At 38.2% G+C, this 69,266-nt stretch overlaps 8 protein-coding genes across 10 annotated transcripts; 1 reads left to right on the forward strand and 7 right to left on the reverse strand.

Annotated features, from left to right (window-relative positions):
• Positions 1-2,653: 2,653 nt before the first annotated feature.
• On the reverse strand, positions 2,654-4,677 carry LOC120432968 (signal-regulatory protein beta-2-like). Of its 2 annotated transcripts, XM_039598403.1 has the most exons (6): positions 4,616-4,677; positions 4,144-4,467; positions 3,702-4,061; positions 3,307-3,435; positions 3,169-3,212; positions 2,654-3,062 (listed from the first exon to the last, which is right to left on the reverse strand). In XM_039598403.1, exons 1-6 carry the CDS (start codon positions 4,656-4,658, stop codon positions 2,931-2,933), a joined length of 1,032 nt encoding a protein of 343 aa, XP_039454337.1. In that variant the 5' UTR covers positions 4,659-4,677; the 3' UTR covers positions 2,654-2,930. The 2 variants fall into 2 exon arrangements, with proteins under 2 accessions (XP_039454337.1, XP_039454338.1); XM_039598404.1 differs by lacking the exon at positions 3,169-3,212.
• Positions 4,678-8,426: 3,749 nt separating this feature from the next.
• On the reverse strand, positions 8,427-10,635 carry LOC116322165. Its single transcript, XM_031742177.2, has 6 exons — positions 10,312-10,635; positions 9,868-10,197; positions 9,498-9,575; positions 9,190-9,318; positions 9,046-9,092; positions 8,427-8,970 (listed from the first exon to the last, which is right to left on the reverse strand). Exons 1-6 carry the CDS (start codon positions 10,352-10,354, stop codon positions 8,842-8,844), a joined length of 756 nt encoding a protein of 251 aa, XP_031598037.2. The 5' UTR covers positions 10,355-10,635; the 3' UTR covers positions 8,427-8,841.
• Positions 10,636-22,491: 11,856 nt separating this feature from the next.
• LOC116322167 lies at positions 22,492-26,673 on the forward strand. Of its 2 annotated transcripts, none has more exons than XM_039598406.1 (6): positions 22,492-22,570; positions 22,774-23,118; positions 23,250-23,600; positions 25,222-25,326; positions 25,708-25,772; positions 26,237-26,673. In XM_039598406.1, the coding sequence occupies exons 1-6, from the start codon at positions 22,528-22,530 to the stop codon at positions 26,372-26,374; spliced, it is 1,047 nt and encodes a 348-aa protein (XP_039454340.1). In that variant the 5' UTR covers positions 22,492-22,527; the 3' UTR covers positions 26,375-26,673. The 2 variants fall into 2 exon arrangements, with proteins under 2 accessions (XP_039454340.1, XP_031598039.2); XM_031742179.2 differs by having other exon boundaries at positions 23,250-23,604; positions 26,237-26,371.
• Positions 26,674-32,855: 6,182 nt separating this feature from the next.
• Positions 32,856-34,634, reverse strand: LOC116322166. The gene is made up of 6 exons (XM_039598191.1): positions 34,547-34,634; positions 34,121-34,450; positions 33,597-33,950; positions 33,340-33,465; positions 33,184-33,242; positions 32,856-33,075 (listed from the first exon to the last, which is right to left on the reverse strand). The coding sequence occupies exons 1-6, from the start codon at positions 34,632-34,634 to the stop codon at positions 32,935-32,937; spliced, it is 1,098 nt and encodes a 365-aa protein (XP_039454125.1). The 3' UTR covers positions 32,856-32,934.
• A 4,710-nt stretch (positions 34,635-39,344) lies between these two features.
• LOC120432866 lies at positions 39,345-42,464 on the reverse strand. Its single transcript, XM_039598195.1, has 6 exons — positions 42,452-42,464; positions 41,170-41,499; positions 40,635-40,991; positions 40,378-40,509; positions 40,169-40,227; positions 39,345-40,062 (listed from the first exon to the last, which is right to left on the reverse strand). The coding sequence occupies exons 1-6, from the start codon at positions 42,462-42,464 to the stop codon at positions 40,042-40,044; spliced, it is 912 nt and encodes a 303-aa protein (XP_039454129.1). The 3' UTR covers positions 39,345-40,041.
• Positions 42,465-47,922: 5,458 nt separating this feature from the next.
• On the reverse strand, positions 47,923-49,269 carry LOC120432869 (signal-regulatory protein beta-2-like). The gene is made up of 5 exons (XM_039598200.1): positions 49,207-49,269; positions 48,766-49,095; positions 48,225-48,581; positions 47,972-48,082; positions 47,923-47,927 (listed from the first exon to the last, which is right to left on the reverse strand). Exons 1-5 carry the CDS (start codon positions 49,247-49,249, stop codon positions 47,923-47,925), a joined length of 846 nt encoding a protein of 281 aa, XP_039454134.1. The 5' UTR covers positions 49,250-49,269.
• A 6,782-nt stretch (positions 49,270-56,051) lies between these two features.
• On the reverse strand, positions 56,052-58,675 carry LOC116325052. Its single transcript, XM_031745866.2, has 6 exons — positions 58,543-58,675; positions 58,088-58,432; positions 57,552-57,908; positions 57,249-57,380; positions 57,042-57,100; positions 56,052-56,934 (listed from the first exon to the last, which is right to left on the reverse strand). Exons 1-6 carry the CDS (start codon positions 58,583-58,585, stop codon positions 56,788-56,790), a joined length of 1,083 nt encoding a protein of 360 aa, XP_031601726.2. The 5' UTR covers positions 58,586-58,675; the 3' UTR covers positions 56,052-56,787.
• A 4,458-nt stretch (positions 58,676-63,133) lies between these two features.
• LOC116325051 lies at positions 63,134-65,350 on the reverse strand. The gene is made up of 6 exons (XM_039620823.1): positions 65,302-65,350; positions 64,890-65,219; positions 64,377-64,733; positions 64,064-64,189; positions 63,874-63,932; positions 63,134-63,766 (listed from the first exon to the last, which is right to left on the reverse strand). The coding sequence occupies exons 1-6, from the start codon at positions 65,342-65,344 to the stop codon at positions 63,620-63,622; spliced, it is 1,062 nt and encodes a 353-aa protein (XP_039476757.1). The 5' UTR covers positions 65,345-65,350; the 3' UTR covers positions 63,134-63,619.
• Positions 65,351-69,266: the final 3,916 nt, after the last annotated feature.

Genomic DNA, 69,266 nt, shown 5'->3' on the forward strand with positions numbered 1-69,266 from the left:
CCCGCAGAACCAGGCTCAAGGAGGAGCGGTCATCTGCTGTGACTGGTTGGGATGAGGGGAGGAATACAGGACAAAGAAATGCAATGAAAGAGAGCCAGTGATTAATAAAAACTAGTAATTAAATCCAGAGAGGTGTATAAACACATAGTGAGTGAAAAAGGTGGCTGAAGAGAAAATATTCAGTGAATCATGGGAATCCCCCAGGAGTCTAGATCTATTGAAGCTTAACTAAGGGAGGATTCAGGGTCCCCTGATCCAGCCCAAACTATATCCTTTATGAAAAAGGAAATTTTTAAGCCTAATCTTAAAAGTAGAGATGGTGTCTGTCTCCCGTGTCCCCCAAAATAACAAAAGTATTAAGGAAGTACAACTGAAATAATCAAATAATCAGTTCAGTTTGTTCATGTACTGCCGAGACATCTTCAGTAGGTCTTTTTTAAATGTGCTGAAAGCTGTTGGTGAGAGCTGTTCTAAGTAAACAGCTTCAAATGCAACAAATTTCTAAAATGGCCACAAAATGGCAAATCACTGATTCACACCACAGCTGAAAACAAGTTTCACATAGGATATCCTGAATTGAAGTTTAAAAGTATCAACAGTTCATGAGAAATCTAATGAACTGTTGGTACTTGATCTGTTCCAGAAAGTCATGGGGATAATCAAGATGGTAAAATGTGAGATCAGCCTTGTTCTTTTTGGTTCGCAGTTTGTTCCCACCTTGGATCCCTTCATAGACTCATTTTTTTCCCAGTCTCTTTCTTATCATTTCTTATCTTATCATCATTCTTTCGTTAAATGATGAACACTGATGTTAAGTGAAGAAAGTAGTTCTCTAGATGTTGTTATTGGCTCAGAACAATATCTCATTTCTTATTTTTGCAGCCCAGATTCATACTGCAGAGATCTCTCAATGGTTCCCTTTGTTTTTGAACTTGGTGGCAATGTTGCTTTTGTTTGAAATGTTATTTACAACATAGAAAAGTAAATTCTTACCCTTTTTGCTTACTGTTAATAATTTCATAAAAGAGGATGAATCAGCATAAATTTGTCTAATGAAACCTGAAACAAGGCTCATGAAATGAAAGTCTGCAGAACGTGTCAGTTCTGCTGGGAGACTCAAAAGCATTCACTTGTCCACATGCCTATTAGCTAATTATAGGCCTGTTTCCAAGCTGCCTTTACTTTCCAAGGTTTTAGAGAAAATGACATTAAAGTGTGGTTGGCTTTAAACTTTTTAAATTTTAATGAAAGGAAAACAGAGGTGTTGTGTTTGGACCCAGTGGTCCCCGTGAGTCCTCCTCTGTTGATTTGGGAGCCTTGCAAGTTTATTCTAAACCTGTTATTACTGACCTTGGTTTTAAGTTGTACAGTGATTATAAATTGGACAGACAAGTTAGAGCAGTGGTGAAGTCCAGTTTTTATCATTTAAGGTGGCAAAAGTGAAGTCTTTTCTTTCTAACCAGCACCTTGAAACAGTGATCAATGCTTTTATTTCTTCCCGTCTGGACTACTGTAACTCACTTTATGTGGGGGCCAGTCAGTCGCTGCTCTCACGTCTGCGGCTGGTTCAAAATGTCGCTGCACGACTGTTAACAGGAACTCCTAAAAGAGAGCATATAACCCCTGTGCTGGCCTCACTGCATTGACTGCCTGCATGTGTCTTTGAGAGGTCATTTTAAAATTCTTATGTTTGTTTTTAAATGCTTTCACAATCTTGCCCCGCCTTATCTCTCTGAGCTTCTTCATCCCCACACACCCTGTCGGTCTCTTAGGTCAGCTGACCAGCTGCTCCTTGAAGTACCGAGACCCAGGAGGAAGCTCAGAGGGGACAGGCCCTTTTCTATCGTGGCTCCTAAATTATTAAATTAACCTGTCCTTGCACGTTAGAGAGGCGCCTTCACTGTCCACTTTTAAAACACGTCTTAAAACCCGTTTTTATTCTTTGGCTTTTGACCTCAGTGAGACTTAGTTTCTCTTGTTATTATATTAATTATTTCATTTTTTTCTTTTATTTGGCTTTTATTTATATCTTATGTCATTTTATTATTTAGCTCAAATGTACAGCACTTTGTGTCAGCTGTGGTTGTTTTAAAGTGCTTTATAAATAAAGGTGATGATGATGATGATGATGATGATGATGATGATGAATAGATTGTACTGGTTCAGAGCTTAATGTGAGCCAAAATTCATTTCCACTTGCAGGTACAGGAATTATGTGGAATGATGAAAGCTGTGTCTCTAGTCTGACCAAAACTATGGATGGGAATTACATGTGAAATCCTGTTTTGTGAAGGAACTAAAGTGAAAAAACTTGCATTTATTTTTTGTATTTTGCCTTCTTAGCAAGGCAAAACACAGCTTTGTCAAACTTCTCTAAAGGTTAGATCTTTGACTAAAAGTAGTAAAGCTAATATGAATCACTATTTTTTATTTTATCAACACATTAGCATTAAATTCCCTATTAATAGCACACTATTTCTAGCATAGTATGCAAGTTAAGTCTTGCATTTAGACTGTTATAATAAAAATTAATCATAGGTGTTAATGGTTGTATGCCTCTCCATGTTAGTCATGTTATAGACTGACAACCTATCCAGGGTGGTCATCTATTAAAGCCTATTTATAGTACAATTTCACAAACACATTTCTCTTTTAAGCATTGTATTTATTCATGTGGCAGAATTTTAGCACGGTTGATACATTACAGAACTGCAAATACATTTCTGCCTTTGACTTTTGCACACAGTTCATGCAACAACATTCATGCATCAATGCAATGTGTGTAAATAATTCCTTCTAAATACAAATAAGCATGCTGATATAACATATACTGTATTGAATACTAAAAGAGATAAGAAGCCCATTATTAAAAAGCAAACATCAGCTCGATTATTGCATACCGAGGGATTCTAAATAGGCTAACTAATTCACTAATTCAGCCCCAAAGCCTTGCAAGCCATGTAGAGTCGCTCCCTTTTCGACATTTTTCCATCCTTTAATGCAGCTCTCTCAGCTTTCATCAGGGTAAAGACAGCAGCAGAAAACATCCATGTGTCCTTATTCTGGGAAAATCAATCAAAGAAAAATATGGGAAATGTTAAAATCTAAACACAATTAGGCTTTTTAAATTATTATTTTACGAGGACAGCCCTAGTTTTAGTACTTTACCTGTTGTCTTCTCTGATCACTAAAGGTTTCCTGCAGAACAGCAACTTAATTGCAGAATAATACAGATAACAATGAATTCAAATTGAAAACCTTTTACTTAAATTCGTTGATGAGATTGCTATGATTAACTTTAATTACCTTCACAGTTATCCCCGCTGTTTTTCTTTGATGTGCAAATAAGGACAGCTATAACAATCAGACATATCGCCAATAAAGCACACAGTAGAAAAATAACTGTTCTGGCGCTCTGTGACCATGTGTAGTCTCCTGCAGCAACAAAGAAAAAAACAAATCATGCATTTGTTTGTTTATCATTTTTCCCCTTTTTGAAGAAATGGAAAGCAGAATGATGCAATTTGACCCTTTAGAGTGGATGCAAAATTAAATAAGTTTAATGTCATCTCCTAATGAGATTGCTGTGAAATAGAAAATACTTGTTTTACACCAAAATGCTACTAAATTCAGCTGAAAGTTACAAATTTTAAACTTAAATATTCTAGTTTTCAAGTTAAAAGATAGAGTGGTACAGGTACCGTGACTATCCAGTTTAGTTCCATTTCCAAATAATATCTCCCCACATGTGGCCACAGCACAGTAGTAAGTCCCAGCATCAGAGGAGCTGATGTTCTTAGAGAAGTAATAAATGCATCTTTTCTGAGTGTCAGATCTTTTCTCACATTTATTCTGTTTATTTATATCAGTGTAGATGATGTTGGGATGAGATGTATGTGATCCAGCTTTAAACCAAAGAACATTAAGCTCTCCAGAACATATCTTGTTGTCAGATTCAGAGAGGACTGAACACTCGAGTGTCACAAAGTCTCCTAGACGGAGTGGATCTGATATTATTGGCCGCTGAACAACAGTATAGCTTGATGTCCTCTGAGTGTTTCCTGTGTAATACAAAACAAATAAAATTTTCAAAAAAAAAAAGTCAGGGAAATTTAAAGTTTTCAAATGTGGATGTATAATTACCTTTTACAAACAAATATGTGCCACTCCAGTTAGTCCTAATCCACTCTGTGAGCCCACAGTGATAGATTCCCTCGTCCTCTTGGACTGTCTTCAAAATGGTCACATTGCTGAAATTGTTATCTTTATCTACCTTAAATCTTGAATTAGAAAATGCAGGACCATATTCTGGAGGTGTAGATTTAAACAATGTCATAATTAACTTTAGGGTATCCCCGTGATTCTGCTTGTACCAGTGGACTTCTCCACTCTGGAGCCCTTTGGGTAAAGCACATGTTAAGGTCACTGGTTCACCAAGTTGAACTGTTTTCACTGGAACCAAAGAATCTGAGGTAAAATAGAAAAAAATTTTAAAAAGCATTATGTACATGTAAAAGTCCTCTCACAGATTGTTTATTCTAATAATCCTCTATTGGTTAGCTTGTACAAGCTAAGAAAATTATTAGAGAGAATAATTTTTAAAAAAAGCACTTACATCCACGATGAAGAAAAATCAGTGTAATCCATACCATGATCATCTTGACAGTGTCTTTTGTTAAGGATGTTGTTCATGTTTTAGTGAGTGAAGGAGGTGGGATGGCCATACCTTTAGCGTAAAATGCATCTGATTGGTTATCAGATTCAAAGCACACTTCCTGTCCTTGGCTTAATGAAACAAGGCTGTCATTCATCTCTCATTGCAGCTATCCACATTAATTACTGATGTTTTTTTTCGTTGGAAGGCCGGTTTGTGTATGAGTTCTATTCTGAATTCCAGTCTTTCGACTTAAAAGAACTACTGCTGTTTGCGATATGTACTCTAGTGCAAGAAATGTATTACATTGTGCATCTTAGAGGAACACTATACATATGAAGGGCCACAAAATTTATTTTTCCTTGTAAGAAATAAAGATCAGGCTGACCGAATGTTCCCTTTAAAAGTGGTTTTGCACATGTAAAAATCAGAATTAAAGTCTATTTCCTTAACACATATAAAATCGCACATAATCACAGAGGAAGAATCAGAATAATGCCAAGCTCAAACAACAAGATTTAACCTAAAAATGTACTCACTCACATATAAACAACAACAGGTGTACTGCAAAGTAAGTCTGGCAGACTTTCTCTGTATAACAACAGAGCTGTTTAAGGAAGAGAGAAAGCTGTGCTGGTTGATGGGTTCTTAGTGGAGTGGAATGTAGACAGGCAAGCTTTTTAACAGAGAGCGTAGAAAGTGGAGAACTGACCATCACACTAAAAAGTGCAAGACACAAATCTGACATATGGGAACAAAATAACATTAAGAAAACCGGATGGCAATTTGAATTGGATCATAAAGGCTGTAACACATATATGGACTCATTGCTGTTTAGAAAGTTTAAATATTGCTGGGTCTCGATGACTGGATTCATCTTGGGTGTATAGTTTGATCGTACTGCCAAGTCCACGCCCAAACAGACAAGGAATGAAAATGGTGAGAGATTGGGTTGGATTAGAAGTAACTGACTTTAGTAATGAAATGTGAAAAACAAAGTGTTTAGGACAATAAAGGAAAATAAAGCAAGAGGAGAGTTTCTCAGAATTTGTCACTAAAAAATGTTCTTGAAAGAAAACCAAACTGGTTTTGTGATCTAATGGTGAAAGTGGTGAGAGTAAGTTAATAATTTTTTCTCCTTTTTTTTCAGCCTGTGGGGGAAAATAACTCTAAAACATAAATAGTGTTTCTTACTAATAGATATAAAGCAAATATTAGAGCAATACTGAATAAAACTCTTTTTCCTGTCCTGTTTAATCTATTGGTGATTTGTTTGGCTTTGCTATTCATACACACACTTAACTCAGGGTGCACATACATACATGCTCTCCAAAAATAGAAAAGTCAGTTTCCCATCTCAGTGTTAAACAAGTTTATTAAATCCATTTTAATCAAGTTTTGATCAAGTTTTCGAGTTTGCTGAATCTGCTTTCCAGAGATCGGCGTGTTGTGAAATGCACATAGCGCATGAAACATACAGCAGCTCAGCAACCAGTAAGATGGCTTATGTTAATAGGGATTATTTTAGTTAACTTTCTAGTGAGTGCCTTGTATGCTTATGTGAGGATAAATTACAGCCGGCATGAATTGATAGGCATCGGTCCAATGCATATTAGTTGCAGACCATCGAGACTTCCTGATGGGGATCGTAAGGCCACTGGGGTCTCTGTGGTGTATGCTCCCCATGAGAGGCGACCTGAAAGGTTCCCACAAGACTTGTGGGAAGACTTGCCATTCTCTTCATCACAAATATACAGTCACTTTCCAGCAAGGTGGAAGAGTTGGGGCTTACTGTGACTGCGTGGAAGGAAGTAGAGGACTGCTGCGTCCTGAGACATGACTCAACATAGCGATCCCAGATCTCAGAGGAACCTATGCAGCTAACAGGTCACACCACATACCAGGCTAGCAGAGCAAGTGACTCCGGTAAGAGCAGAGGGAGAGGACTGTGTGTGTATACAAACAACAGCAGGTGCACACTCACTAAGATTACCGTCACTCAATGCTCCCCGGACTTGAAAGCATTTGACTGTTAAGTGTCGCCCCTTTTACTTACCTGGAGAAGTCAGGGGCAATGATTAGTACTGTTTACATCCCCCCTTCAAACTAACATGGCTATAGCCCTGGGTCACTTACTAAATGCCATTAGCAAGCAACATCATTAAAACGGTGAAACCAACTGCTAGAGTTCTAGTGAGGCCCAAGAGAACATCTGAACAGCTTTGGGACTGCTTTGATTGAACTGACTGGTCTAGTTAAGGATGCCGGGACAGGAAGAGACTGACAGACAGGCTGATCTACACTTACAATGTGGACCCTCTTCTATTACAGGAGAAGTTGTCATCCCGACAACATCTCTCACCCCACTGTGACGGTCACTACCACAAAACATATTTCCTCCCCACTGCTGTCAGACTCACAACAACAAGCCGTGGATAATGCAATAAGCTGTCCGCAGTCCTATCTTAAGGCTATTTTAACATGGTATTTTATTTTTTTCAGATCTGATGGCATACAACAATATAGTGTTGCCAGGTCAGGTTTGAAGAATAAAACAACTCTTTTTCCTGTCCTATTTAATCTATTGGTGATTTGGGCATCAGAGATGCATGCTCTCCAAAAATAGAAAAAGTTAGATGCATTGGTTCTTTTATAGCACATTTCTACTCTGTCTGAGACTTAAATAGACTTGACTTAAAGGATTACTTTCTTTATGTTCATGTAATGGAATTTCCGGCATGAATTGATAGGCATTCCAATGTACTAATCACCATTATTTGATTGTGTAATGCCTTGGTGCCACTGATTTTAACATGTCTGACACCCATACAGTAAGACAAGAAATGTTGGGAGCCTATTTAGGAAGTAGAGGGGGAAGACAGACAACTCCACAGGAGCAGGAGAGTCTTTTGTCTCTTCAAGGACTCTGGGAGCAGAGAAACTGTGGGTGTAAACCTTAAGGTGTGAAACAACTGTGTACTGCCTTTTGTTCCTGGAGAAAGGTATTTAAATGAGAGCTTCAAATGCTAAGGCTCAGTGAGACTCTGCTGACCCTGTGAGGCCCGTGGTCATGCAGGACTGCTCCACCAAGCTTGGTTTTCTGTTCTTTGTGTGTTTGGATTAAAGAATGTTAGCTAGCTGTCCGCTGCTTAAGGCCCTTAACATGGTTTTCAGCTCATCTGCAGGCAGGTTTTATTTAAGTGGAAAACTTCCACAACAGTTCACCTCCCACTGCCTTGAGGAAGTCACAAAGATCTTAAAGGACTCATCCCATCCTGCCCATCATCTGTTCAACCTGCTGCTCTCAGACAGTAAAAGCACAAACAGCAAGGTTGCCTAACTGTTTTTAATCATTTTTTTAAGTCATCAAATATTAAAATATTAATTATATGAAGTATTTGCAAGGTAAATCATTGTTGAAACAAAAAAAACAAACAGGTTGGATCACTATTTTGAGAAAGAAAAGAAATAAAGAGAACAAAACAAAAAAAAATAAGGCAAGAAGCAAATGTTTTTAGTGCGCTGCATTTGTAAGTTCGTCATTCTTATAACCACAGTAAACATATGCTGCTCACATTGAACATCGTGTGTGCTTCAGTTTAATTGATCTTTAAATGTTGTGTTGACCACCTGCTTGGCAGTCTGCCAAGCACAGTGAATACTGGTGTTGTAGTGTTAGTTGTGCCCTAATAGTGCTTTAAGAGGAAACCAAAGTACCTTCTTATAGTGAAATAAAAGTGCTACAAATCACACCAAAAGCAACAGTTTGGTACTAGAAAGTGTTTTATTTATTTACATATTATGATATTACAAGAAAACGTCTCTGAAAAGGTGTTCCTCTACTTCATTACAAGTGTATCCCTACTTAGGTCTTTATGTTTGACTACAGTAGTTTTCCTTACATAGTACTGTATAACTCAGCCTTTTGCTTTTGTGAAAGTAAGCCTGAGACTTAATTCAGAAAAGAGTAATGTCCCTAGCCAGACTGAAAAGGTTGCATGCATGTATACAGATGTAGAAGAAGTTCATGCTTAAACAGAAGTTTAACTGAAATACATTTTTTACGCTTATAATGATATCTAATATACCTAATATTAGGTGTACTGTACTGTGACATAAAAGAAACACTTTAACTCTAAACACATAACACCTAAATTATTCAGTGGATCCAAAAGGCTCTTAAGTCATTAATCCAACCCAAAGGCCTTGACAGCAGTGTAGAGTCTCTCCCTCTCAGCTGCATTTGTTGTCGCACCTCTGTCAGTTCTCATCATGGCAAAGACTGCTGCAGAGTAAAACCACACATCCTCTGCTTTCTAAGGGGGAAAAAACAAAATGTCAAAAGTAACATTTCATTCCGATGAGGTTAATTCAGTCTTTTACTACTTTACCTGTTGAGTTTTCTGGATACCAGTCTTTTTTCGCAGGGGAACAACACCTAGATTATGAAATATGAGGAAAAAAAACAAGAACTATGAATGCAGAAATTAAAATATAATGCTGTTTTCTGGGAAAATATGAATAGCTGCTATTACCTTTGCAATATTGTGTGTCATCTTTCTTCATTGCAACAATAAGGATAGCTATAACAATCAGGCTTATAGCCAAGACACCACACAGCATAAAAATAACTGCACTGGATCTGTGTGACCATATGCTGCTTCCTGGAAAAATATGAATTAAAAAAAAATTACACAAGTTAAAGCAAATATTGTTTAATCTCTATAGTCCTCTTGATTGTAAATGTAAAATCACAACATTTCACTTACGTAGTTGTAAGTGTGAAATCGGACAGTTACAGTATATCAAAATGTTTTAATTGATAGACCAATGATTGTGTTACCATGAATATCTGGCTTAGTTCCAGATGATACTGTTGAACTCTGAGCAACAGAAGAGTTGGATGTGCTCTGATTTTTTCCTGTTGGACATAAAGTTTTTTTTTAAGTTATACAAGCTTTGTTATAAATTTTTAATTTAGGAATTGTATATATTAAATTAGAAGCATACTAATATTTTTAAAATAATTTAAAATTAATACTCTACTACTAATAATACTGCCAAAATAATAACAAATGTGCATTTAAAACACATAAAGTTAGATTCTGGTGAAAGCCTCAGCAATTAAAAAAAACACCATAAAAAGAAATAAAACAAAATAAAAAAATATTAAAAATGAGAAATATTTTGAAATGTACTGATTTTGTCAGTACCTTTTATTAATAAATGCATCCCAGTCCATATAATGTCTGCAAGCCACTCGGAGACTCCACAGTGATACATTCCCTCATCCTCTCGAACTGTCCTCAAAATGGTCAGGTTACTAAAACTGCTGTTGCTGTTTATCGCCCATCTGGATTTAGGAAAATCTTGTGCATACTCAGGTGGTTTAGATTTCCGCACAGTCACAATTACTTTCAGTGTATCCCCGGCACTCTGTTTATACCAGTGGACTTGTCGAGGGAGGACCTCTGTGTGAGGTAGACTACAGATGAAGGTTGCAGGTTCTCCAACTTGAACAGTGATTTGTGAAACCAGTGCATCTGACATAACACATTAAAGCACATTGAGTAACAATAGTTATATGATCCAATATGACTCACATGACATGCACGTCTTGACTATGAGCATTTAAGACTGAACAAAAAAGCACTTACATCCGTGATGAAGAAAATTCAGTGCAATCCAAAACACAATCATCTTCACATTGTGTTCTTCTTGAAGACTTGTCGATAATCCAGTCAGCAACTTAGGTCGATAGGTCAGACTGCTGAGTACATTAAAACTGCACTTCCTGTGACACAATTTGGAGTGCCTTGCATTTAGGTGGGTGTAGTCACCCTCAACTAGTCTTTAAGTTTTAAAAAAATGTCTTTGTGTGAATGACTTTTGGATTTTTAGGACATTTTTTGTCATTTATTACTGTGTAATGCACTTGAAATTTTGTTTTGATTGGGAAGGAATAGTCATCATTGGTGCAGCAGAAATGCCCATGCAACAAGCATTGCTGCTTGCTCCTATTATCACCTCTCTCTGTATTACATAAAACACTTAGACTAACACCTTTTTCAGGCCAAATGTACAAGAGGAAATGTGTGTGCCTCGTACACAGAGTGAGACACTGTGAACTAGACATTCTTTGCTGGCATGTTGCAAGAAATTTTTGCATGCTTGTTAAAGCCATTTTGGATAATCCTAAAATCTGAATGATAACAGTATTTTGTGGTTAGGGTGTAACATTTCGCAAATACTAACAGTAGCAAAATAAGTGAAGGATGGAGTATGGTATGTCAGGATCTAGTAAGAATTTGGCAGCAAAAGCTTAAAAGAAAAATCAGGCACAAGTGGAAACATCTTTAAGGCATTTTTTTCCCCTACAATGTCCCAAAGAAAATCCCATGGGTCCAATGTTTGGATGTGTAATGTATTACAAGGTGCATACGTCATTGTCGTCGCTTCCCGTGCTTCTTCTCTCTTTGTCAGTTTTCTCCCTGTAAATATTGTAAATATTATTGTACAGTGAACCAAAGACACCTTATGTTTCCTGAAAAAGTGCAAAATAAAAAATTGTAGATTTTAAAAGACCATTTTGTGGGAACTGGTGGCATCGGAGATGAGGCTTGCAGACTTTTGCAGAATACAAATAAATACATAATTCTGTGGTGACAGCCACTTCTGTCTCTCTGTGGTGACAGTCACTGGGCTGACTGCATTTGAGGTGTTAAATTAAACTCTGCAGAGATTTATCTTTACAGTTCTACTCACATTCACAGTTGTGATCAGAGAAAAGAAACAAGAGTTTCCTTGATGAACTATATCTGATAGAAAGTTTTTGATAGCATGCTACAATGCTATAAATGCTATAAAACTGGGGGAAAAACACAATTACATGTGCACTGAGAGCCAATGTTCTCTCCTGAACAGCATACCTACACAACAAGTGCTCAACACCTGTGTTCCCTTCATCTGCATGTCTATAGATGTCTGCTCCAATGACCACCATTTGAACTTAATCCAACTTATTCCAGAATTTGTCTTTAAATGAGCATCCAACTTGTGGGGCATACACGATGACAGCATTCAGCATCACCCCAATTTCTTTCAATATGTCACCTGCCCAACGACACATATGGAAATGCTGGTGTTATAGTCTAATTAAGAGGGTGTTAGGTTGATTTTGATAATATTTGTCATTGTTGTACTTAAATTCGTAAACCTTGTCCTTAAACTGTATGTTTAGAGATTTTTCTGTTCCTCCCCTACACATCTAGGATGTGGGGGGAGGGAAATAGTTATAGTGTTTAACTGCAGGCACATTCCATCCAAAGGTTCTAGTTCCTTATCTGGTAAAGGATGTTCACTCCCGGCCATTTAGGGTCTCGCCTATGCTTGTATATGGTGAACCATTAAAGTTAAGCCATATACGGGTATGGGGAGATGACCTCTGGATAACTAGGAAATGTGGTTAAATAGTTGTAAGCATACATTGTGTGGGAGGAAGTCACATATACAGAGACACATAGACACATGCACTCACACATTCACACACACACACACATGCTCGCACATGCATGCCCACACACACTCAGTGCCTGAGCTTTTATGGGACACAGTATATGGGTTTTACATTGTGTAACCAGTTTAAACCAGTTTGACTGTGTTTGTGTAACCCACGGTGGTCATTAAAAGAGCCTGCAAGGGGAGTCAGTTTGAAGTTAGCTGAACATCTTGCCGGACTTCTCTGGCTAGCAAGTGAGAACCGTACGGAGTGTCTTGCTTTTGTTCACAATGACAAACCTCTGCGCCAGCAAGGTCTGACATTAGACCTAACAGAGAGCATATAAGTCTGTGGCAGGACCTGCATTAAGTTCTTTGGATTATTACAATGTTTACCTCCTTCCTGCTTACATAATACACAACACCTAAATAAACAGAGACCTGGGCTGTTTGCAGTGCCCCCAAGAGCACTAAAGACCGGAGGACACATATCCAAATGATAACCACGTGTCCACCACAGCAGATTCAAGAGGGAAGCCCCAGATTGACCCCTCAAGGCCAAAGGGTGAGAGCCTCAGATGTGAAGCTGACTCACCAGAAGCTGGCCCAACTCGAGGACAGGCCCCCAAAACCACCCAGCAAAAATATTATTATATTACCAATTTACATATCAGCTGGCATAGTGGTTCTCACCCATTAATTTTTAAAAAGAATTGTTGTTCTCCTCACCTGACATAGTGCTCTTGGTATTGTAAAATTCAGTGTCTTCAACTGAAAACTACTGAAAACATTCATACAAACAGGCTATCATTGATATCATCAACATGAATTTTGCAGACCTTCGAACAGTTGATCTCAAACTTTTCACAATGAGTACCACCTAATAAAATATATGGCTCTTGAAGTACCCACCTTATGACTGACATTAAAGTACAGTAGTATAGGATTATTTAACACCACATACAGTTTACACAAGACAATTTTATTTCTTATGTGAATTTTATTTATTTTAACTGTCATAAACAGGATGTGACAAGTGATAATAATAACAACTGTACTGCATTAAAACATGTACAACAGGTCAGATATCCAATCTTTAAGTGATGACCTGATTAAACCTGCTTCCAGGTCCAGACTACTCTGCATTTATTAAGGCTGTTGTGTTTTTAACTTGTTTAATGCTTTATATGTTGTTCTATTTAATCTGAACAAGCCCCTAAAAAAGTCAGTGATTACTGTTGGCCTCTCTTGGTTTGTATCATCACTATTCATTTTAAAGCTCAGTTTTTAAAACCTTACAATGTAACTACAGCCCAGCCCATGCAGCAGTATATTAATGACTGACCTTATATTGCAGTTGTTCTCCTGACTGAAGTTTGGTCCATTAACTTCATCCTGCATTGCAGTTTCATTTGTCCTTTGGGAACCCTCATTGAGTGGAAAAAAAGTTAGCGTTTATCCTCCAGCTTCACTGTTTATATTATGCTAACCATGGCTGTGTAGGTAGCCACCACGCAGCACATCATTATATACCAGCTGGCCCAACTTCGGTAACCCTACAAACGTCACTGCTGTTTACTTTTCTGTCTTCAATTATGTTGGAAGTGATAGCAGAGCTGTACGTTTTAATTTTTGCTGTGACGGTTAAGCTGCTGGATTTTTGGCTTCACGACCCTCCTTCATGGTTTGTGGACGTCGAAACTCAGTTTGTCCTCATGGCGTCCACCCGCCATGTGATGACCCTCCTCCGGGATCCCCCCAACCAAGGCAAATACACCACTCCCAAGGCGCTGCTACTGCGGCGCTACTCCCTCTCCGATGCAGAGTGGCTGAGAAACTCGTCTCTCTCTTGGGCCTGGGTGATGGTAACGCACTCGAGCTCACGGAGAGCATGTTGTCCTTGCTAGGAACGGATGACGGTGGATTCCTCATCACTCACATCTTCCTCCGACAGTTGCCAGTGCGAGCTGGCCACGCCAACTCCCCACTGCTGGCCATGAAGGTTTACCACTCACATGCAAAAGAAGCGGATTGCATTCTCCTGGCTACCAGAAGCTTCGGCATCCAGTTCCCGACTCACCGATAGCATCTCCCCCGCCCCCACCGATTCTCCCAGGGGCCTCCAACTCATCGATGGTTACTCGGATCACGGCATGGCAGCACCGCAGAAAAGGGCTGTGTTTTTACCATCAGCATGACAGCGCCGTGCCGCCTTTGCAGTTTTAAGGCCCAGGGAAACGAGCCCGCCAGCGCTCCGTAGCAGCCGCGACCGCTGGCATATAGGAAAGGCTACTTTTCACAAAGGACTCACGCTCGGGGACACATTTTCTGGTTGACTCCGGCTCCCAGAAGAGCCTCGGGAACTCTCGTGTCATCTTTGCATACCTCCACAATGGTATATTATTTAATCTTAAAAAAAAATTGGAGATTTCCCGCGTTCCACCAGAGAGAGTGTACACAGGCTCCACACTAACAGAAAGACTGCCTTAGAAACAAATCTACTTTCTCCACAAGTTAGAGTTTTATAGTAAATCACAAAATGGACAGTACAGTTGGTCAAAGCAGGACCTCCTAGAAATGATCTAACAAAAGCAACTGTCTTGTGAGTTTTGTGTAAATGATGACCTGGACCGTACGCCCCACTCACCCCCCTCAATTTTGAATCAGGTAATGCCTTTGATGCTTTTTATGAACCTGTTCTCAGACTTTGTTTTCCCAGTTCCTGGGATTAAGCTGCCAATACAGAAAACAGGTATAACTTTTCCATATTCATGCACATGGCCGAGCTCGTGGCCATGCAGAGGGAGCAGGCGGTGGTGTTTGGCTGCGAGATGGAACAGCTAATGAGTCTGACAGCTCAGTAAGTTCCTGAGTATCGAAGGAACCTGCTCTGCCTGAGTTGGAGGTCGCAGTGCCGTCTAGTGCAGCGGCATCCTCTACAGAGGCCAGCGTGCCATCTGGACCTGCCTCACTTCTGCCAGAGGTCAGCACGCTGTGTGGTCCTGCGCGCCAGCCACCTGCCAAGCTGCCTGTGAGCTCCATCTCTGTCCACATCTGCTGCACGGCTGATGGTTTTGGTGCAGTGTAGAGCGGGAGGGGAAACCGCCCTACACTGCACCAAATGTAGAAAAGGACAAACTGAGTGAAGGTCTCCGGGTCCTGCTGTTTGAAGATGGGTCAGTCTGTCAGACCAAAACAGTCCTGTGGCTGGAGGAGACCATCATCATTTTTTAATGATCCAGGTGCTTGGAGAGGTCATCAACATGGTTGATGTTACTGTACACATGGTCTAGTGTCCTTTCCCCCCTTGTAGGACACTTAACTTTGGAGAATTCCACCAGAAAAACAGTGGGAGCATCTTGACTCAGTAAGTCTAGGGATAAGTTCTGAATCTGACAAATATTATGCCTATGCCTCGCATTCATTAGGATATTCTTTGATGCATAGTTGTCAACAAATGCAACTAACATCCTAAGTCACTCTGGTAATATCATTAAAAATCAGCTTGGTATTTATCATAGCAAAACAGAAAAGGATTTGTCAGTCTAGCTGTCCCATGTTCTCCCTGATGACCCTCTCTCTCTGCCTACCAACAAAATAGCTGAAGAAGAAAAGATTAAAACAGATGTTACGGCCCTAGCAGGGCCTCATCCTGAAGGTGCCTGTGTGGGTGTGTCCTACAATCTCCCATCTGCCTGAGGTGCCACCTTCTTTCTTTTGTGCAGCTGACTCTCGTCAGTAATTAAGAGTATTTAAGCACAGGGAAAGGTGAGCTCTGGGCCAGAGTGCCATGTGAGTGGTTACAGCTAGTGAGCTGAGGGTGTTTGCTGTGTTTTCAGCTAGTGAGCTGGGTTTTTTGTGGTTTGCAGCTAGTGAGCTGCGTGTCTGTGTTTGCAGCTAGTGAGCTGCTCTCTTTTTGACTTACTTTTTATTTTATTTACTGGACCTCTGTCTGTTTTCCTTTCATTCTGTTCTGGACCCATTTGTTACTGGTCCCCTCACTCGCACGCCTAGACCCTTCGGGGGGACGTAACAATGTGGGGGCTCGTCCGGGATATGAATGGAAGGAATAGTAGTTGAGTTTTAGTGAGTTGTTTGCCGGTGGCCTGTTTAGTTGCATGGTGTCTGCTGCGCTCTCTCCAGTTAGCACAGGGGAGTGTCTAGCTGAGCGTAAGCTCCTCCTTCAGGCACTCATTTTTTATTTTCCCTTTTTTATTTTCGGAGTAATCCTGGGTGGGGATTAGTTCCCTGTCGGGGGTAGGCTTGTCGGTGCTTTGTGCACTTGATGCTTAGCCTGGCATCAAGTGCAGCCTGGCAGACTCCAGAAGCTAACTAGGTTAAGTTTTTAGTAGGTAGGTCTGGGGAGAGGGTCGGTGGTATTTTTATTTATTGGTTAACCTGTGGCCACACATATTTCCCACCTGTTTTTCATTTGTGTATTGGAGGTGGTGCTTCTTTGTTGTTATTGTTAGCCTCAGGTAGTTTTTGTTTTAGTTTTCAATGGCTACCTTTGATATTGCCGTGTTTAAGGAAAACCCTTCGCCAGCTGGACGCCTGTAGGAAGAGGGATTTGCATGAGGTGGCATCCTTTTATAGCATTTCTGTCTCCACGGCTCTGCGTAAGGCTGAGCTGAAAGCTGCTCTTGTGTCTGGCTTGGTGGAGAAAGGGATAGTGGCCTTGCCAGTGTCTGCCAGTCCACTTGAGCATGGTGAAGCATCTCAGCCTGTTCCGCAGGTGCCAGCTCAAGCTGTGAGTCCATCAGTGTCTACACCTGTTGCTCAGGGGCTGCCTGAGGACCCACCCATGACATTGCCTCGCTTTGAACCTCTCTCCATTGAATCAAGTGTAGGCTCGAAGCAGGATGCTAGGCTCCGTGTACGCCTGGCTTGTCTTCAGTTGGAAAGGGAGGATCGTGAGAGGGAGTTCCAGCTAAAGAAGGAGTTGGACCTTAAGTGTTTAGAGGCAGAGCTTGCCAGAGCCAGGGAGGTTGAGTTGAAAAAGGTGGAAGCAGAGACAGCTGTCAAGTTGCGACAGTTAGAACTCCAGCAGGCTTCCCTTCCTGCGACTGCCATTCAGCAGGCAGAAGCACCATTTGATGTGGGGAAAAACATTCGTCTGGTTCCAGTGTTTCGCGACACTGAAGTTGACAGGTAAGGCTCAAGAAGCTTGTTCCAGTCTTTCTATGTATGACTGCTTAGTTTATGAGAAGCTTAAAAGTGCCGTCCTCCAAGCCTATGAACTGGTACCTGAGGCCTATAGGCAGCATTTTAGAGGTTTGGAGTTGGCACAGGGTCGGTCCTACCTTGACTTCGCAAGGGAGAAGGAAAAGCTCTTTGATAGGTGGTGTTCTGCAAGCCAGGTTAATGATTTGGGGTCGTTACGTGAGCTTGTGCTAGTAGAGGACTTTAAGAATGCGGTGCCTGAGTGCGTGGCTTGGCATTTAAGTGAACAGAGGGTTTCCACTTTATAGCAGGCTGCCACACTGGCAGATGAGTTTACCCTTACTCATAAAACAAATGCTGTAGAATGTGACATCCCTTCTCACCATAGTACATCGTGGAGAGCTAGGAGGGAGCCAGCTAGCAAGGCTGAAAAGTTGTGGTTTTGAGACCCAAAGCGAAGCTCTGTTTCTTCTGCCACAAACCTGGACACCTTGTTGCTAACTGTTTGAAGCTGGAACTCAAACAGGAAGCCCACTCAAAGCAAAAGGGCCTGCTTTGAGAAAGGTCAGTCGTAGTTCTCAAACCGACAAGGCTGCCAGGCCTACTAAAAGGCTAAACTTGGAGCATAATTGCTCAGTAGCGCCCTGTGGTCAGTGTGGGGGTCAGCTAGCCCCAAGCTAATGCTAGTTGACAATTTCCCAGGTCCTCAAAATGGCCTACTGGGGGACAAGTCATGTATAGCACCACCACTCAGATCTGCACCCCTGACTTGAGGAATCGTCTGCGAAGTGTTTCTGGAAGGCCCACTAGCTGCCTGCTCGGTTCTCGACATGTGATGGTCCAAAGCCCTGGCTATCACATGAGAGACTGTTTCGAGGGTCTGGGGCCACTCTCTGGCAATGTTGTGAACCCACTGAGATGGGGTTGGCAGTTTCCACAGGAAATGCCTAACCGTTCCTATGGGGTTTGGTAGGTGGAAAGCCTACAGTTTTGGTGGTGCAACGGTTATGGGACTTTATTGTTTTGGTTATTGTAATCATTTGACAAACCACAGGTTTGTATTTATGGGAGGGGGTGTTACGGCCCTAGCAGGGCCTCATCCTGAAGGTGCCTGTGTGGGTGTGTCCTACAATCTCCCATCTGCCTGAGGTGCCACCTTCTTTCTTTTGTGCAGTTGACTCTCGTCAGTAATTAAGAGTATTTAAGCACAGGGAAAGGTGAGCTCTGGGCCAGAGTGCCATGTGAGTGGTTACAGCTAGTGAGCTGGGTTTTTTGTGGTTTGCAGCTAGTGAGCTGCTCTCTTTTTGACTGACTTTTTATTTTATTGACCAACACTTGAGTTTTGTTTGTTTTCCTTAAATGGTGATAGCGGCTTGTCCGTCTCTTTTAGTTGAGCTACTTTAATAAAACTGTTTAATTTAACCCTTTTGCCTTCTTGTCTCCTTTTTCTGACCCGGATACTTTTTGTTACTTCCCCCTCACCGCCTAGACCCCTCAGGGGAACGTAACAACAGACCTACAGTATATCTACAGAGCTATATCATTATCTGTAGGTAATTTCAAATCTAGAGCTTTATTTCTTTTAAAGAACCATTTGTACTTGCAGTAATGGCAAATACTGAGTAGTCTCTCTCTCTCTCTGATATGCACACACACACACACGCACACACACCTACACACACACACACCTACACACGCATACACGCACATACACAGATAGAAAGAGAGGGAAAAAAGAGAAAGATTAACAGAAGTGTGGTCAGCGATGTTGTCAACTTTTTCAGCTTATACACACAAACTCGATGCATGGAAAGTTAAGCATTGTTTTTGAGGTTGGGCTTTCAATTGAGGTGTGAATTCACAGGGGGCTCATCTTCCTGTCTCGCTTTCTATTTTAGTTGCAGGAACCTAGGCTGCTGCTTTACCTTCTCATCAAGGCGAGTGAAATAACTACTTCTCTGTTACAATGATCATGAAAATAACTTACAGTAATTAAAACCTACAAGAGAGCCGTCGACACACAGATACCCAGTCACACTACATCATCCTTACATATTCTACATACATTCTTATTGTATGTCTTTATAGTTTCATAATATTAAATGGCAGATTTAGTGAAAATGAGCCAATGCCATATATCAAAGCCACTTTGTGCCAAATACAGTATTTTGCTAGTAGTTTTTTGGGGGGCATGGTTTACAATTTGTAAGTCTGTGAAGAAATGAAAAGAATCCAAAATGTAATTACATTTATTCAGCCTATCTATCTATCTATCTATCTATCTATCTATATCTGTCTATCTATCTATCTATCTATCTATCTGTCTATCTGTCTGTCTGTCTGTCTGTCTGTCTGTCTGTCTGTCTGTCTGTCTGTCTGTCTATCTGTCTATCTATCTGTCTGCAAAATATATTAAACAGTGTAGGTATTTTTTTTGTCTTTGATAGGTCGGTATTAAAGTATTTATCTATGGTTAAGTATATTAGTAGCATGAGGGTTACGCTGAGTGATTTTGTGGAAATTTTCTGTGTTGTCTGTGAGCTTGCAACTCCTCCCACAGATAAAAAAAAAAAAAGCTAGTCAATTTGAAACTCCTAATGCACAAGCTAAGCTGTCAGTGTACTTTGAAGTATGTGTTTCTCACTTGTTTAATGTTCCAACTTATAGACTCAGAACCTTTTAACATTTTATTGTAAGAGGCTAATTATTACACCAATTAATAATAATGTTATTTAAATAAAATTAAATTACTGTTAAAAACTATACTAGGATTTATAGACCAACCAGTTTGTCTGATACAAAAGTAGCTCATTGCGGCTTTTTTTTTTAGCTCCTCCCTTTTTGCACGTTTACACTTACAGCATATCCTGTTGAAGCCTGTAGAGTTAAAGTTAGTTCTGAGTAAACAACTTTAGTGGTTGGCCAAAGGGCAGATAGATGGCTCACCACAGCCGGTCTGTTAGTGTAGATGTTCCATGTGGTTTTACAATTCAAAATGCCCTCACATAGTGCTGTTAGTTCACAAAGTTTGTTCCATAATAATTTTGCTTAATCAAGGAACGCATATGATATAAAAATGCATACTTATCTACTAAAAGTAAGTAAGAGTAAAGGTCCTGGTGTGCTTCTCTTACTTATGTTTCCATATATAGGACTTTGTAGGTTGTGGTAAGAACTATAGATACTCAACTCAATGTCAAAACCACTGACTCTTTTTCAGTTCGTCTCTCTCTCTCTCTCTCTCTCTCTCTTTCTCTGAAGACTCAAAAATGAAGAATCAACTGTGCACACCTTTCATTTTATAAATCGAAATATAATCTATTCTGTTCATACATATTTTATTTCATTTTTGGTATTTATTTCCATGTTTAGATATTTCAAACATGAAAGACAGGGTTGTAAAATAAAATAAAAAAATCTGCTTTTTTGTAGATTTCTACAATCACTCGATCTGTGAGAATACAATGCACTAGAACTACGTGGTTAAAGCTATGTGGTCAGACTTAGGTTATTAAGGCTGCCAAGTGAGACTTGCCTAGCAAGCATGCAGTGTTATTTAGTGGTGAATTATAATTTTCTCCTTTCCTCTGTCTGCTCAACTGACCTCATGAACCGCTCTCTAACACATACACAGATGCATAGACACACACATCCTGAGAACATAAGCAATAAGTGAGTGAAACAGACATGGACTTTCACAGAATTTCACTCAAGCAACGGAGAACAAAGCTTTTTAAAAATCCTGTAACTCTGTTTAGTCTCTCATTTGTCATGACTTTTCCCAAAATAGGCTCATTCATCAAATACTAAATTTAAATTTGAGTTGCATCAAATGAAAAAAAAACCCCAAAAAACATGACCACTTATATTTTAAAATCACAGAATTAAAAAAAATGATTGTAATAACACTACTGCGGCACACATATTTTGACATGAAAACTGCTCTAAAACTAAGCCAGAGTTGGCTATGTGATTGATAAATAAATATATAAGGGGTTAGTTGTATAAAAGATGATTAATGCCAGGCTGAGGATGTAACTCTCTGAACTGAGCAGAGAGTCCAGACTGTGGAGAACTAATCAGAGAAAATAAAGGGTGAGATCTAGAACACGGCAGCAAAACACGTTTCAGGCCTGAATGGGATAGCTGAGAATGTGAAAGGCACCAGACTGAGGCGGAGCGGTGTGGATGCTGGATAACCAGTTGCAGGTTTGAGGAGGCAGATGTGGATGAAATGATAAACTTGGACTGTTCTACTTTTACGGTCAAAGTTTATGATCTTTTATATTTAAAAGATCATAAATTTATTTATTTAAAATGGCCAATATAGAGGCCAAGACCAAAGAAGCATGGAGGGAAGTTAGACAACTATCAGAGCTGCAGAAAGGTATCCAAGCTGTCCTCTCAGTGACATTAGAACAATATGAGAAGAGCCCCACCAAGGCTGGAGACGGTGCAATACCGGAAGAGCATATGGGAGAAAGATGCAACCCATAACAACAATGCCCAGTGGCTAGCCGAGCCCCAGCAACCTCCCCAAACAGGATACAGTATCACAGTGGCAAACATCCTAGACAGAGTATAAAGCATGAAGAGTTGAGCAGCACAAGGCCCTGACATTATTCACACCTACTGGTTAAAGAAGTTAACTGCAGTTCATGAGCATCTAGCAGCACAAATAAACCAGCTGCTAATGGACAAAACACCAATGGAATATCAAACTGAAGGCCAAACCAGTCAATAATTATTGGTCTACTGGTCAATAATCTGCCTCAGTACCAACCACATGTAAGCTCCTGTACTGCATCATAGCCTCTAAGATTAAGAGCCACATGGCTCAATAAATGAGTGAGGCACAGGAAGGAGTTGGTAAGAACACTAGAGGGGCAAAACACCAGCTATTGGTTTTATTTATTTATTTGCATTGATTTAGTTGGTATCTAGTTAAATAAAAGGATGATAAGATGCAAATTGTTAATGTTAGCATTCAGTGGCTGCCTGTAGAATTAAAATATACAAATGTTCACTGCACTGGAAATTATTTGTGTTTGCTAAATGGGAGGGCGGGATATGGGGGGGTGGGGGGTAATTTGCATTTCAACCAATCACTTTGATTTGTGCTTTGCAAACATTAAACACCTTCTGACTAAATCTTCCATTTGGTGGAAAGAGTACAGTACTGTGGTACTGTGAGACAGGTCTACTGTACCACAATGATCGGAGGACTGTCTGCTTTGATTCTTCTTAGTACAACATGTAAGTGCGTCTTACCTACCTATATACTTACTATGACAACTACTTACATATACATATAGTACTGTGACATACTATTGTTGTACCATTATGAGTTAAAGGTCACATTAGATGACCTCTAAAACACTGTATAGAGAAGCAAATATGTATATGTTTCAGTGAGTTTCTCCTGTTGTGTTATGACAATTACTGTTTCTTTTCTTTAGCCTTGCTTCATACTGCAGAGGTTCCTCATCTGATCTCTTTGACTACACTTGAACTTGGTGGCAATGCCACTTTTCACTGTCCGTTCTCTGAGAAGACAGACAGATTCTTCCACTGGTATAAGCAGTCTCTTGGGAAAATGGTCCAAACAGTAGCTACAGTAGTTTATAACAAGATAGAGTTCATCAGTCCATTTAATCATACCCGTTTCCATGTCCATAAATCAAATGATCAGTGTTTTCTTACTATCAATCACATAAACAAAGAGGATGAAGCAACATACTTTTGTCAAACTGGAACCGAGTTTTTACAGCATTTCGTTAGAGGATTCTTCTTGGCTGTAAATGGTAATATATGCTACATTATGATTGGTGTATATTGGTGTTGTTTTTTTCTGTCAATAATTACAAATCTTTTCCATCTTGCAAATAACTGAGGTCAGTAATTTCTGTTCAAACTCTTTTAATACATCACACAGATTATAATCACCAGACATCTGTCTATGTGACGCAAACTCCAAAGTCATCATCAGTCCAACTTGGAAACACAGTCACCCTCCAGTGTTCATTATTCGCCAAGAACAAAGAAAGCAGTGTTCAGTGTCCCAGTGATCACAGTGTGCACTGGTTCAAAAGTGGATCAGGAGAAAACCATCCAAGTATCATTTACAGAAATTTCACTCATAGAAACAGCATGGATGATACAGAGAGACGCTGCATCTACCATCTGTCCAAAACAATACAGAACTCCTCTGATACTGGGACTTACTACTGTGCTGTCGTCACATGTGGAGCGATACTGTTTGGTGAAGGATCTAAAGTGGACACAAGTAAGTATGTACAGTCTCTAAAATCCTGAACTCTTTCATACATATAAAAACCAGGTAGGCTGAACTTGATTAGCCGCTTGGTATTTATATGGGTGATCTGTAGAAGTCAGCACAAGCCAATTCTAAAGGTTGTACTGAAATCATAATTTATATATATATATATATATATATTCTTTGAAACAGCTACATTACTTAAAATGTGGTGACATTGTGAAAAGGAAAATGTATTTCATTTTGTAGAACATTTTTACCTTTGATGTCTTACACATCTGTACTGAAAAAAAAGTAAAAGGTAAAATAAGTTTATATTACTGTTTATTTGTTACAGTAGTTGAAATGTTCAAATAACAAGTATTACTCACATCATTACACCACCACCAGCAGCCTGAACCATTAATCTAAAGTATCCATGTTGGTTATGTCAAATTTGGACCCTATCATCCAGATGACTCAGTGGAAATTAACTGTTATTACACCAGGCAAGAGCTTTCCACTCTTCTTTTGTCCAATTTTGGTAAGCCCATTCAAGCTGTAGCCTCAGATTCCTGTTTTTAGCTGACAAAGAATGGTCTTCTGCTGCTGTAGCCCATCTGCTATAATGTTCAACATGTTGCATTCACAGATGCTATTCTGCATACCTTGGCTATAATCTGAGTTATTGAGGAGTGTGGCCATTCTCCTTTGACCTCAATATCAACAAGGAATCTTCACCTAAAGAACTGATGCTAACTGGATTTTTTTTCTTCTAGATTCACTTTTCATTTTTCTATAAATCCTAGATGGCTGCGTGACGAAAATCCCAGTAGATCAGCAATTTGAAAATTATTCCCAACTTCCTGTCTGACACTATGACGCTATGTTCAGAGACGCTTAAATAATATTTCATGTCACGTTGAAATTCAGCAGATTCTCTTTATCATATCTACATGCCTACAGCTGTGGTCAAAAGGTTACATACACGCATGATGAGCATGAATGATGGTAATTTGGGAATGAATTCTGTGAACTGTTCTTTTTCATGGGTGAAATGACTTTGCACCGTAAATCTTTACCAAGATGCACAAGCTTAATTTCCTCTAATCCTCACAGGATCAAAAGTATATATACAGGCACAAAGTATACATGTACCCTCATTAATATTTGGTTAAATGTTTCTTAAAAACTTGACCAGACACCTTTGGTAGCTATCAGGATGCAGTATGGCAGAATTCAGGGTGGATATTTGACCACTTTTATTGGCAAAATTGGTCGGTTTCATGGCCTGGCTTTTAAACACTGTCTACAAATTTTCAGTAGGATTGAGGTCAGAGCTTTTGGAGGGCCATTGCAGAAGCTTAATGAAATGTTATTCATCTGTGTCACCACACTGTCAGGCTCTGGAAGAAGACCTAAACTGTCACCTCCAGTTAAGCAAACGTACAGAAATTCATCAAATATTATTATACTCAGCTTTCTGCCAAAAAATGTGTTTTGTCTGTCAACAAAGGTAAGATTCTGAGGAAGGAAACAAAAAGTTAAGCAATTTAGCATCACCAGTAAATGATGATGCTGTTAACTGTTTGCCAAAAACTGCCAAAATATAACATTTGTTTGAGTGTAGTAAACATTTCTCTTCTTCCAGGAACAGAACTGGACCCAGTTATTCTTATTCTTGGAGGACTGTTGGTCTGCTGTGTGACTGTAATCATCGTCCTCATTTCCTGCATGACTTGTTGTCATTTCAAAGGTTGATTATAGAGTCACATTTATATATTTGCATATATGATATTAATATGATTCTACTGCAGTAATATTTTTTATTTAAATTCTGTTTTTTAATAGTAAAACAAATTCTCAAAATCAGTTATTAGGCTCCAGTATTTCATAAATATTGTTAAAAGATTAGAGATTTACTGCCCACCAAGATGTCCTTGGCTAAGTTACAACCACAGGCTCATTAATCCAGATGCCCTTGAGCAAAACTCTTTCACAGTTCTCCTCAGCATATCATAACATGTGCATACATTATACACCAGGGTAAAATATTAAAAAAAATATTTGTTCATTTTTTTTCTTGGAGAATGAAAACTATTACATACTGATATGCAGCCTTTGATTTTATTAACAGGAGCAACAAGTGTTTCCCATCATCTGGGACATAACAAGTCAGTTGCAAATCCGACAAATGATTTGGTAAATATGAATTTTATGATTACAGTTTCTCCTGCTTTGGAAATCTGCTTTCCACAAACCTTCTGTCTTACCTTTCTTAGCTAATATTTTATTACATTGTTTTTCCAAAACATAAGTAAGCTACATTTTCACTAAAAAAACATAGAACAGCAGCCCAGAAGAAAAGTTTCCATACAAGACACATGATATTTGACAAGAACACACAAAGCTGATAGCCCATTCTAACATATAAAGCTTGACGAAAGATTGAGCTCTCTCCAAATCTAGCAAAATTTGAGCTGCTGTTAATGTGCTGTTCTCTGCTTTACTGTTGCCAGAGCAGGTCCATTAAAACTTCAGTCCCCTTCTGCCTTATGTGATCATCTAGTTTGTATATATGCTGTTTTTCTGACTGCTGAGTTGATAATATAGCTACAATAAAGAAAATCTAAAATATTTTTTCATTAACAAATATATTTCTGTAGGATGGAGAAGCAAAAGATGTTAACTATGCACCATTGGATTTCTCTACAAGGAAGATGAGACAAGGAAAAAAGAAGAAGAGTGACTACACAGACTGTGTGTACTCTTTTGTCAAATCAGAAGGCCAAAACCAGCAGTAGCCTCCTCTCAGAAAAGAAAATAATCCTCAGCTTGCTTAGTCATTGTTTCATTTGATTTGTAACATTGTATTTCCTTTTCCAAGACATTTTGCTGGGAACCAGTTGACCATCAAATGACATCATTTGGCAACTAGCGTTGCCAATTTTTGAACTATCAATTAAGGGACACTCTGGTGTGCCAGAAGCACAATGTACAATAAGCTGGGCAAACTGTAAATATGCACTATGTGCATAATTATGTATACTGCACTATGCAAATATTTGTGCATATTGTTCTAATAAAAATGCAGTAAAATGTTGGTATTCAGTTTAATTAATATTTCATTTAAAACAATAAAGGAAAAGTTAATGATAACAGAAATCACATGGGCATTTTCTCTGAAAAATAAGAAAAGAAAATTGAAATAAAATACTGTAAATAGGGCTTCAGCCACCCAGTTACATTTTCCAAGGATATTTTTTAAATCATTGCTGACAGGCTGAACCCAGGTATGTTTTTCTTCCCATTGTTCAAGATTCAAGATTCAAAGATTCAAAGTGTTTATTGTCATGTGCACAGAAGAAATAGCATTTCTCTGTGCACTGAAATTCTTCCTTTGCTGTCCATACACGGATGCCAAGTTAGGTAAGGGTTAAAGGAACAAGATAAATAAGGATAAAAATAAGACAAGATATTAAGATGAATAAATATAAAAATAAGGATAAAAATAATGAAAGATAAATAAATAAGTAAAAAAAGCAAGAGAGTGAGACAAGTGATGTCGTATGCAGATATCGATGTAGATGCATGTACAAAGGAGCTTAATGTGCAAAATGAATTTATTCTGCAAAGTGTCCTGATGTGCAAATTGCAGTTGAGGTAGATCAGCTGTTCAGGAGTCTGATAGCAGTGGGGAAGAAGGAGTTGTTGAGTCGGGACATTCTGGATTTCACACTTCTAAACCTTGGTCTCGAGAGTAGAAGTGTGAACAGTCTGTGTTGAGGGTGTGTGGAGTCTTTGATGGGGATGGAGGCAGCTCTCCTCTGGACTCTGCAATGGTAGATGCTCTGCACAGTGGGCAGCGGAGTCCTGATGATCTTCTCCGCAGTTGTTATCACTCTCTGCAGGTGTTTGCAGTCCATAGCAGTAGTGCTGCCGTACCATGCAGTGATGCAGCTGGTCAATGTGCTCTCCACATGGCAGCTGTAGAAGCTGTTGAGGATCTTGGCCGACATACCAAATTTCCTCAGCCTCCTCAGGAAATATAGCTGCTGCTGAGCCTTCTTGACCAGCTGTGTGGTGTTCAGTGTCCAGGTGAGGTCCTCACTGATGTGGACGCCCAGGTACCTAAAGCTGCTCACGCTCTCCACTTCACTCTCCCAGATAAACAGCAGCTGGTGAGGCCTCTTCTTCTTCCTCATGTCCACTATCATCTCCTTTGTTTTATCAGTGTTGAGGGTGAGGTTGTTGTCCTCACGTCATGACACCAGACTAGTTACCTCTTTCCTATAAGCCACCTCGTCCCCACCAGTGATGCGACCGATCACTGCAGTGTCATCCGCAAACTTCAGTATGATGTTCTCTTTGTTGGAGGCGATGCAGTCATGGGTGTACAGGGTGTAGAGGATGGGGCTGAGGACGCAACCCTGTGGTACAGACTGAGGCCTGCCAGTCAAAAAGTCTTGTAGCCAGTCACAGAGGGTGGGGTGCAGGCCAAGTGTAGACAGTTCGTGGATGAGTTTGTGAGGGATGACTGTGTTGAAGGCGGAGCTGTAGTCAACAAAGAGTACCCTGATGTAGGAGTCATTGTTTTCCAGGTGGGAGAGGGAATAGCGAAGGGCAGCAGCATTGGCGTCTGACGTAGACCTGTTGGGCCGGTAGGCATACTGCAGGGGATCCAGAGTGTGTGGAATATTGCTCTTGATGTAGGCCAGCACTACTCTGTCAAAACACTTTGCAATGATTGGAGTGAGGGCAACTGGTCTGTGGTCTCTGGGCTTTTCTTGGGGAGAGGGATGATGGTTGTGGTCTTGAAGCATGTGGGAACGATGCTCTGGCTGAGGGAAAGGTTGAAGATGGATGTGAGAACATCAGCCAGCTCGTTAGCACATGCTCTAAGGGCCAGTGATGTTGTCTCGTCCTGCTGCCTTGCGGGGGTTGATCATCCTCAGGACCTTGTGTACTTGGTCTATGAACCCACTGGCGGGGGAGAGGGTCGGGGGTTCTGAAAGGTGATGGAGGGACAGGGGGGTTCTGAAAAGGTCTGGGAGGTTGGAGGTTTGGGGGGAGTGGGTGGATCTGACCCATACACGTGATGTGCTGCATCATTCTTCACATTGTTCTTTCCTAGTCCATACTTCAGCTTTTATAAAGTGCTTTTCAAACTCAAACATTTTATGAGTTTATTTTGGATTACTTTCATTCACCTGGACTTTTTTTTTTTTTGTTGGGTTTTTTTTTTTACATGGATGTTAGATTTCAAACAGCGAAGAAACAGCCAATTACTCGTGTAGTAAATTGACAGATTGTTTGAAAGTGGGAAAGAGAGTATTTTCATATTCATTGCACACAGTATAACCGACCTGGTGAGGAAAAACCAACTCCACTAACGCTCTTCTATTGTTGTTATTTGATAAATGCAAAAAGTGAGTGGAAAATAAACTGCCCATTCCCAAACAGGACATGATCTGGTCTCTTGATTGTGAAACTTGCACCTCCAACCCAAACCAACTGAAACTATTTTGTTGCTGATAAATGCAAAAGTGAGTGGAAAGTAAATTAGTCCCAAACAGGACATGATCTCATGCCCTGTGAGATAACACACACTGGACCTTAAGTGTCCAATTTAACTTTCATACACAAACACATAAAAAGTGGCAGCCAGCTTTCAGAAAACAATATATTTACTGGAAATTTTAGGCATCCCATTGTCTTTGCTGCATCAATATAACAGTCATCTTCTCTTTATCATGATTACTGTTAGGTTGAAATTGTTAAATGTTGTCATTATTGTACTTAAATTCATAAGCCTTGCCTTAAACTGTGTGACCAAAGACATTCTTCTGTTTTTGTTCCCCTCCCCAGCCTGTTGAATGGTGAGGGGGGCTATAGTGTAACTGTAGGCACATCCTCAGCAGGAAGTCACACAAATGCACCCCCATTCATACACACTCACTCACTTGCACATACACACATGCACACACACATGCTCGCACATGCATACACACACACGGTGTTTTAACCTTTTGTGACCATAGGGGGGTTTACAATGGGTGTAGGTGTAAACTGTGTGTGGCACAATAAAAGGCTGCAGTGGGGTGACGGTTCTTCGGAGTGGTCTGAGATCGAGGGCAGAAAGGCTGCTCTGAGATCCTTCCCTTGCTAGCAAGTAAAACCGATCAATCACTGCTCTATCTTGCTTTCTTCACAGGAATAAGTCTGAACTAGCGGGCCTGTTGTAACGCAGGGCCAACAATTACTTTCATAAAAATTAATAAAACAGTGGAAAACTTTGACTGGACATCATTTAACTTCTGTTGATCTAGCACCCAGAATGAATTTAGGTGTGATTCATGGTCAGGAACAATCCCTCCATTCTCTAAGCAATCTATTTGAAAACTGTGAATGCGGTGAGTGGTGAGGTGACAACAGACAGTGGGGGAGGACTTCCCCCTTACAGCCTAGAGTTAGTTTCTGATTCAAAAAGCACATTTTAAAAGTAAAGTAAATTAAAGTAAATAAGAACACATGTGATTAGGATAGTGCAACTGGATGTCAGTTACACATGGATAATAAAATCTCACAATGACTTTATGAATACAGTCTTGTTCCTATACCTTAATATACTTTACTAGTAAAATTAGATTTCAAGGGATTGAACAAGAGAGACACTTATGAGTGTGCACACAGCCAAATGTTTATAATCCCAGCTAACAAACAATGCAAAGATCATGAGCGTGATCATGGGAGAGTTGCCAAATTAAGTGTCCTATTCAAAAATTACTTTCCTTTTGTCATTCTCACTCTTTCAGTCTTTAGACCAGCTCAGATCTTTGTGTCAGGTTTGCACCAAACCCAGGGGTTTGAAGTCCCACTCCAATTCAGGAAATGTTATGAAGCTTTTCAAATACAAATGCACATTGGGTTTGTTATATTCTTTTTACTGTTTATTACCACAAAGACACTCACACCTATAACACATCTTCTTTGAAAGCAACAGTAAAACAGCAGTGTACCAGCAGGGCAGATGGAAATACTATTATTATGGAACTAGCTGACTCATAAACAAACTCCTTTATTTTGCAGTGATGTACAGTGCATATCCCAAACCCAAAGACACAAAAAGATAAGAGTATTTTTTATGTGTGTATGGTATTGGCATGAATTACTATATTTAATTGAAAATATGTACCTGTGTGCAAAAGGAAATATCAGTTCGTATCTGGTTAGGCTAAGGCTCACTAACTGGTGCGATGCTTTCTATGTTTTTGCAAGATTATAAGATTACAGACACAAAGAATTGCAGTTACAAAGTGGCATGAGTAGAAAGGGTTAGAGGCTACAAAAAAGTTTGCTTGCATTAAATATTATTTGTTTGTGTGTTAAATGTGGGATGGGGGGTCATTTACATTTCAACTAGTTTGTGCTTTGCTAACCTTAAACACCTTGTAACTAAACCTTAGATTTTGTGGAAAGACATCAGTACTGTAAGACAAGTGTGCTGTACCACAATGAATGAAAGACGGGCAACTTTGATTCTTCTTAATACAAAAAGTTACTTAAACCTACTGTAAGAACAATATTCTAAGATACTGTCATTGCAATTTAAGTGTGTAATAAAATATTTGATAATAATATTGCATATAGTGTAATGGTAATTATATTGTCCCCAATGGAAAATTGATTTGCAGCATGTCCACTCATCAAACAACACATACATTGTAAAAAACAAAAAAACAGAAACGGCCCAAGTTTTGTCAGTCGCATCAACAAAGTTCAATGATGACAACAACACTTATGGTTTAATATTGTTAAGCATGACAATATTAGCATGTATAAAAGACTGTCTCTTGGTCTTCACTGCAGGTACTTTATACCAGCAACTCGAGGGAAGCAGCGGAGAGGATGGTCTAAACATAACAAGAAAGAGGTCGCCTTCCTCGACACCTCCCTGTTGTAAAAATCCACAAGCTAGGTCTGAGCCACAGATACAAGTCTTTCAGACAGCTTAGTATATCTGACATCCTAAAAAGTTTAGTATGTCTCAAAAATTGTATCTGTCTGTACCTATAGCACAGTCTGAGCTGCAAAAGTTTGATAAGATTGCTGTAACTGAAAACAAAATTTAGTTGGTGAGACCTGAAAGTTCACTCTGCAGTTACTGCACAAGGTGCCAGGCATGAAATGCCATCAAAACTACACAGATTGTTATACAACACATTAAATCAAATGCAGAGAATCTTACTACAGAATTGGTTGAAATCTCCTGCTTCTACAGAAATACCTCAAGAGATAATCCACTGATGGGCCCACATTATATCAGGAATACCTGTGCTTAGTACAGGTCAGGTATCTAAGCTCTGTAATGGCTGTTCAGCAAATGGTGCCCAAATTTAACATGAAATATTGATCTTTAGGCAGAGCACTTTGGAGATGCTCTGCTTGCTTAGTCATTCATTCGTCACTCGTAACATTTTATTTAGCAGTTAATCAGCAAATTATGTTATTGAACATGTGTGATTGTAAAGGGAATATTTAGATTATCTTCTTATATGGAGTAATGGTTCAATCATAATAGAATTAAATGAAAAGGACTTTTTATTTTAATGTGTTGATTTCAAAGATAAATCATGAATTTGTCATTTATTTTAATTTCATGTTGGATGGATTTAATTGATTCCATTTTCAGAGCACTTGTGTTGCACAACAACAGTCAAACCAGCATCAGTTTGCAACAGATGCAAACTGAGTTACACCTCAAATATGACGAAGTCTTTGGTGGAAAGCTGAGAAACCACACATACTTCAGACATCATTTGATTGTTTTAATAAAGCTTCTGCAAGAGCCTCATAAATAGCAAAGTTTATTTTCTGAACACCTGACATAAATAGCTGAAAGATACAAAGAACTCACACAACAAAGTAGTATTTTAGATGTTTCTGTGCAGATTTCTGTATTTCTATTACAGCGGCCACAAAGCAAAACAGAAAGAGTAAAAAAATGGGACATCCATTTAAAACACACTAAATATGCAGTTCTTCCAAACCAAATTTCATGTCTGATGACATAGTGGACTTACTTTCACATATTCATCATCTAAATGTTTTTCTTCTCAAATTCCAGTACCCAAACTCAGTGTGCAGAGTCTGGGCATGCCAATATTACATATCAGTCCAAAGTGAAAATATACTTTATTTTTCCAAATTGAACTCGTGAGTTACTAAAGGTACGCCACATCATTATTCATATTTTATGTCCAGTCATCACAAATAAATACCTCAGGTTTAAACATACAATAATACATTAGTTGCCACATAGTGTATTAGTTGATGGCACAGGGAGATGAAATACAAGCTTTGCTTAAGCATCACTTTTTCCATACTCAAAAGCTCTGACATCAGAGTAAATACAAATTGTCTCTGTTGCATTCCTTCTCCCTGCTTTGCGAGTGTTTCTCTTGGTAAAAGTTGGTGCAGCATAAGTCAATGAGTCCTCATGTCTCTGAGAAATAAAAAAAAATCTATCAACTTGTATGCACATCTGTAGACTACCACGAACAATTGCTGATAGTTTTGTTTCTATCAGACTGTTTATTTCTAAATTTCTTACTTGCTGAATTTGTTGTTCTGTCCTAGTTGTTTCTCTATTTGTTTGTAGAGAAGCAGCAGCTGGATTAAAACAATTTGAACAAAAGAAATAACTGTAAATAGTGACCGGAAGCAAACGTTTCACTGTATTTTACTTTACTGAAATAACTCTTCTTACCGGAGGTTTTGTGTTTTTCTTTGATGGTATAAATGAGGAAGGCTATAACAATCAGGCTTATGCTGAGAGCAACACATAGCAGAAAGACAACGGTGTTTGTTTTCTGCAAGTCCCAATGATGGACAACTGAAAGTATGTTGAAAAAAGCTCTTAATTAATGTGAAGTAATATTGAACTGTAAAACTACTGTTGATGTGTAATAATAATATATTAATTTTGACTAAAATATTAACATTAATTTATAGAAAAACACTTACCTTTGATATCGAGTTTTGTTCCATTTCCAAACAGTATCTCTCCACATGTGGCCACAGCACAGTAATAAGTTCCTGTATCAGACAAGCTGACGTTCCTGGAGAAGCTGTAGACACATTTCTGTTGGGAGGGAGCCTCAGGACTCCGCTCACAGTAATTACCATTGTTTCTATGACTATACATTAAACTAGGATGAGATTCATCTGGTTTGGCTCTGTACCAGTACACACTGTGATCTTCTGTACATGTTCTATTCTCAGAATTAGAGAGGACTGAACACTGCAGAGTTACTGGGTCTCCTGGATGGACTGGAGACAAAGAGTCTTGAGTGACACCAGCTATGCCTGGGTCAGGTCCTATGAAAAAAAAAAAAAATATGTTTCATTACATTCAGTTAAATCAAAACAGTTAAAATATATTAAATTAGTGCATATTTAGCAAATAAAATTGTTGCAACTAAACATAAAAACTACAAATAATTTTGCTGTTGTTGGTGCGTTAGTGTTGCTGTTTCTCTTTCACTTACCTTTGACTCTAAGAAAAGTTCCTTTCAAAAATGTCATGGTTAGCTGACTTTCTTTGATGCAGTAATAAACAGCTGTATCGCTTAACTGTGCTCCGTTGATATGTAGAACAAAAGTTCCAGGCTCTTGTTTTGTTGTAATATTATGAATCTTTTTAATAGTTGGAACATCATGAGATATTGTTGATCCTAAAACTTCAGGAAAGCTCTGAGAAACAAGTCTGATCCAAAATAAGTTTGTTGAATGCCAAAGATGATCCCGGGAACAATTTAGAGTCACATTTTGCCCAACAGCAACATTTTTGGTGTCAAAGATCTGATGATCTGAGCATCCTGAAAATTAAAAGCAGAGTCATGGTTACCAAAAGTGATATAGTCATATAATCTTTTATATTTATACACCACAGTGATTAAGAATTCTGTACTTACGCCCAGTTTTGATCAGGAGCAGTATATAAAAAATTGTCAGCATTTTCTTTTTTTTCTCTCTTGACACAGCAGATGTTTGAAGCTGCATTGTGAAAGGATTTGTCAACATTTAACCGTATCAAATGGGAGGGAACAATTTTTAGAGCAATCTTATTGGCTTCTCACTGTAGTGCTGTTTCACTGCACTACCACAATGGAAATATGCCATACCCAAAGCCTAAATACATAAAACAACACCAGCAACACACTCATGGTATTTTATTTTTGACTCACATGCTTTGTTTACAACAGTTTTCTCAAACGGAAATCAAAACAGGAAAATGTGAAGGTTGTGCGTGATGTTAGTTATTGTTCCAGATACAGGGTTACCCTATTTTATTAGTTTCGCACTTAGGTCATGAAGAAATAACTGTCATGTATATGCAAAGTAATATATTAATAGAGATAATACTTATTTACTTCATCTGCACACACACACACACATACATATCGTTATGCAATTTACCTTTCATACATACACATAAACTTGCATGCAATTCTCATGAAGCGCTCTGATTATTGGAAGTTTTAAATATTCCAGTCTGTTCTTTTCATTGACATATATTTATATGGCAGTCACTGTTTTACTATAATCACCTCTATCAAAGTGAAGAAAACAGTGGATAACTGAGACTGTGCACTATTAAACTTCTTTTGATTGAGTACTCAAAATGAATTTTGGTTCTCCTCACATTCAAAAAATGCTTTTTACATTTCAAAGTGAATAAGAATGAACGTGAATAATGCAAGTACATGTCAGTTTTATGTGTTTAATAATAAAATCCATTTAAATTAGAGTTTTTTCCACACCTGTTTTTAAATTCTAGTGTAGTAAAGTTAGACTAAAGTGGCTGAACAAGGCACACTTAATATATGGGTGTGCACACAGACAAATGCTACTGACAAAGAATGCAAAGATAATGAGCTTGATTGTGGAAAGTTGTCAAATTTAAAAACATATTCCACAGGATAAGAGGCAAAGTATAAACGCTACCTTCTAGAAGGGGGGTTCTTAAACTTTTTTACCTCTGGGCCCAACTTTTCCACTACAAGGTGACCCGGGGCCCATTCAGATATAAACACTGTAATGAATAAATTGATGTTGCTTTTGGTTTGATTTATATTTAATAACTAAATCAAATCAATGATGATGACATGATGCAATGTAATAGACATTTGTTTATCATGTGTATGTGAACCTGCACATAAAACAAAAAGCCAAACAGGTTAACAATTCATGGAACAAATCAAACTGCAAGTAGAAATTGAAAGGCTCAAGTCAGGCTTGACAGCACAAAAGTAATTAATAATTCAATTTTACTACAGCAAAAGACACACAAAAAAGGTAAAAATAAAAATTGGATCAATAATGTGGTAATAAAATAAATACATTCAAAAGAATTGCCTGGTTAAATGAATGAATAAATAAACTGTTATAAAAATTTAAAAAAACATGCAAATGAAAATATAGCTTTATAATCTGTGAGTGAATTTAAAAATAGCTTCAGCAGTAAACCTTTTTTCACTGGCAGAACCAGAAGTTACTCTTTGTATTTGAGACAAATGAACAACAACAGTCACAACAGTCCTTTTTTTGGCAAGCTGCAACTTCCCTTTTATGTTCACCTCTTAATACGACACTAGAGCCTGCCTCTGAGACACGACCTAATCCACTCTGGGTGGAATGGAGAAAAGGCTCACTCTCAGAGTAGCTTACAGTGTTGCTCTGAGTCTGTTTCGGGCTTTGGTCTTGGCTGTGGCCACAATGGAAAATCCTGATTCACACAGATATGTAGTTTTGAATGAGGGAAGTAGATTCACAGCTCTCAATGTCAGACATGGGTACTCCTTTGTGACATCAATCCAGAAGGACCCCAGGTCCAGTTTGCCCCACTGCAACTCCACCAGTGCTGTTGGTGGAAACTTCCAGAAGCTGGGATTCCAGATGTGAGGGCAAAGCAACATAATTTTCACTGGGATCCACAAAAAATGGATATTAAATCTTCATGTCCTTCTCTGGGATCCTCAGGGATTCATCAATGCAGTGGAAACATTCCTGAGCTGTGGCTCGTGTTGGTAGCTCTCCACTAAACAGCATGTCTTCATGCATACTGCTGTTCCAGCGATAATGAACAAAAACCAGCAGCAATGCACCATTCGTGACATAAGTGGACTCGTATAGTTGCAAAGAGAAAAATGAACTACTTTTTATTCTTTCCAGAGGCTGATGCTGTATGTCTAAGGCCATGATAAGGTGGCTCACAGTGTTGTTTGAGAGTGGGATGGTCAGTAGCTTCTTTGCAGCAGCCTCTCCAGTCATCATGACTTTTGGTTCGCTTTATATTTAATAACTAAATCAAATCTACTTCATTTTAACAGCTAAACCCTTGTCAAATAAAAATGATAATAACATGATGCAATGTGATAGACATTTATTTATTATGTGTATGTGAACCTGCACATAAAACAAAATGCCAAACAGGTTAACAATTCATGGAATAAAATCAATTCCTCCGGTATCATTGGATTGCATTACTCCACAGTCCACACATTGGGCTCTCCGCTCCGCCTAGTTTCCTCCATTCAGAAACCTTTACTTCAGAAAGTCAGGGTTGTACTTGTGCAAAAATGTTGCCTTTTGGGAGGGGCCCTTGTCACTTTCATCTTCATTTTTGCATTTTAAGAACTTCTGCATATATTTTGATAACTGCAAATGGCGGGGAGATTATTTTCTTCTGCTTGCTTATTGAGGCTGATTAAACAAATCCCACCAAGTGGTGGGAAGCTGTATTGTAACTCAAATTTTCATGGATAACAGTAGTCCCTGGTGTCTTCAATTAATAACTTGTGATATCCTGCGGCCCTCGCAGCCCACAGGTGTAAAACTAAAAAAATTTTGCAGCACTCAACATGCGGCTCTTAAGAATCACTCTTCTAGACAGGTTGCCAATCTATTGCTGGGCTAACATATAAATACAGATAACCATACATGCTCACACTCAGACCTACGACCAATTTGGAACCATCAGTTAGTCTAAACCCACGCATGTCTTTGGACTGTGGGAGGAAGCCAAGTACCTGGAGAGAACCCACACCGATGCAAGGAGAACATTCAAGTTCTACACACAAAAAAATCCCCAGGCTAGATTCAGACCAGGAGCTTCTTACTATGAGCAATGGTGCTAACCACTACTGGTGAAAGATTAAGTTCAAAGTAAATAAGAGGTGACTGATCTTTCGTAAAATTGTTCTTAAAGACACACAATGTGCCGGAAAAGTAGATTAAAAAACACTTATTTTGTGATGGACCTAGCTGACTCAAAATGAAATTATTTTATTATGCAGTGCTTATCCCAAAACCTAAGTTACAAAAACTTGGATTATGCTTTAGTGATTTAACATATTTGAAAATATGCAGCAGTCTGATAAAGGAAGAACTGTGTAGTTTCATTCTTTTCTTTTTCATTTGAATATTTTAGTTAAGATGGAATCAATGAAATTTACTTTAACCGATTCCATCATGTTTGTACTTGATGAAAGCTGTTAATGGTTCATGCTCTTATTTAGAAAATCTAAGTAAATGATTAACTTATTCAGATACACATGTACACATATACAGAATATTAAATGAGCAAGCTATTTGTGAGTAAGCATGTTACTAGAGTTTTTATGAATCCTCACTTCATACTGTAATTCAGAGTTCATTTATGCAGTTTGTAGTTAATTCAGGATTTAGTGTGACCTCATTTACAAAGTCTTTAAAAATGAAACAGAAAGGTCGGCATTAACAGTCAGCTGTTGTCACAACAGAGAAAAGAAACAGACAAAGCACAAAGTGACACAGAAAGATTCTGTATTATACAAACACACTCACCTGGAGCGCACCAAAAATATTCTGCACTTTGTTATTCACCCCATTGTAAATAAGCGCACTGGCTGCATTCAAAGGTCCTGCGTTTGGGTCCTGTTTTAAGATTCCTGACACTGAATTTGTAAAGGGTTTAAGACAGGAAGAAACACACTGAGCAGTTGCAGTCACAGAGGACTTTAACTTAAATATAGTGAAACATCTTCTTTTAAAATATAACAAGAATAACGTTATCACCAAACATAGTGAGTATTTCACAGAGCTTCACAAACAAGTGTAAAGATCACAAACGATAATGTCTGGAAATGGCTGTGGGATGTTTAAGAGTTTGGAATTTCTTTAGTCCGTCCTGCAGTTCCACTTTCCTCTGATTTGATCGCAGTTGATTGAAGTCAGTTAGCAAACTTTAGTCAGACAAGTCAGAGAATCAAGTCAGGCTCAGTTCCAAAGTGCACCTGAATTAAACAAATAAGATAAGTTGTTTTGTGCTGTGCCTTTAAACAGCTGAACTCACCTGATAAAAGAAAGAAAAGGGTGTGTCTGGTTTTAAAGGAAATATTTAGATAAGTAATGGTCCAATCATAACAAAATACATGAAAATGACTCTTGTTATTTTCATGTGGTACTACCAAAGTTAAAACTGAAGTATGTGATTTATTTTCAGTTGATGTTGCATGTTTTTAATTAAATCCATTTTCAGAGCACTTGTGTTGCACAATAACAGACCAGCATCACACTAGCATTAGTTTGCAACAGGAAAACCTTGGACATTGTATTTATTAATGTAAAGTTACACCTCATATATACAAATTATTTACAGTCTGTGGTGGAAACCTGAGAAACCAAGCGTACTTCAGTTATCATTTGAATGTTTTATTAAAACTTCTGCATAATCCTCCTGAACAGACATAAAATATATGTAATGCAGGCTGATAGAAAAAAACTGTAATCACAAAGCAAAGAGGTTCAAACAGGTGCCACATAGTTATTTTCTGAACACCTGACATAAATAGTTAAAGATACAAAGAGCTCACACAACAAAATAGCTTTTTAGAATTTTCTGTGCAGATTTCTTTATTTCTTTTACAGCGGCCACAAAGCAAAACAAGAAAGAGTGAAAAAATGGGACATGATTTTAAAAAACACTAAATACGAAGTCTTGTAGTTGTTCCAAACCAAACTTCATGTCTGAAGACATACTAGACTTACTTTCACTTATTCATCATTTCAGTGTTTTTCTTTTCCACTTTTAATATCCAGACAGATGCGGAGTCTGAGCATGAAATATAAATATCAGTCCAAAGTGAAGATGGATTTTATTTTTCTAATTGAATTCTCTTCAGTTATTGAAGGTAAGTCAGCTCATTATTCATATTTTATGTACAGTCGTCACGAATACAAACATAATACATATAATAGTTGCCACAGCTGGCAATTTGTCTCAGGGCGACAGGCTTTGCTTAAGCATCACTTTTTCCACACTCAGAAGCTCTGACATCAGAGTAAATACAAATCTTCTCTGTTGTTCTTGCATTCCTTCTCTCTGCTTTGCGAGTGTTTCTCTTGGTAAATGTTGGTGCAGCATAAGTCAATGAGTCCTCAGTCCTCTCTGAGAAATACATAAATTTAGTTATCAACTTGTATGCATATCTGTAAACTATCAATAAAAGTTGCTGATATTTTTTTATCAGGCTGTTTATTTCTAAATTTCTTACTTGCTGAATTTGTTGTTCTGCCCTAGTTGTTTCTGTATTTGTTTGTAGAGAAGCAGCAGCTGGATTAGAACAATTTAAAAAAAAATGAAATAACTGTAAAGTGATCAGAAACAAATGTTTCACTGTATTTTGCTTTACAAATGAGTAGCAGCTAATAGGACTTTACTGAATATAATTTGAGAAATCAAAACTGAAATAACTCTTCTTACCGGAGTTTTTGTGTTTTTCTTTGATGGTATAACTGAGGAAGGCTATAACAATCAGGCTTATGCTGAGAGCAACACATAGCAGAAAGACAACGGTGTTGGTCTTCTGCAGATTCCAAGGATGGACAACTGGAACTATATTGAAAAAAGTTCTTATTTAATGTGAAGTAATAGTGAAATGTAAAACTAATATTGATGTCTAATATTAATGTAATAATATTGATTAAAATATGAACAATAATTTATAGAAAAACACTTACCTTCGATATCAAGTTTTGTTCCATTTCCAAACAGTATCTCTCCACATGTGGCCACAGCACAGTAATAAGTTCCTGTATCAGACAAGCTGACGTTCCTGGAGAAGCTGTAGACACATTTCTGTTGGGAGGGAGCCTCAGGACTCCACTCACAGTCATAACCATTTTTTCCTTGACTATAAATTAAACTAGGATGAGATTCATCTGGTTTGGTTCTGTACCAGTACACACGGTCATCTTCTGTACATGTTCTGTTCTCAGAATTAGAGAGGACTGAACACTGCAGAGTTACTGGGTCTCCTGGATGGACTGGATTAGACAAAGAGTCTTGAGTAACACCAGTGATGCCTGGGTCAGGTCCTATGAAATAAAAATAAAATAAATATGTTTGGAGCAACAAAACATTCAGACCACAATTCTGCTTGCTATAACTGCTGGACAGGACATGTTTTAAAAAAATATGCAAATAAACATACAAAAAATACAAATAATTCTTCTGTTTAAGATGCATAAGTGTTGCTGTTTCTCTTTCACTTACCTTTGATTCGAAGAAAAGTTCCTTTCAGAAATGTCATGTTGCGCTGTCTTACTTTGATGCAGTAATAAACAGCTGTATCACTTAACTGTGCTCTGTTGATATGTAGAACAAAAGTTCCAGGCTCTTGTTTTGTTGTAATATGATGAGTGTTTTCAATCGTCGGAGCATCATGAGATGTGGTTGACCCTAAAATTTCAGGAAAGTTCTGAGAAACAAGTCTGATCCAAAATAAGTTTGTAAAATGCCAACGATGATCCCGGGAACAAATTAGAGTCACATTTTGCCCAACATCAACATTTTTGGTGTCAAAGATCTGATGATCTGAGCATCCTGAAAATTAATACAAAACAGAGTCATGGTTACCAACAGTGATATAGTCATATAATCTTTTATATTAATACACCACTTTGAATAAGAATTCTGTACTTACGCCCAGTATTGATCAGGAGCAGTATATAAAAAATTATCAGCATGTTATTTTTTTTCCTCTTGAGACAGCAGGCGTTTGAAGCTGCATTATGAAAGGATTTGTCTACATTTAACCGTATCAAATGGGAGGGAACAATTTTTAGAGGAGTCTTATTGGCTTCTCACTGCACTACCACAATGGAAATATGCCATGCCAAAAGCCTCAATACATAAAACAACAACAGCAACACACTTACCTTAATTTATGTGTGACTCTCATATTGGTTTTCTTATAGTGGGCTGTTTACAGTAGTACAACACATACTTTGTTTATAACAGTTTCCTCATATGGAAATCAGAAGAGGAAAATGTGAAGACTTTGCGTGATCTTAGTTATTGTTCCAGATTCAGTGTTACCCCATTTTATTATTATTTATTAGTTTCACACTTAGGACATCTACATAAAAAGTGCTGTAGTGCATCAGTTGCTATTGGGACTGTGAGCTGAGCAAGCCTTTTCTCTTTCTCATTTCCATTTATATCCATTTTCATAGTCATATATTAACTCAAACCACCTCCTAACCCTAACCAAGTATTTTTGGTGGGAAATGAATCCTAACAAGAAAACTGAGGGGAAAAAAAAACAAATCAGTGAGTGGAAACAAAGAATAAAAGAGTGCCAGATGTAAACTGCAGTCCCCTAGTTGAAAAACTTCCTGCTTCACCCGACCCTCCTACAGCACTTTGTTGCACTTTCACTGTCTGAATTTTATAGAGATATTGTTGAGAACATTTTGCCCACGTACAGATTAAAAGAGATACAGTAATTGTGAAACAGAGCTTCTGCTGATAATTGCCTTGCATTCATTATTACCTTTCAAACTCATCTTAAAATTTTAGCTTAAGTTAGTTTCATGGTTCTGTGATAAGGGGTTATGGAAGAGGACAGTTAGTGTTTACTAAGTTCACACTAAAGAGTTTCACACTGAAAAGATGTTGTTGTTTTTTTTATTTCAAAGTGAATAAGAACAAATGTGAATGAAATAGTGCAAGTGCAAGTCAGTTATTTGTGTGTAATAATACAGTTTCACAATGAGTTTGAGTTTTTTCCATACCTGTTTTTAAAATGCTAGTATAGTAAAGTTAGACTGAAGGGGTTGAACGAGGAGACACTCAAATATATAAATGTGTGCACACACACAAACATTACTGACAAATAGTGCAAAGTTCATGAGCTTGATTGTAGTAAAGTTGTCAAATTTGAAAACCCATTCCATAGGATAAGAAACAAATTACATACAGTACATTTTAGATAGGTTGCCAGTCTATTGCAGGGCTAAGATATAAATACAGGCCAAATCATGCTCACACTCACCCACCAATTAGTCTAACCCCTTACATGTCTTTGGACTGTGGGAGGAAGCCAGAGTAGAGAACACACACAGGCGCAAGGAGAACATTCAGGTTCTACAAACAAAAGGTCCCCAGTAGGGATGGGTATCGTTTAGGTTTTATCCGATACCGGTGCCAAACCGGTACTTTTGAAACGGTGCCGGTGCTTAAGCGGTGCTCAAACCGGTGCTTAAAGAATGGAGAACACAAAATTGGTCCAAAAACCTCTCATGTTCAGCTTTTTTTTTGTAAAAAGATAACAATGTTAGCCTTTTCTGCAGCTATAGGGCATATATGGTATCACTCTTGGCTGGAAGCAGTGCTTAAAGAATGGAAAAAACACAAACTTTGTCCAAAAACCTCTCATGTTTAACTGTTTTCCACTTTTTCTTTGGTCATTTTAGCCTTTTTGGCCAGGGTGAAGGGAGTATCTGCCATCAAACAAGAAGACAGCCACATGTAACTACGACAGTGTTTGCTAGTTCACCTTACATGCATTAATGTAATAATGTGGTTAGCGTACTCAACGTAAATTACACACGAACAACATGAAGCTACTCACGCAGAGGAGAACGGCTGCTGCTGCCATCATCATCCGTCATCATTTCTGCTACGCTGACAGGGCTAGGGGCCAGGACTCTACTCTTCGGGTTTTTGGGGGATGTTGCTAACTCCGGGTCCGATAACAGGCACCACACCCGCAGTAGATGTGCACGGTGTGAGGTCTCGCTGCAAGCTATCAAACACGGCGCATTCTCGGCTTTAAAAAAAACGCTAGGCGTCGCCAGGTGTTTTATCACATTTGAGGTGTTACCTCCTTTGACAGTATCACAGTATCAGCTTAAAGCACTTGTTGCAGGCTGCTGAGTTTGCATCTTTTGCTGTGAAGTACAGCCAGACTTTTGACCGCTTAGCCTTGGGCATTTTTAATCTGTAGCTCTGCTCTAAAAGAACGTACGTACCTGGCCCCGCCTACTATCCTCGGAAACGTAAAATGATTGGCTAGAATTGGCTCAGGAAAACAAAAGCACCGAAATAAAGCACCGAAATGTGCGCTGCTTTTCGGTCTGGTTACTACCGTTTATGTCAGAACCGGACACCGGTACCCATCCCTAGTCCCCAGGCTAGATTAACCTAGGACCTTCTTACTGTGAACAATAGTGCTAACCACTGCAGTACTGGGGAAAAAAGCAGTTCAAAGGCTATGTACAAATAAAACTGAATTGGATTAGCCATTAAGGAATAAAGCATTAAATTAAGTACTTAATGAAAGCTGTTAATGGTTCAGGGTATCATTTCGAAATTCTAAGTAAATGACTGGCAACATATTCAGATACACTTTCATATGTATACAGTATATAAATGATGAAGCTATTTGTAAGTACCTATTTTAATAGAGGTTTTATAAATGGTCACTTCATATTGTAATTTGTGGTCAATTCAGGCAGTTACTAGTTGTTAGTTCACTATTTTGTGTGACTTTTTCTAAAGTGAGGACCATCTATACCTTAGTGTTTAAAATGAAACTGAAAGGTCAACATTACCTCGAAACTGCTATTGTCACAACAGAAAAAAGAAACAGACAAAGCGCAAAGTAACACAAAAAGATACAAATTATTCACTGCATAATGCAAACATAATTTGTCTAATGCAGAAATGTATGTTTGACCAGAGTCTAAATATGTAAGAGGGTTTAAGACAGAAAGAGACAGATTGAGCAGTTGCAGTCACAGAGGGCTTTAAGCTAAATATACTGAAAAATCTTCATTTAAAATATAACATGTAACAACTTATTAGTTGAGTACTGACCTTTGTGCCATAAAATGGTTTGAACTTACTAAAAAAAACAGGATCAGAAAAAACTGTTATGCAGTTTAGCATTACCAATAAATTTATTACAGTTAATTGTTAGCGGAAAAACTGCCAAAGAACTCCCATGAATATCTTTTGCTAAAATGTAACATTAGTTTAAGTCTAGTAAATATTTCTCTTCTTCCATGACCAGAACTGGACCCGGTTGTTCTTGTTCTTAGAGAACTGTTGGTTTGCTGTGTGACTGTAATCATTGTCCTTTTCTTGCATAACTTGAGGACCAGCTTGTTATGTGAAAAGTTGGTCATAGTTTCACTTACACTATTTATATGATTCTACTCCAGTTATTGAGAAATTTATTGGGATTCTCTGTGTTTTTATTGTTTTCAAAATCAGTTAGTAGCTTCCAGTAGTTGACTAAGATTGTGTAAAGTTTACTGCCCATCAACATATCTGTGGTAAAACAAAAAACAGATGGCTCCAGATGCTTTTGAGCAAAGTGCTTTCTGTTTAGGTCATCACAATGTGAGCATGCAGTATGTGCAAGTATACCAAAATTATTTGAGATTATTTGTTTCTCCTCTTGAAGCATACAAACATTACATGCTTATATATCAGTTGTGACTTTCTAAAGGTCTATCATGTTATTAACAGAAGGAAGAAGAGTTGGATGAAGATTATTACAGCTGATGCTACAATACAAATGTGTTTTCCATAACTCTTTGTTCTGCTTTGCCTTTAACCCTGATATTTTATTTCAAAAGTGTATTTAACAGTTAGTTGGCACTAACAAAAGTACATAAAGAATTCAAAACGAGAACAAAAGTGCCCTTTCAGAACCCAGTGTAGTTTGACAATAACACACTTAGCTGTTATCCCAGTCTTGTTATAAAACTTAGCATATCTGACAGACTAGCATCTATCTGTACCTGTGGCACAATCTGAGTTGCAAAGATTTGAGAAGTTACACTGATTAAAAACAAAATTTATTATCAGGAGATAGTGCCCTGCTACTGATAATCCACTGATAGAGACAACTGATAGACACAGTTGGACTGAGTCAATATAATCGGCCCTACATTTTTGGTCCAGTCAGCCCACCATGATATACACCTTCCTCCTGATAGCTTCCTCATCTTTTTTCACTACTCAATAGCTTGTAGTAGCAGCAGCAGCCTGTTGTGACTGTGAGGACTAGTTACTAGTTGTTGCCAATACTACTGTACATGGTGCAGGAGTAGCAGCACCGACAGCAAACATGTCGGTCAATTTGACACGTTTTGCTGCATCTATTTTTAGTTTCTTTTTATTATTTTCTTTCAGCTTTTCAGCTCCACATTCTCGCCACTTTTTCCACTCTAAACATTTTGTACAAGGTGTGTGAGTGGACAGCGAAGGTAGAGGAGGGGCCAGTCATGTTAAGGAATTTCATCAATGGACAATCCAGTGTCAGGAATAAAATGAATGAATTGACAGCTGTCAGCGCTTGTACAGGTGGTTTGGAGCAGCTCTTTAAGATGGTTAAGTCCTCCAGGAAAATGCCTGGTATGCTAGATTACCAGGTGATTTCTGTCTGTATCTGGAGTTGCCATCACTGCATTTTAAGACAGAGCAGGCCCGTTAAATCTCCCTTCAGTCCCCTTCAGCTCTGTTTGATCATCTATCTTCTAGAGTGGTACTTTGTTGTCAGAAGCAAAACCAGCAGCAGGCAGCTATTTATGCAGAGCAGAGAAGAAATCCTGTTTAGAGATGCTCTGCTTGCTTTTAGTCATTCATTCGTCACTCGTAACATTTTATTTCCATCTGCCACTGTAACGGCCCTAGCTAGCCATATTACACGAGCTCACTAGAACACACAAACCTGAACATGTGTGATCTTAAAGAGAATATTTAGATCATCATAACAGAATACATTTTATTTTCGATGGATTTAATTGATTCAATTTTTAGAGCTCGCATGTAGCACAATAAAACTCTAAAAATCACACTAGATTAGTTTGTAACAGGAAAACTGTGGAAATTTATTTATTAATGTAAAGGTACACTTCATTTATACAAATTAGTTACAATCTGTGGTGGAAACCTGAGAAACCAAGCAAGCTTCAGATATCATATGAGTGTTTTATTAAAACCTTTACATAATCCTAATGAACAGACACAAAAGTATTTCATGCAAGCTGATAGAGAAAATGTTTAATCACAAAGTGAACAGGTTCAAACAGACACATAGCTATTTTCTGAACACCTGACATAAACAGCTGAAAGATACAAAGAGCTCACACAACAAAATAGCATTTGAGATGTTTCTGTGCAGATTTCTGTATTTATATTACAGTTGTCAAAAAGCAAAAAAGAAAGAGTGAAGAAAATGGGACATTAAATTAAAACACACTAAATTCAAAGATTTGATGTCTTGTAGATGTTCCAAACCAAATTTCATGTCTGAAGACATACTAGACTTACTTTCACATATTCATAATTCAAATGTTTTTTCTTTTCCATTTCAAATATCCAGACTCAGTATGTAAAGTTTGGGCATGCCAATATTAAATATCAGTCCCAAGCAGAGATTTTTTTTTCATTGAATTATCTTCAGTTATTAAAGGTAAGCCAATTCATTATTCATATTTTATATACAGTCATCACAAATACATACATAACACATTAGTTGCCACATAGTGTATTAGCTGATGGCCCAGGGAGATGAGATACAAGCTTTGCTTAAGCATCACTTTTTCCACACTCAGAAGCTCTGACATCAGAGTAAATACAAATCTTCTCCGTTGCTCTTGCATTCCTTCTCTCTGCTTTGCGAGTGTTTCTCTTGGTAAAAGTTGGTGCAGCATAAGTCAATGAGTCCTCATGTCTCTGAGAAATACATAAAAATAATTATCAACTTGTATACACATCTGTAGACTATAAATAAACGTTACTGATATATATTTTTCTGTTAGAATGGTTATTGCAAAAATTCTTACTTGATGAATTTGCTGTTCTTCCCTAGTTGTTTCTGTATTTGTTTTTACAGAAAAAGCAGCTGAAAAAAACAACGGGAAAGAAAAAATGAAATAACTGTAAATAGTGACCAGAAACAAATGTTTCACTGTATTTTGCTTGACAAATAAGTAGCAGCTAATAGGACTATACTGAATATAATTTGAGAAATCAAAACTGAAATAACTCTTCTTACCGGAGGTTTTGTTTTTTTCTTTGATGGTATAAATGAGGAAGGCTATAACAATCAGGCTTATGCTGAGAGCAACACATAGCAGGAAGACAACGGTGTTGGTCTTCTGCAAATCTTGAAATGTGATAAAATATATAATTTATATATAAATTCATCGATTATTATTTGTTGATATACTTCACTTAAATGTCCTCTAGTCAATATTGACTAAAATATGAAAACTGTTTTGGGGTTTGGTTTATAGAAAAACACTTACCTTTGATATCGAGTTTTGTTCCATTTCCAAAAAGTATCTCTCCACATGTGGCCACAGCACAGTAATAAGTTCCCGTATCAGAGGAGCTGACGTTCCTGGAGAAGCTGTAGACACATTTCTGTTGGGAGGGAGCCTCAGGACTCCGCTCACAGTCATAACTATTGTTTCCTTGACTATAAATTAAACTAGGATGAGATTCATCTGGTTTGGCTCTGTACCAGTACACACTGTGATCTTCTGTACATGTTCTGTTCTCAGAATTAGAGAGGACTGAACACTGCAGAGTTACTGGGTCTCCTGGATGGACTGGATTAGACAAAAAGTCTTGAGTGACACCAGTGATGCCTGGGTCAGGTCCTATGGAAAAAAAAAATGAAAGAAATATGTTTTATTACTTTCAGTTAGATCAAAACAATTCAAATATATTAAATTAGTGCATATTTAGCATTTTGAACTGCGAAATGTGCAAATAAACATATTAAAACTACAACAAATGTTGCTATTCCTGACACATTAGTGTTGCTGTTTCTCTTTCACTTACCTTTGACTCTAAGAAATGTTCCTTTCAAAAATGTCATGGTTAGCTGACTTTCTTTGATGCAGTAATAAACAGCTGTATCGGTTAACTGTGCTCTGTTGAGATGTAGAACAAAAGTTCCAGGCTCTTGTTTTGTTGTAATATGATGAGTCTTTTCAATAGTCGGAGAATTATGAGATATTGTTGATCCTAAAACTTCAGGAAAGCTCTGAGAAGCAAGTCTGATCCAAAATAAGTTTGTTAAAAGCCAACGATGATCCCGGGAACAATTTAGAGTCACATTTTGCCCAACAGCAACATTTTTGGTGTCAAAGATCTGATGATCTGAGCATCCTGAAAATTAATACCAAAACAGAATCATGCTTATCAACAGTGATATAGTCATATAAGCTTTTATATTAATACAAATGGCAACAGTGCAGTGATTAAGAATTCTGTACTTACGCCCAAAATCGATCAGGAGCAGTATATAAAAAATTGTCAGCATTTTCTTTTTTTCCTCTTGAGTCAGCAGGCATTTGAAGCTGCATTATGAAAGGATTTGTCTACATTTAACCGTATCAAATGGGAGGGAACAATTTTTAGAGCAATCTTATTGGTTTCTCACTGTAGTGTTGTTTCACTGCACTACCACAATGGAAATATGCCATACCCAAAGTTTAAACACATGAAACAACACCAACAACACATTTATGTTAATTTATGTTTGACTCTCATTTTGGTTTTCTTACAGTGGGCTGTTTACAGTAGACACATACTATGTTTACAACAGTTTCCTCACATGGAAATCAAAACAGGAAAATACATTATGGCCTTGGTGAGACTGTGTGTGATGTTAGTTAATGTTCCACATTCAGTGTTACAGTAATTTATTGTTACTCATTAGCATATTAGTTTTCATGTAAAAGACACTTCATCTATATGTTATCTACATGAAAAAAAACTGCTGTAGTTGATCAGCAGTTATTCTGTAAGCTGAGCAACCTTTTTCTCATTCTCATTTCCATCCTTTGTCAGGGACCTGGGCTTGAGTGTCCGAGGGTCCCTGAGCAGTTATGGACTTTTTTATATTTTGTAGAAATGTGTGTGCACTGTGCTGCTGTCCGTGTGTGTGTTCCACACATGTATGTTTAGGCAGGTGTGGGTGTGTGCATGTTTGTGGGCGGATGTGGTGGTGTCCTGTAGCCAGGGTGACAGGCACCTCCAAGCCTAGTGGGTGTGGCGCGGCTCGGGGGCTGGCCACACCAGATGACCATGCCACGCACCTGCTACTGATGAGGCTCGTCGGGGGAGCCTCATCAGTTAAGAGGATGATGGTGCTCCCACCGGCACAGGATGATTGAAGTCGACTCCAAGTTAGTGTGCCTAAGTGTAGTGACGTGCAGTAGTGTATGCCTGCTGGAGTTTGGTGTCCTGATGGCTGCCTCTGTTGTTTCTTCCCCAGGAGGAGGAGAGTGGAGCACAGGTGGACAGCAGGCATGGGGAGTGTGAGAGTTTTGGGTGAAGACACGACACAGGAGTCGAGGGAGCTCACAGGGATTATTGTGTTGTCTTATTTACTCCACTGTATATAAAGCGCACTGTTCATCGCAGGAGTCCTGGATTTGGGTCCTCCCTCCCCACTTCCTGCGGTGGCAGACCGTGGCATCCATTATCATATTCATAGTCATATTTTAACCCAAACCATGTTCTAACCAATTATTTTTGGTGCTAAGGAATCCAAACCAGAAAACTGAGTGAAAAACAAACTAATGAATTATTGGAAACAAAGATTAATAAAGTGGCAAATGTAAACTGCAGCATCCCTGATAATCAGCATCTAAGCATCTATCTTGAAACAGTGACTGGTGCATGAATGCACATCAAAGCACATCTAAGTTCACACTACTGAGTGTCATATATTTAAAAAATGCTTTTTTTAAAAATTTCAAAGTGAATAAGAACAAGTCTGAATGACATAGTGCAAGTGGAAGTCAGTTATTTGTGTAATAATAATAATAATTTCCCAATGAGTTTGAGTTTTTTTCAAACTTGTTTTTAAAATGATAGTATAATAGACTAAAGGGGTTGAACAAGGAGACACTAAAATATATACCTGTGTGCACACAGACAAACATTACTGATTGTTTGATTGCTTGATTGTCATGAAGTTGTCAAATATGAAAATCTATTCCATAAGGTAAGAAGCAAATTAGATACAGTACATCCTTGACAGGTTGCCAGTCTATTGCAGGGCTAACAGATAAATACAGAACCATTCATGCTCACACTCACACCTACGGCCAGTTTAGAATCACAAATCAGCCCAACCACGTCATTGGACAGTGGGAGAGTACCTGGAGAGAACCCACACAGATGCAAGGAGAACATTTAAGTTCTACACACAAAATTCCCCAGGCTAGATTCAAGCCAGGGCCTTCTTACTATGAGCAATGGAGCTAACCACCACTGGTGAAAGATTAAGTTCAAAGTAAATAAGAGGTGACTGATCTTTTGTAAAATTCCTATGAGACACGTGTCCCTGTGGGCAGATGAAAAATAAATATGCCAATAATATCATGTACCTAGCTGACTGAAAATCAGATTCTTTAATTTTGCAGTGCGATGCAGGGCATATCCCAAAATGAAAGCCAGAATAGCTGTCAGTATGTTTTTATGACTTGTCATATTTGAAAATATGCAGCAGTGTGCAAAAGGAAGAACTGTGTAATTTCATTTTTTTAAATTTTCATTTTAATACTTCATAAATTTTACACCTCTCTTCTACATGCTCTCTTCCACAGCATATATTTTGTCCTGTCTTCCTCATTGCTTGCTCATAGGGAATCATATGATTGTCGGGGTTTTCTCTGTTGTATTACTGTTGAGTCCGCCTTACAATATTAAATGCCTTGAGGCGATTGTTGTTGTCATTTGACACTTTATAAATAAAATTGAATTGGATTAGCCATTTATAAATAAAGCATTATATTAAGTACAAACAAGTTTGTGTATAAAAATGTAAAAACAGGGATGTCACTGCATCAAATCAATAAATCCAATATCCATGGTCAATATAAAAATTAAAACTCAATATAATATTTTAATACACTGATAAATGAATGAATCAATATGACACTACCCCAAAAGCTTGATTCTGTTCATCTAGCGTTTTCAGTGGGAGAAACGTTTCGTCACTCATCCAAGAGACTTCTTCAGTCTCAGCTGACTGCAGGTTTCCCCAACCTTATAAACAGTACATTGCACAATGACTGAAACTAGCACCACTGTGCAATGGGCTGTGAGGTCAGTTCCTTGATCATTAATATGCAAATTCTCGTGACCATTGATCAACAACTACTGATCAAAGACCATTGATGAAAGAGCATTGATCATTGATCAAAGACCACTGATCAATGGCCATGAGTACCATTCACAGAGAGTTGGGGAATGGCTGCCATCACAGCATTGTAAGATGGCGAAAGATGTACGCTTAGGCCGCTTCCACGATTCAGAGATGGTCTTTCCCTTTTCACCTAAATGGCCTCCTTCACTCCCCGCTCAAACCAGTGTTCCTCCCTATCCAGGATGTGTACATCCTCATCATTGGAAGAGTGTCCACTGGCCTGTAGGTGTAAATAGACTGCAGAGTCCTGGCCTGATGTGTTAGCTCTTCTGTGTTGTGCCATCTGCTTTTCCTGAGGTTGTTTGGTTTCCCTGATGTATAAATCATAGCAATCCCTCTGGTACTCAACAGGGTACACTATATTACTCTGTTTTTGTTTGTGGGGGACCAGAAACTTAAGGTGGATCAATTTTTGGCACAGCATGTTTTGGGGTTTAAAAGCCACAGAGACTCGGAGTTTAGAAAAAGATGCGTTTTAAATGTTCTGATACTCCTGACACATAAGGAATCACTACGGGTTTCTGCTTAGGCAGCTTCCGATTACAAGGCGAACTCCCCAACTCTTGAGCCACGATCGCTCTGTTTTTGTTTGTGGGGACCAGAAACTTGTCCTTCTCTCCTGGATCGGCTGGAGTTTTCTTTGTTCTGGTGCCTTAGGCAGCAGCTGTCCTTCTCTCCTGGATCGGCTGGAGCTTTCTTTAGGTGCCTTCCCAGCTTTGGCAAATGGGGACAACCAAATTTACTCAGGGCCTTCTTGATGTGATGTTCTTCTGTTTCCCTGGCCAATGTGTCTGTGGGGATGGTGGTCGCTCTGTGTTGTAGCGTCCTGATCCAGTTTATGCTCCAGTGGATGATGAGAGTCAAACCTTAAATACCGATCTGTATGTGTAGGTTTACGGTACACATCAGCTTTTAAATATCCCTCATTACTGATGGAAATCTCACTGTCTAAGAAGGCTAACCTGCCACTTTTCATGTCCTCCCTGGTGAATTTGATGTGTTGGTCCATCGAGTTAATGTGATCCGTGAATTGTGATACGTCCTGAGATTTGATTTGGTGTCATCCACATACCTGAACCAATGACTTGGTGGTGTTCCAGGGTAGGATAGCAAAGCCCTCTTTTCCGCTTCTTCCATGTAAAATTTGGCCACAGTGGGTGAAACTGGGGAACCCATGGCACACCCATGTTTCTCCCTGTAGTACTGACCTTGTATGTGAAATAGGTGGAATTAAGAAACAGTTCCAAAAGCAAATAAACTTGGTCAGTACTGAGAGTGGTGCTGCTGAGGTTGGGGTCATCCTCTAATCTCTTATGAACTACCTCAAACGCTTCAGGGACTAGAACATCCAAGGTGTTCTGGATGTGGTGTTCGGAGCTGCCTACCAAGGGGTTGAGGATCGAAGCCAGAAAGAGATGATATAGGTGACTGATCATACAGACAATTGGTCTTAAAGGTGCACCCTGTTTACCTTTAGTAAACAATACAGACTTGGTGTAGATTCCCCTGGGTATAGCCTGTGGCATGAGGTCCGGTCAATAGCATTGTCCTGTTCTGCTTCAGACAGTCTATCACCCTCTTCCTGTAACAACTTTCTGGGTCTCGTTTCAGGGGTTCATAAGTATTTTCGTCACTGAGCAGGTACAAAATGTTCTCATGATAGTCTTTCTGGTTTAGCAATACTGTGCACCTACCCTTGTCTGCTGGAAGGATGATAATGTTGTTGTCATTACTAAGTGATGTGAGTGCCTTCCTCTCCTCCATGTTCATGTTAGATGCTGGGGGCTTTGCAATGCTTAAACAGGCCGAAACTTTCGTCAGTAGTTGCTCTGCTTCCACGTCTGCAACGTTGTTTTTTCAGATTGCTGTTTCTGTGGCTGTGATTAGCTCCACTAGCGGGATTTGTCTCTGTGTCACAGCAAGTTCAGCCCTTTAGTGAGGATGTTTTGCTCTGCTTGGGTGAGGTGTCTGTCAGACAAATTCTTCACCCACTTGTCCACATCCTCAGTGTGGCATCCTTCTCTCTTCTGGCCGCTGAGGACACTCTCCAAATTTTTGCTGTAGTTTCCGACACACAACAAGTCATACTTCCTTTGTTGCCTGGTCTTAGACTTCTCATGCTGTGCTAGACGAGCCTTCTCGGTGAATTCAAACACCTTTTTAAGAATATTCTCATCTAGAATCTAGAAGTCTCTGTCGCTCCTCTTTAGATTTTAGCACGTTGATGGTAACATTTGTTTGTCTCACCCATTCATGAAGCAGCTGGTGCTGTGCCTCCTGGAGGATTTTTGTTGCCCGAAACCCTTAACTGAAGAGCTCATTTGCAGACTTTTAGAGGTAATCCTGTTTTGTCTGCATCTGAGGCTGAATCTCTGGTGGTTCCTGTAATCAGCCATCTTACGTGCTGTTTGTTAATACCGACGTACTAGCTTTAGGCAGTCCCTGCCAAAGTGGGTTAAAATGTCTTGACACATGCTCAATCATCCAGGTAAGTAAATCCCAAAAGGTTGATTCTGTTTATCTGGACATAGCATTTTCAGTGGGAGAAATGTTTTGTGACAATGCAGAATGACTGAAACGTTAAGTTTCAGTCCTAGTACAATGTACTGATTATAAGTTTGGGGAAACCTGCATTCAGCTGAGACTGAAGAAGTCACTTGGATGAGTGATGAAACATTTCTCCCACTTTGCTCTGCTTTGCTCGCCTTTCCCCCAATATTTTATTTCAAAAGTGTACTTAACAGTTAGCTAGCACTAACAAAAATACATAAAGAATTCAAAGACAGAACAAAAGTGTCCTTTCGGAACCCTGTGTAGCTTGACAATAACACACTTAGCTGCTATCCCAGTCTTGTTATAAAGTTTAGTATTTCTGAAAGACTAGCATCTTTTTTCACTACACCACAGCTGGTACTAGCAGCAGCAGCCTCCTGTGACTGTGAGGGCTGGTTACTTGTTGATGCTGATACTACTGTACATGGTGGAACAGCAGCAGCACCGACAGCAGACATGTCGGTCAATTTGACACGTTTTGCTGCATCTATTTTTAGTTTCTTTTTATTATTTTCTTTCAGCTTTTCAGCTCCACATTCTCTCCACTTCTTCCACACTAAACATTTTGTACAAGATGTATGAGTGGACAGCGAAGGTAGAGGAGGGGCCAGTAATGTTAAGGAATTTGATCAATGGGCAATCCTGTGTCAGGATTGAAATTAATGAATATACACACATACATTCACCTTTGTGTATGTATGTGTGTATATGTGCATGTATATGTATGTATATACATAAATATATATGTGTGTATATATGTGGTTATACTGTGTCATTAATATATTGTTGTGCTTGAGAGACACCACTGACCGGAACCAAATTCCTTGTGCTTAGACCCACCGGGGAAATGCCTGGTATGCCAGATTACCAGTCCTGCCCTGTCACCAGCCAGTCTAGCTGGTAAAGGTGATTTCTGTCTGTATCTGGAGTTGCCATCCCTGCATTTTAAGACAGAGGAGGCCCATTAAATCTCCCTTCAGTCCCCTTCAGCTCTGTTTGATTGTCTATCTTCTAGAGTCTGTGTCAGGAGCAAAACCAGCAGCAGCCACATATTTATGCAGAGCAGAGAAGAAATCCTGTTTAGAGATGCTCTGCTTGCTTTTAGTCATTCATTCGTCACTCGTAACATTTTATTTCCATCTGCCACCATATTACACTAGAACACTAGAACACACAAACTTGAACATGTGTGATTTTAAAGAGAATATTTAGCTTGTCTTATTATATGGAGGAATGGTTCAGTCATAACAGAAAACATAAACATGAAAATTGTTTTTTTAATGTTGTACTGTTAAAGTTAAAACAGACATTTGTGCTTTATTTTCATTTTATGTTGGATGGATTTAATTGATTCAATTTTTAGAGCTCGCATGTAAAACAATTACAGACTGAAAATCACACTAGACTAGTTTGCAACAGGAAAACCGTGGGCACTGGATTTATTAATGTAAAGGTACACCTCATATATACAAATTATTTACAATCTGTGGTGGAAATCTGAGAAAGCAAGCATATTCAGATATCATATGAGTTTATTAAAGCTTCTACATGATCCTCAGGAATAAACGTAAAAAATAATTCATGCAAGCTGACAGAGAAAAAGTGCAATCACAAAGCAAACAGGTTCCAACAGGTGCCACATAGATATAACACCTGTTTCTGTGCAGAATTCTGTATTTCTATTACAGTTGTCACAAAGCAAAACAGAAAGAGTGAAGAAAATGGGACATTAAAGTAAACAAATACAGTGGACATTAAAGATACTAAATACAAAGATTTGTTGTCTTGCAGTTGTTCCAAACCAAATTTCATGTCTGATGACATGCTGAACTTACTTTCATCATTTAAATGTTTTTCTTTTCCATTTCCAATATCCAGAGTCAGTGTGCAGAGGCTGGGTATGCCAATATTAAATATCAATCCAAAGTGAAGATATATTTTATTTTTGTAATTGAATTCTTTTGAGTTATTAAAGGTAAGCCAATTCAATGTTCATATTTTATATACAGTTGTCACAAATACACACATAATACATTAGTTGCTACATAGTGTATTACCTGATGTTGTAGGGAGATGAAATACTTTGCTTAAGCATCACTTTTTCCATATGCAAAAGTTCTGACATCAGAGTAAATACAAATTGCCTCTGTTTCTCTTGCATTCCTTCTCTCTGCGCTGCGAGTGTTTCTCTTGGTAAAAGTTGGTGCAGCATAAGCCAGTGAGTCCTCATCTCTCTGAGAAAAAAATAAAAATAATTATCAACTTGTATGCACATCTGTAGACTATCACTAAAAATTAAAGTATTTTTTTCTGTCAGGCTGTTGATTGCAAAATTTCTTACTTGCTGAATTTGCTGTTCTTCACTAGTTGTTTCTGTATTTGTTTGTACAGAAAAAGCAGCTGAAAAAAACAATTTAAAAAACAGGAAATAACTGTAAAGTGATCAGAAACAAATGTTTCACTGTATTTAGCTTTACAAATGAGTAGCAGCTAATAGGACGTTACTGAATATAATTTGAGAAATCAAAACTGAAATAACTCTTCTTACCAGAGGTTTTGTTTTTTTCTTTGATGGTATAAATGAGGAAGGCTATAACAATCAGGTTTATGCTGAGAGCAACACATAGCAGGAAGACAACGGTGTTGGTCTTCTGCAAGTCCCAATGATGGACAACTGGAACTATGTTGAAAAAAGCTCTTATTTAATGTGAAGTAATATTTAAATGCAATACTATTTATAATTTATACATATAAATTCATTTTAATTAGTATTTGTTGATAGACTTCACCTAAATGTTCTGTAGTCAATATTGACTAAAATATGAACATTAATTTATAGAAAAACACTTACCTTCGATATCGAGTTTTGTTCCATTTCCAAACAGTATCTCTCCACATGTGGCCACAGCACAGTAATAAGTTCCCGTATCAGACAAGCTGACGTTCCTGGAGAAGCTGTAGACACATTTCTGTTGGGAGGGAGCCTCAGGCCTCCGCTCACAGTCATAACTATTGTTTCCATGACTATAAATTAAACTAGGATGAGATTCATCTGGTTTGGCTCTGTACCAGTACACACTGTGATCTTCTGTACATGTTCTGTTCTCAGAATTAGAGAGGACTGAACACTGCAGAGTTACTGGGGCTCCTGGATGGACTGGATTAGACAAAGAGTCTTGAGTGACACCAGTGATGCCTGGGTCAGGTCCTATAAAATAAAAATAAAATAAATATGTTTCATTAAATACTGTTGAATTTAAAAAAAATTCAAATACATTAAAAAAGTGTATATATTAAAACTGCAACAATTGTCCAACAAAAGTACAAGAACTGCAAATAATTTTGCTGTTGTTGGCGCATTATTGTTGCTGCTTCTCTTTCACTTACCTTTGACTCGAAGAAAAGTTCCTTTCAAAAATGTCATGGTTAGCTGACTTTCTTTGATGCAGTAATAAACAGCTGTATCGCTTAACTGTGCTCCGTTGATATGTAGAACAAAAGTTCCAGGCTCTTGTTTTGTTGTAATATGATGAGTCTTTTCAGTAATCGAAGAATTATGAGTCACAACATCATGAGATATTGTTGATCCTAAAACTTCAGGAAAGCTCTGAGAAACAAGTCTGATCCAAAATAAGTTTGTTAAAAGCAAACGATGATCCCGGGAACAATTTAGAGTCACATTTTGCCCAACAGCAACATTTTTGGTGTCAAAGATCTGATGATCTGAGCATCCTGAAAATTAATAACAAACAGAATCATGGTTACCAACAGTCATATACTCATATAATCTTTTAGATTAATATAAACGGCGACAGTGCAGTGAATACGAATTCTATACTTACGCCCAAAATTGACCAGGAGCAGTATATAAAAAAATGTCAGCATTTCCTTCTTCTTTTTTTCACTTTTCAGACAGCAGGCATTTGAATCTGCATTATGAAAGGATTTGTCTACATTTAACCGTAACAAATGGGAGGGAACAACTTTTAGAGCAATCTTATTGGCTTCTCATTGTCGTGCTGTTTCACTGCACTACCACAATGGAAATATGCCATATACAAAGCTTAAACACATGAAACAACACCAGCAACACACTCATGGTATTTTATGTTTGACTCTCATATTGGTTTTCTTACAGTGGGCTGTTTACAGTAGACAACACATACTTTGTTGACAACAGTTTCCTCATATTGAAATCAAAACAAGAAAATGAAGACTTTGTGTGATGTTAGTTAATGTTCCAGATTCAGTTTTACACTATTTTATTATTTATTAGTTTCACACTTAGGATATCTACATAAAAAGTGCTGTAGTGCATCAGTTGTTATTGGGACTGTGAGCTGAGCAAGCTTTTTCTCATTCTCATTTCCATTTATATTGGTATTTATCTTCATATTTATAGTCATATATTAACCCAAACCACATCCTAGCTCAACCCTTAAAGTGTGTTTTGGTGCTAATGAATGCAAACCTCAAAACTGAGTGAAAAACAAACCAATCAGTGAGTGGAAACAAAGAGTAAAAAGTGTCAAATTTAAACTGCAGTCGACTAGTCGACAAACTTCCTGCTCCACTCCTTAATCTCCTAAAGCCCTTTGTTGAACTTTCTTTGCCTGAATTTAATAGAGATATTGTTGAGAACATGTTACCCTCATTCAGAAATAACTGTCATCTATTTGTAAAGTAAAATATTAGTAGACATACAGTAACTGTGAAACTTCATCAGCTGATAATTGTCTTACCTTCATTAATACCTTTTGAACTCATCATTAAATAAGACAAATTTAGGTTAGATTCATGGTTCTGTGTTAAGGAGCTATATAGATATATTTATATCATCATGCAATTTACCTTTAATACATACACATAAAATTGCACCCAGTTCTCAGGAAACGCTCTGATTATTGGACATTTTTAACATGTCCTTTTCACTGGAAAATATGTATATGGCAGTCACAGTTTTACCATAATCACCTCTATCAAAGTGAAGAAAACCGTGGATAACTGTGACTGTACACGATTAAACTTCTTTTATTGGAGTACTCAAAATGAATTTTGGTTCTCCTCACATTTAAAAAATATTTTTTTAAATTAAATTAAATTAAGTGAATAACAATGAATGTGCATATCATAATGCAAGTACATGTCAGTTTTATGTGTGTAATGACTTGTTTTTAAAATGCTACAGTGGTAAAGTTAGACTTAAGTGGTTGGACAAGGGATACTTAAATATATGGGTGTGCACACAGACAAACAATACTGAGAAGTAATGCAAATATAATGAGTTTGATTGTGGTGAAGATGTCAAATTTGAAAACCTATTCCATACGATAAGAGACAAGGTACAAACACTACATTCTAAGACAGGAGTCCAAGTTATTGCTAGCATATAAATACAGATAACCATTCATGCTCACACTCAGACCTACGACCAATTTGGAACCATCACTTAGTCTAAACCCATGCATGTCTTTGGACTGTGGGAGGAAGCCAAGTACCTGGAGAGAACCCACACCGATGCAAGGAGAACATTGAAGTTCTACACACAAAAAGTCCCCAGGCTAGATTCAAGCCAGGGCCTTCTTCCGATGAGCAATGGTGCTAACCACCACTGGTGAAAGATTAAGTTCAAAGTAAATAAGAGGTGACTGATCTTTTGTAAAATTGTTATGAGACATGTGTCCCTGTGAGCAGATGAAAAAAAAATTATGTGAATAATAACGTACCTAGCTGACTGAAAATCAAATTCTTCAGTTTTGCAGTGCAATGTACAGGGCATATCCCAAAATGAAAGCCAGAATAGCTGTCAGTATGTTTTTGCGACTTGTCATATTTGAAAGCTGTGGCTCATGTTGGTAGCTCTCCACTAAACAGCATGTCTTCATGCATACTGCTGTTCCAGCGATAACGAACAAAAACCAGCAGCAATGCACCATTCGTGACATCAGTGGACTCGTCTAGTTGCAAAGAGAAAAATGAACTACTTTTTATTCTTTCCAGAGGCCGATGCTGTATGTCTAAGGCCATGATAAGGTGGCTCGCAGTGTTGTTTGAGAGTGGGATGGTCAGTAGCTTCTTTGAAGCAGCCTCTCTGGTCATCTCATTACTTTTGGTTTGATTTGAATTTAATAGCTAAATCAAATCTACTTGATTTTAACAGCTAAAACCATGTCAAATAAAAATGATAACATGATGCAATGTAATAGACATTCATTTATTATGTGTATGTGAACCTGCACATAAAAACAAAATGCCAAACTGGTTAACAATTCATGGAACAAAATCAATTCCTCCAGTGTCATTGGATTGCATTAGTCCACACATTGGGCTCTCTGCTCCACCTCGTTTCCTCCATTCAGAAACCTTTACTTCAGGAAGTCAGGGTTGTACTTGCACAAAAATGTTGCCTTTTGGGAGGGGGGCTTGTCACTTTCATCTTCATTTTTGTGTTTTAAGAACTTCTGCATATATTTTGCTAACTGCAAATGTCGGGAAGAGTGTTTTCTTCTGCTTGCTTATTGAGGCTGATTAAACAAATCCCACCAAGCGGTGGGAAGCTGTATTGTAACTGAAATTTTCCTGGATAACAGTAGTCCCTGGTGTCTTCAATTAATAAATTATCCTGCGGGCCTCGCGGCCCACAGGTGTAAAACTAAAAAATTTTGCGGCCCTCAACGTGCGGCTCTTAAGAATCACTCTTCTAGACAGGTTGCCAATCTATTGCTGGGCTAACATATAAATACAGATAACCATAAACACACTCAGACCTATGACCAATTTGGAACCATCAGTTAGTCTAAACCCACGCATGTCTTTGGACTGTGGGAGGAAGCCAAGTACCTGGAGAGAACCCACACCGATGCAAGGAGAACATTGAAGTTCTACACACAAAAAAAATCCCCAGGCTAGATTCAGACTAGGAACTTCTTACTATGAGCAAGAAGCATGATGGTGCTAACCACCACTGGTGAAAGATTAAGTTCAAAGTAAATAAGAGGTGACTGATCTTTCGTAAAATTGTTCTCAAAGACACACAATGTGCCGGAAGAGTAGATTAAAATAAAACTTATTTTGTGATGGACCTAGCTGACTCAAAATGAAATTATTTTATTATGCAGTGCTTATCCCAAAACCTAAGTTACAAAAACTTGGATTATGCTTTAGTGATTTAACATATTTGAAAATATGCAGCAGTCTGATAAAGGAAGAACTGTGTAGTTTCATTCTTTTCTTTTTCATTTGAATTTTTTAGTTAAGATGGAATCAATGAAATTTACTTTAACTGATTCCATCAAGTTTGTACTTGACGAAAGCTGTTAATGGTTCATGCTCTTATTTAGAAAATCTAAGTAAATGATTAACTTATTCAGATACACATGTACACATATACAGCAAGCTATTTGTAAGTATGTTACTAGAGGTTTTGTGAATTCTCACTTCATACTGTAATTCACAGTTCATTTATGCAGTTTGTAGTTAATTCAGGATTTAGTGTGACCTCATTTACAAAGTCTTTAAAAATGAAACAGAAAGGTCGGCACTAACAGTCAGCTGTTGTCACAACAGAAAAAAGAAACAGACAAAGCACAAAGTGACACAGAAAGATTCTGTGTTATACAAACATAATTTGCCTAATACAAAACATATTTTTGACCAGGGTCCAAATATGTAATAGGGTTTAAGACAGAGAGACAGACTGAGCAGCGATGACTTTAATTTAAACATACTGAAACATCTTCATTTAAAATATAACACAAATAACGTGATCACAAAACAATAGCGAGTATTTCACAGAGCTTCACAAACAAGTGTAAAGATCACAAACAGTATGTATATTTAACTGATGAAAGCTTTGCTCCCTTGTCACAAGGGATCACCCAATAATGAATGGGAATGCTCATTTAGTTCCCTCCTGCAGTTCCACTTTCCTCTGGTTTGTTGTCAGCTGATTGAAGTCAGCTAGCTTTAGTCAGACAAATCAGAAAATCAAGTCAGGCTCAGTTCCAAAGTGCACCTGAATTAAACAAATAAGTTGTTTTGTGCTGTTTTTAAACAGGTGACCTCAGCTGAATAAAGAAAGAAAAGGGCGTGTGTGATTTTAAAGGGAATATTTATATTGTCTTATTATATGGAGTAATGGTTCAATCATAACAGAATAGATGAAAATGACTTTGTTATTTTAACGTTGTACTATCAAAGTTAAAACAGAATTTTGTGCTTTACTTACATTTTATGTTGGATGTATTTAATTAAATCCATTTTCAGAGCTCTTGTGTTGCACATTAACAGACTAGCATCACACTAGCATTACTTTGCAACAGGAAAGATGTGGACATTGTATTTATTAACATAATGTTACTTCTCATATATACAAATTAATTACAATCTGTGGTGGAAATCTGAGAAACCAAGCATGCTTCAGATATCATTTGAGTGTTTTATTAAAGCTTCTGCAAGATCCTACTGAACAGACATAAGAAGCATTTCATGCTGGCTGGCAGAGAAAAACTTGAATCACAAACCAAACAGGTTCAAACAAGTGCCACATGGTTGTTTTCTGAAGACCTGACATAAACAGCTGAAAAATACAAAGTGCTCAAACAACAAAATGGTATTTTAGAATTTTCTATGCAGTTTTTTGTATCTCTATTACAGTTGTCACGAAGCAAAACAAAAAAAGTGAAGAAAATGGGACATGAATTTTAAAAAAACACTAAATACAAAGATTTGATGTCTTGTAGTTGTTCCAAAGCACATTTGGTGTTTGATGACTTACTGGATTTATTTTCACATAGTCATCATTTGAATGTTTTTCTCTTCTGCTTTTAATATCCAGACTCAGTGAATGAAATCTGGGCATGCCAATATTAAATATCAGTCCAAAGTGAAGATGTAAGGGAGATGAAATACAAGCTTTGCTTAAGCATCACTTTTTCCACACTCAAAAGCTCTGACATCAGAGTAAATACAAATTGTCTCTGTTGCTCTTGCATTCCTTCTGTCTGCTTTGCGAGTGTTTCTCTTGGTAAAGGTTGGTGCAGCATAAGTCAATGAGTCCTCATGTCTCTGAGAAATACATAAAAATCTATCAACATAAATGCACATCTGTAGACTATCATTAAAAACTGCTGGTTTTATTTTTCTATCAGGCTTTTTATTGCAAAATTTCTTACTTTATGAATTTGCTGTTCTGCCCTAGTTGTTTCTGTATTTGTTTGTAGAGAAGCAGCAGCTGGAATAGAACAATGTAAAAAAGTGATCAAGCAAATGTTTCACTGTATTTTACTTTACAAAGCAGTTGTTGATAAGTACGACTTAACTGAATACTATTCAAGAAATTGATATAGAAATAACTCTCCTTACCCGATGTTTTGTTTTTTTCTTTGATGATATAAATAAGGAAAGCAATGACAATCAGGCTTATGCTGAGAGCAACACATAGCAGAATGAGAACTGTGTTGGTCAAATCCCAATGACGGACAACTGGAACTAAATGGAAAAAAGCTCTTATTTAATATGAAATAACACTGAAATGTAATAATATTTATAATTTATACACGTAATTCATCAATTATTATGTGCTGATATACTTCATCTAAATCCATTGTAGTCAAAACTAAATAAAATATAAACATTTATATATTTTTATTTTTTATTTTAATAGAAAAACACTTACCTTCTATATCGAGTTTTGTTCCATTTCCAAACAGTATCTCTCCACATGTGGCCACAGCACAGTAATAAGTTCCCGTATCAGACGAGCTGATGTTCCTGGAGAAGCTGTAGACACATTTCTGTTGGGAGGGAGCCTCAGGACTCCCCTCACAGTCATAACCATTGTTTTTGTGACTATAAATTAAACTAGGATGAGATTCATCTGGTTTGGCTCTGTACCAGTACACACTGTGATCTTCTGTACATGTTCTGTTCTCAGAATTAGAGAGGACTGAACACTGCAGAGTTACTGGGGCTCCTGGATGGACTGGATTAGACAAAGAGTCTTGAGTGACACCAGTGATGCCTGGGTCAGGTCCTATGAAAAAAAAATGTTTTATTACATTCAGTTAAATCAAAATTTCAAATATATTGAAGTAGTGTGTCTTCAGGAATTGCGCAAATAAATATATAAAAACGGTAAATAATTTTGCTGTGGCTGACACATTAGTGTTGCTGTTTCTCTTTCACTTACCTTTGATTCTAAGAAAAGTTCCTTTCAAAAATGTCATGTTGCGCTTTCTTACTTTGATGCAGTAATAAACAGCTGTATCGGTTAACTGTGCTCTGTTGATATGTAGAACAAAAGTTCCAGGCTCTTGTTTTGTTGTAATATGATGAGTCTTTTCAATAGTCGGAGAATCATAAGACATTGTTGATCCTACAATTTCAGGAAAGCTCTGAGAAACAAGTCTGATCCAAAATAAGTTTGTTGAATGCCAAAGACGATCCCGGGAACAATTTAGAGTCACATTTTCCCCAACAGCAACATTTTTGGTGTCAAAGATCTGATGATCTGAGCATCCTGAAAAATTAATGACAAACAGAATCATATATATATATATTACAAATGGCAACAATGCAGTGATTAAGAATTCTATACTTACGCCCAAAATTGATCAGGAGCAGTATATAAAAAATTGTCAGCATTTTCTTTTTTTTCCTCTTCAGTCAGCAGACGTTTGAAGCTGCATTGTGAAAAGATTTGTCTACATTTAACCGTATCAAATGGGAGGGAACAATTTTTAGAGCAATCTTATTGGCTTCTCACTGTAGTGTTGTTTCACTGCACTACCACAATGGAAATATGCCATACCCAGAGTTTAAACACATGAAACAACACCAACAACACATTTATGTTAATTTATGTTTGACTCTCATTTGGTTTTCTTACAGTGGGCTGTTTACAGTAGACAACACATACTATGTTTACAACAGTTTCCTCATATGGAAATCAAAACAGGAAAGTGTATTATGGCCTTGGTGAGACTGTGTGTGATGTTAGTTAATGTTCCACATTCAGTGTTACAGTAATTTATTGTTTCTCATTAGCATATTAGTTTTCATGTAGCTGACACTTAGGTGATGTGTATCAGCTTTAGTCAGGAGTTAGAGAATCAAGTCAGGCTCAGTTTCAAAGTGCACCTGGATTAAAGAAAGAAGTTAAGTTGTTTTGTGCTCTGCTTTCACACAGGTGCACTCAGCTAAATAAGGAAAGAACAGGGTGTGGTCTGTTTATCTGCACAGTAAAACCTCAGATCACTTCAGGGTATGGAGGTGATCAGGTTCAGGGGTGGCTTGCTATCTCCTTCGCCCAGAAGAATCCCAAAGCAAATGGCATTTTCATGGAATCTTAATTTTATATAAAACAGAGATGTTACTGCATCAAAGAAATAAATTCAATAGCCACTACTAAATATAACATATGTGTGGATTTCGTGCTCCGACTTTATGATAAAAGTTGTGTTTATATTCATAATGGCCACTGAATCTTGGCATTTCTTGATTTAATGCAGCAACATCTGTGCTTTATGCAGCCTGTGGTTTTCAGACTCCAATGATATTCCGTTTGCTTTGGTTCTCCATTATGAAGGAGATAGGAACAACATGGTCATGAACCTGATCACCTCTTTATTCTGAGGAGCTGCACACAGTTTGCATTGTGCTGGTGAAGGAGACCATCCATGACTTTGTTGATTTCATCTGAATTACTTGTACAGAAGAAATTTCAAATGCTCAAATGTTGCAAAGACATTTTGATTTACAGTTTAATATGATGGATACTATGTGGTGTTTACGCTGTATCGCTTTATGCTTTGCCTGTTTGTTGTTTTGATTTTTGTTTTTTTTGTTGTGAAAACAGCTGAGACTTGTTTGTGTCTTGAGGTCGTGTTCACCTCTCAGTGTCATTTATTAAGGCTTTGTTAGACATAGACTTAAAATGACTTGAATGAGGTCACACAACTAATTCACTTGTTTGGGGGAAATTGTAAAGGCAACAGAAGGGAAGAGAACCTCCAGGAAGAAGATCTCTTCTGCTGTCGTATGGTTGATATGGCTCACTTGGCTGAGGTCATGGTACTCCTTGGGAACAATATATAAATCAGTTGAGTTTGAGGTGATAGTTGTGCAAAATAAGCTTCAGCATTTAGTTGGTCTCTCTTACATTCTGTTAATAAGTGGGTTATGTTTTTATAACCAGGGGAATCCCAAAATCCAAAGGGATATGGGAGAAGTGAATACAACAAACTTCAACAACTCTGAGCCACTGCCATAGATGATTAGGTGAACAGACTCTGTGTGAGTGTTGGAACGTAGGTGCTGACCAGTCAGAGCTGAGTGTAAAAGTGGGGTGGTTAGAGGCTTGGAGCATAGTGGGGATTCCAAGCTGTTGAAATCGGTTCTCATCAAGAAGATTTTGCTCACCACAAGAGTCAGTGAGCACTTGCAAAGGGAGTCCTGGTTCAGACAAATGGCACTAGCGAGCAGAATAATAACTGATCCCTAGAACCACCTACCAGTAGTCCGCTCTTACTGGGAGAAATTCTTCTTTTTTGGTGCCCCCAGATAGGTGGAAACAAAATTACTGGGTTGGCTGCAAGAAAGGAAAATTCTAGCCTCAATTCTTCTCTGCCTAGCCTTCCTCCCAAGCCAAGATGCTACTATGTCCTTGGGAATGATGGAACTTGAATTTTCTCTCTTGCAAGATTGGCTCATTGTGAGAGTCCAACACATGATTCAGTTGTTCTTTTAATGAATGTAAAAATGTCACTTTTAAGATCATTAAGGCTACATGCCCTCTCACCCCCCTGGCCCTTCATGCCAAACACATAATTGATTTATTGGATTTGCTAACCCCCCCCCCCAAGAAAAAACGGAAAAGACACAGTAAAACCAAAACTGGTGGGTGTTAGAGCCCAACTGCCACAATTGCTTCTCTGAATTAAATTTCACACTGTGACGAACAGAATACGTGAAAACTCAAATAGAAGACCGGAGGTGGATTTTGTTTATTTTGGTAATATTCCAGGAGTTAATAGTAACATTAACACCTAGAAATACTGGAAATAATATATACTAAATGATTTACAGACAAATGTTACTTTTAATTGTAATTTTTTTTTAAATCACAACAAAATTATTTTAAAATGATAAATCGAAGGAATTTATATTTAAACAGGTGTAATTTGATACCATATGGTCTTGATACAATGATACCCAAACGCTACAATGACAGTCTTATAGCTTTTGCATTTCATTAAATACTTTTTAATGAAATTTGAACTCCTGTTATGGAGGTTAGACATGCTTCATACCCGTCTAGAACCATTGTTCTTACACTATACCTGGCTAAAGTAAGGTAACTATGCACTTCACGTCTGAACACTGACACCAGAGCACCTGCTCCACCTCACTCTTTAGCCCTTCACCTCTTCTGTTGAGGCCTGAAAAATGTTTGATTCGGTTGTTCTGCTCTGGATTTCATTCTTTAATTGCTCAGATTAGTTTCCCACACTTGGGACTCTCTGCGCAGTTCAGCTAGTTCTCTCGCTGCAGAGCAAGCAACCTAACCAGTGTGCCATGCACCACAAGTGTTGACAAATTAATAATACCTAATGATTAAATGCAAAGTGGTCTATAAACACATAGTAAGTGAAAAAGATGAAAGTGAAAAAAACACTAAGTGGATCATGGTAAGCCCCTAGCAGCCTAAGCACATAACAGCCTAACTAAGGGAGGATTCAGGGTCACCTGGTCCAGCCCTGACTATGAGCTTTATCAAAAAAGAACTTTTAAGCCTAATTTTAAAAGTAGAGTGGGTGTGTGTCTGGGAGCTGGTTACACAGAAGAGGGGCCTGAAAGCTAAAGGCTCTGCCTCCCATTCTACTTTTAATTGCAAAGGTCTGACTGTGTGGCAGGCAGGATGAGGACCAAAGTGCAGGATTCTGGAGACATAAAGTGAACTTAAGCAGCTGTTTTGCTGAGAACTAAAAACTAAAATACAAAACACTAAAGTCTTGGCATGGCAAGGCATGAATTGGGTACTAGAAACTAGACACAAGGGAGCAAAACATGGAGTATACAGCACAGGAGAAACATAATGGGAGTAACATGAAGACTGATGACGTGACAAGGAACAGAGAAAAATTGAGGACTTAAATACACAGAGAGGGAAATCTGGGAAATAATCTAACTGACAAAACAGTGGAAGGAAAACTGAATGCAAAACAGTCAAAGCGATAAAATTTTTTAACGCATTTTACGGATCTGAAATGCAGAATGACTCAAAATCTCTGAAATGTTTCTGTCAACGCATTTCAGGCAGTTTGTCCAAGTAGGGTTACCTTCGCACATGTACAAAAGGGCAGTTGATCTGGTAGTGACGGGCAGCTGAACCAATCAACGCAATATGGAAGATGATAAACACACATTGGCCCTCTCGATGGGAAATTTGAGTATTAAAAAAATAACAGTCGACCAACATAAAATATTATGCACATTTTTCTTTTCACCGAAACACTTCCAGCTTAAAATATCACATTAACGCGAAGCATACGTTAGTCGGGGATGC

Source organism: Oreochromis aureus, linkage group 2 (assembly GCF_013358895.1).
Source record: "Oreochromis aureus strain Israel breed Guangdong linkage group 2, ZZ_aureus, whole genome shotgun sequence".
NCBI lineage: Eukaryota > Metazoa > Chordata > Actinopteri > Cichliformes > Cichlidae > Oreochromis > Oreochromis aureus.

Coding starts and splice junctions, on each gene's coding strand:
- LOC120432968 (XM_039598403.1), bottom strand. CDS start 4,658: ATGATCATGGTATGGATTACACTGATTTTTCTTCATCGTGGAT. Junction 4,468..4,615: donor GATTTTTCTTCATCGTGGAT/GTAAGTGCTTTT, acceptor ATTTTACCTCAG/ATTCTTTGGTTCCAGTGAAA. Junction 4,062..4,143: donor CACATATTTGTTTGTAAAAG/GTAATTATACAT, acceptor TGTATTACACAG/GAAACACTCAGAGGACATCA.
- LOC116322165 (XM_031742177.2), bottom strand. CDS start 10,354: ATGATTGTGTTTTGGATTGCACTGAATTTTCTTCATCACGGAT. Junction 10,198..10,311: donor GAATTTTCTTCATCACGGAT/GTAAGTGCTTTT, acceptor GTGTTATGTCAG/ATGCACTGGTTTCACAAATC. Junction 9,319..9,497: donor AACTAAGCCAGATATTCATG/GTAACACAATCA, acceptor ATATTTTTCCAG/GAAGCAGCATATGGTCACAC.
- LOC116322167 (XM_039598406.1), top strand. CDS start 22,528: ATGATCGGAGGACTGTCTGCTTTGATTCTTCTTAGTACAACAT. Junction 22,571..22,773: donor GATTCTTCTTAGTACAACAT/GTAAGTGCGTCT, acceptor TCTTTTCTTTAG/CCTTGCTTCATACTGCAGAG. Junction 23,119..23,249: donor ATTCTTCTTGGCTGTAAATG/GTAATATATGCT, acceptor TACATCACACAG/ATTATAATCACCAGACATCT.
- LOC116322166 (XM_039598191.1), bottom strand. CDS start 34,634: ATGCAGCTTCAAACATCTGCTGTGTCAAGAGAGAAAAAAAAGAAAATG. Junction 33,951..34,120: donor AACTTTTCTTAGAGTCAAAG/GTAAGTGAAAGA, acceptor TTTTTTTCATAG/GACCTGACCCAGGCATAGCT. Junction 33,466..33,596: donor AACAAAACTCGATATCAAAG/GTAAGTGTTTTT, acceptor ACATACTTTCAG/TTGTCCATCATTGGGACTTG.
- LOC120432866 (XM_039598195.1), bottom strand. Junction 40,992..41,169: donor AACTTTTCTTCGAATCAAAG/GTAAGTGAAAGA, acceptor TTTATTTCATAG/GACCTGACCCAGGCATCACT. Junction 40,228..40,377: donor AGAAAAACACAAAAACTCCG/GTAAGAAGAGTT, acceptor GTTCTAATCCAG/CTGCTGCTTCTCTACAAACA.
- LOC120432869 (XM_039598200.1), bottom strand. CDS start 49,249: ATGCTGACAATTTTTTATATACTGCTCCTGATCGATTTTGGGC. Junction 49,096..49,206: donor GCTCCTGATCGATTTTGGGC/GTAAGTACAGAA, acceptor ATTAATTTTCAG/GATGCTCAGATCATCAGATC. Junction 48,083..48,224: donor AACAAAACTCGATATCAAAG/GTAAGTGTTTTT, acceptor TCACATTTCAAG/ATTTGCAGAAGACCAACACC.
- LOC116325052 (XM_031745866.2), bottom strand. CDS start 58,585: ATGCTGACATTTTTTTATATACTGCTCCTGGTCAATTTTGGGC. Junction 57,381..57,551: donor AACAAAACTCGATATCGAAG/GTAAGTGTTTTT, acceptor TTTTCAACATAG/TTCCAGTTGTCCATCATTGG. Junction 56,935..57,041: donor AAGAACAGCAAATTCAGCAA/GTAAGAAATTTT, acceptor TTTTTTTCTCAG/AGAGATGAGGACTCACTGGC.
- LOC116325051 (XM_039620823.1), bottom strand. CDS start 65,344: ATGCTGACAATTTTTTATATACTGCTCCTGATCAATTTTGGGC. Junction 64,190..64,376: donor AACAAAACTCGATATAGAAG/GTAAGTGTTTTT, acceptor TTTTCCATTTAG/TTCCAGTTGTCCGTCATTGG. Junction 63,767..63,873: donor CAGAACAGCAAATTCATAAA/GTAAGAAATTTT, acceptor TGTATTTCTCAG/AGACATGAGGACTCATTGAC.